The 72,089-nt window shown below is 38.5% G+C and overlaps 1 protein-coding gene across 4 annotated transcripts; it reads right to left on the bottom strand.

Annotated features, from left to right (window-relative positions):
• Window positions 1-24,673: 24,673 nt before the first annotated feature.
• Window positions 24,674-56,703, bottom strand: LOC107785867 (mavicyanin-like). Of its 4 annotated transcripts, none has more exons than XR_001647980.2 (3): window positions 39,577-56,703; window positions 26,711-26,770; window positions 24,674-25,302 (listed from the first exon to the last, which is right to left on the bottom strand). XR_001647980.2 is itself a non-coding variant. In XM_075239649.1 (3 exons), the coding sequence occupies exons 2-3, from the start codon at window positions 26,883-26,885 to the stop codon at window positions 24,986-24,988; spliced, it is 492 nt and encodes a 163-aa protein (XP_075095750.1). In that variant the 5' UTR covers window positions 26,886-26,892; window positions 39,577-56,703; the 3' UTR covers window positions 24,674-24,985. The 4 variants fall into 4 exon arrangements, 1 of the variants encoding a protein (XP_075095750.1); XM_075239649.1 differs by having other exon boundaries at window positions 26,711-26,892; XR_012703191.1 differs by lacking the exon at window positions 26,711-26,770.
• Window positions 56,704-72,089: the final 15,386 nt, after the last annotated feature.

Below are 72,089 nucleotides of genomic sequence, written 5' to 3'. Positions count from 1 at the left end.
ATGGTCACTCCCCAATCCTGTTCCACACATTTCCAAGTCTTTTGTCAAGCCAGGCGCAGCAAAACGGTCAATATCATCAGTCCCGAAACCTGTGGTCGATGTTGATGAAGAGCTGATCAAGAGGTTCCAGAGTCTGTTTGATGAGGTTAACATGGTGAAAGTTGGGGATGGTTCTAGTAAATGCAGATGTGCAGCTCGTTGGGCAAAAGAAGCTTAGCAATTGGGAAGCTACTCCTCTCCCCATCCGGAAGGAGTTTTTGAAGTTTGCTTTGTTTTCCTTTCTGTTATCTGGATTATTCCAGGGTTCTAATCCAGATTTTTATTTTCGCTTGTTGTCGTGTTCAAACCCTTCTATCTTTTTATTTTCAATGAAATGCAATTTCCCGTTTTCTATTATTCCTAATAGTGTTTCATTTTATTTCTCTTTTGTACAGTTCTTTTTATGCTGGTTCTAATGACATGGCATGCATGAGAAATTTTCAGCCAAGTCTTAAAAGCCAGTCTAATCCTGAAATAATGATCCAAGAAGTAGAATATGATGAAGAAGCAGCATTTGAGGAAATAAGTAAAGAACTAAAGCACTTTGAAGAAAAACCAAAGCCTAATTTGATTGAAACTGAAGCAATCAATTTAGGAGATCCGGATAATGTCAGGGAAACCAAGATAAGTGTGCATCTGGAGCTGCAAGTCAGGGAAGAAATAATCAAAGCATTGTTTGAGTACCAAGATGTCTTTGCATGGTCGTATGACGATATGCCGGGCTTGAGCACTGATTTGGTAGTTCATATATTGCCAACTGATCCTACATTCTCTCCTGTCAAGCAAAAGTTAAGAAAGTTCAAGACTGACATGAGTGTGAAGATCAAAGAAGAAATCACAAAGCAGCTTGATGCAAAGGTCATTCGGGTCACTCGATACCCCACTTGGTTAGCTAATGTTGTGCCAGTACCAAAGAAGGATGGTAAGACCAGGGTATGTGTTGATTATCGTGATCTTAACAAAGCTAGCCCAAAGGATGATTTTCCATTGCCGAACATCCACATTCTGATTGATAATTGTGCCAAGCATGAGATTGGGTCTTTTGTGGATTGCTACGCGGGATATCACCAGATCATGATGGATGAGGAAGATGCAGAAAAGACAGCGTTCATCACACCATGGGGAACATATTGCTATCGGGTAATGCCATTTAGTTTGAAGAATGTTGGGGCAACTTATATGAGGGCGATGACTACCATATTTCATGACATGATAGACAGGGAGATTGAGGTTTATGTAGATGATGTGATCATAAAGTCAAAGAAGCAGTCCGACCATGTTAGGGATTTGAGAAAGTTTTTCCAAAAGCTCCGCAGGTATAACCTCAAGCTCAATCCAGCAAAATGTGCATTTGGTGACCCGTCTGGGTAACTGTTGGGATTCGTGGTTAGTCGATGTGGTATAGAGCTAGATTCGTCGAAGATCAAAGCCATCCAAGAGTTACCACTGCCCAAGAATAAAACTGAGGTGATGAGCTTGCTCGGAAGGTTAAATTACATCAGCAGGTTTATTGCTCAACTCACAACGACCTGTGAGCCCATCTTTTAAGTTGTTGAAGAAGAATGTTGCGGTCAAGTGGACTGACGAGTGTCAGGAAGCATTCGATAAGATTAAGAGATACTTGTCAAACCCACCTGTGTTGGTCCCGTCGGAGCCTGGGAGACCGTTAATTCTCTATTTGACGGTCCTGGATAATTCTTTTGGCTGTGTACTGGGTCAACATAACATCACGGGCAAGAAATAGCAAGCCATTTATTATCTCAGCAAGAATTTCACTCCTTATAAGGTTAAGTATACTCTTTTTGAGAGGACATGTTGCGCCCTGACTTGGGTGGCACAAAAGTTGAAACATTATCTTTCGTCCTACACTATTTACCTCATTTCTCGCATGGATCCTCTAAAGTATATCTCTCAGAAACCTATGCCCACAGGAAGACTTGCAAAGTGGCAGATTTTGCTAACAGAGTTTGATATTATCTATGTGACCCGGACCACGATGAAAGCCCAAGCTTTGGCCGACCACTTGGCCGAGAACCCAGTGGATGAAGAATATGAGCCATTGAAGACTTATTTTCCTGATGAAGAAGTGATGTATATTCATGAGGTTGATCTTGATTATAAGCTAGGTTGGAATAGGGCTTGTACTCATTTCTGAAACAGGACAACACTATCCTGTAACAGCCCAGCTTCGATTTTATAGCACTAACAACATGGCTGAGTATGAAGCATGCATTCTGGGTTTGAGGTTAGCTGTAGACATGGGAGTCCAGGAAGTACTGGTTTTGGGAGATTCAGATTTGTTGGTTCACCAGATTAAGGGAGAATGGGAAACTCGGGACTTAAAGCTCATATCGTATCGACAGTGTTTGCATGATCTTTGTCAACGATTCGGGTCGGTAGAAGTCAGACATATTCCCAGGATTCATAATGAGATTGCTGACGCCTTGGCTACTCTGGCGTCCATGTTACACCATCCGGACAAAACTTACGTCGACCCTCTACATATCCAAGTTCGTGATCAGCATGCCTATTGTAATGTGGTTGAAGAGGAACTTGATGGTGAACCTTGGTTTCATGATATTAAGGAATACATCAAGTCGAGGGTATATCCGGTACATTCCACAGGTGACCAAAAGAGAACCATTCGATGTCTGGCATGTGGAGTTTTCTTAAGCGGGGGGAATCTTGTACAAGAGGACTCCAGACTTAGGACTGTTGAGGTGCATAGATTCTAAAGAAGCTTCAACTCTCATGACCGAAGTGCATTCAGGAGTTTGCGTGCCACACATGAACGGGTATGTCTTGGCAAAGAAAATACTTCGAGCAGGTTATTATTAGCTCACCATGGAACGAGATTGCATCAGCTTTGTTCGTAAGTGTCATCAATGCCAGGTGCATGGTGATTTGATTCATTCCCTGCCATCTGAGTTACACACAATGTCTGCACCTTGGCCCTTTGTTGCTTGGGGCATGGATGTTATTGGACCAATTGATCCTGCAGCATCGAACGGGCATAGATTTATTCTGGTGGCCATTGATTACTTTACCAAGTGGGTCGAAGCTGTAACTTTCAAGTACGTGACCAAAAAGGCGGTGGTAAATTTTGCTCATTCAAATATCATTTGCAGGTTTGGAATTCCCAAGGTAATCATCACATATAATGCTGCTAACCTCAATAGTCATTTGATGAAATAGGTATGCCAACAGTTCAAGATTATGTATCGAAACTCCACTTTGTATCGTCCTAAGGCAAACGGAGCTGTTGAGGCTGCTAACAAGAACATAAAGAAGATACTTCGCAAGATGGCGCAAGGTTCTAGGCAATGGCATGAAAAGTTACATTTTGCTTTACTGGGTTATCGCACTGCTATTCGCACTTCAGTAGGTGCAACTCCTTATTTGCTGGTATATGGAACTGAGGCAGTCATACCTGCAGAAGTTGAGATTTCATCCCTTCGGATCGTTGCAGAAGCTGAAATTGATGATGATGAGTGTGTCAAAACCCGGCTAGAGCAAATGAGTTTGATTGACGAGAAAAGATTGGCAGCAGTATGTCATGGTCAATTGTATTAAAAGAGAATGGCAAGAGCATACAACAAGAAGGTGCGTCCCCAGAAATTTGAAGTGGGCCAGTTAGTATTGAAAGCATCCTTCCGCATCAGGCTGAAGCCAAAGGCAAGTTCTCCCTGAACTGGCAGGGGCCGTTCATTGTGACAAGAGTGTTGCCCAATGGTGCTTTGTATTTAACAGACATAGAAGGCAAATGTGTAGATATGTCTATCAATTCTGACGCGGTCAAGAGGTACTATGTATGATTTCTTTGCTTACCTTCAATCACATCTTGTACTTGGCATGTTCAAAGTTGGAATAACGAAGGCATTTTGTTCTGCTACCCGAACACTTTTATCCTTTGTTACCCCTTTTGAACCTTATTTATTTTCTTTCATACCCCTTTTTTGGAATCAGAAGTAGAGTTAAAAATAGAAAAAAGAAGAAAAAGAAAAAATAAAAAATAGAAAAAAAAAAAGAAGAAGAAAAGAAAAGAAAATAAAAAAAGAAAGGAAAAGAAAAAGAAAAAAAAGGAAGAAAAAAAAAGAGGAAAAATAGAGAGCAACAAAAAACAAAACAACTTTTAGGTTGGAACTACGTTCGACCTGATTCCTTTTAAGGATACGTAGGCAGCCTTACTCTGAGGTTCGGTCCCATCAAAATAAAAATTCAAAATTCCCCAGACTCAAAGAAACTGGGGCAGAAGTTTTAGTCTTTGCAAAAGATATGATTCCAAAAGTTGTAATTTTGAACCCTTCATCTTAAATTATCTTGAGCCTCCATGCCACCCTTTCTTTCTAACCCTGTCCAAAAGCCTACACTACGGTCCAAAGAAACACCTTCTGATCAATCTTTGAGGATGCCAAGTCAAGCGAGATAGAGGTATGATTTACATCATGGGTAACACTTTGTTCATGGGCACAAGGAAAAATGAATAAATGAGAGAGTCTTATTGGTGAAAACCCTCACGGGCACTGTAAGACGATGGTGAGCTAAGAGAAAATTTAAAATGAGAGAGTCTTATTGGTGATAACTCTCACGGGCACCATAAGGCGATGGTGAGTTGAGAGATGAACAAATGAGAGAGGCTTGTTGGTGAAAACCTTTCGGGGCACTACAAGTCGAAAGAGGTTTGTGACTTTATAGAGAAATTGGATTATTGAAAGCCCGATTTTTTGAAGTATGAAGACATGACATGAACTAAAAATGTGATTGGTTGGATGGGTTAGGCTGATCAATCTGAAATGCATGTCATGCGCATTGGAGCCAGCTGCTTCACTCAGATAAGTCTTTTTTCCATTCTTCTTCAAATAGTCATCTTTGTTCAAGATTTTCCTTTTTCTTCCTAATTCTCAAAGTCACCTCGCTTTGTTTTCTTTTGGGTCTGTTTTTCTGAGTCTCTTTCAAGTTAGTCTTTGTTAAACAAGCCAGAAAGGACTTCAAAGCCTACTACTGGCTTCTTGATTGCACAAGGCAAAGTTAGGCCAAAAGCACATCGCAAGTGACATGATTTGGAAGGAGAAATATGGTGGTGACTGAAGTTCAGGTGATCAAGTGAATCTTGAATTTCGAGGAAATGCAAAGGTTCAATAATTGTTAGAATGAAAACACAATACAACAAGTGAGTGTAAGGGCTTCAGGTCATTCAGGGGTTTTTGTGGTCAAGGTTCGATCAGAAGTTCAAAGGATTCATTGTTAGCCTGAAGCAACTAACCAGAATGAAACATAGTAGTGGCAGAAGCGGACATCTTCAGCAATGATGCCACAAACTAACCACCACATTTCCAAATTCACAAAATTTCCTTTGATTAAAATAGGGGCAGGAAATTTGGTCATTCACGTGGATCCTCCATGAGGAAGGTATGGTTCAGGGCAAGGAATTTTGTTCTGTCTGCAGGGATCCTCTAGGAAGAGAGCATGGCTCAGGTAAGTTCATTTTCAGTTCTCAGGACCCTCCTGGATAATGGGAATAGGTTTTGAGTTCTCAGGACCCTCCTAGATAATGGGATTAGTTTTCAAGTTCTCAGGACCCTCCTTGATAATGGGATTTAGGTTTTATATTCTCAGGACCCTCCTAGATAATGGGAATAGGTTTTTAAGTTTTCAGGATACTCCTGACTAATGGGATTAGTTTTCAAGTTCTCAGGACCCTCCTGGATAATGGGAATAGGTTTTGAGTTCTCAGGACCCTCTTGGATAATGGGATTAGCTTTCAAGTTCTCAGGACCCTCCTGGATAATGAGATTTTATTTTAAGTTTTCAGGACACTCCTGAAAAATGGAATTCAACTAACACTCACCGTTGTTCCTGGTACAAACTGGGGCAGGCAATTTTCTTTGTTTTGTCTATTTTGTTGTGATTGCAGGCACTCACCTAGAGAACGGGGGAATTCTTTTCAGTGAAATTTCAAGTTTCAAGTCAATAGCAGGTGCCCACCTGGAGAACGAGGAAATTCTATTCAGAGTTATTTCAAGTTTCAAGTTAATAGCAGGCGCCCACCTGGAGAACGAGGGAATTCATTTCAGAGTTATTTCAAATTTCAAGTCACCAGCAGGCGCCCACTTGGAGAATGAGGGAATTCATTTTAGAGTTATTTCAAATATCAAGTCAGCAGCAGGCACCCACCTGGAGAATGAGGGAATTCATTTCAGAGTTATTTCAAAATTCAGGTCAGCAGTAGGGGCCCACCTGGAGAATGAGGGAATTCATTTCAGAATTATTTCAAATTTTAAGTCAGCAACAGGCGCCCACCTAGAGAACGAGAGAATTCTATTCAGAGTTATTTCAAGTTTCAAGTCAATAGCAGGCGCCCACCTGGAGAACGAGAGAATTCATTTCAGAGTTATTTCAAGTTTCAAGTCAGCAGCAGGCGCCCACCTGGAGAACGAGGAAATTCATTTCAGAATTATTTCAAATGTCAAGTCAGCAGAACGCGCCCACCTGGAGAACGAGGGAATTCATTTAAGAGTTATTTCAAATTTAAAGTCAGCAGCAGGTGCCCACCTGGAGAATGAGGAAATTCTTTTCAGAGTTATTTCAAGTTTCAAGTTAGTAGTAGGCGCCCATCTGGAGAACGAGGGAATTCTTTTCAGAGTTATTTTAATTTTCAAATCAGTAGCAGGCGCCCACCTGGGGAACGAGGAAAGTCATTTCAGAATCCATTTCAAGTTTCAAGTCAGTTGCAGGCGCCTACCTGGAGAATGAGGGAATTCTTTTCAGAGTTATTTCAAGTTCAAGTCAGTAGCAGGCGCCCACCTGGAGAATGAGGGAATTCTATTCAGAGTTATTTCAAGTTTCAAGTCAATAGCACACGCCCAATTGGAGAACGAGGGAATTCGTTTCATAGTTATTTCAAATTTCAAGTCAGAAGCAGGCGCCCACATGGAGAATGAGGGAATTCTATTCAGAGTTATTTCAAGTTTTAAGTCAGCAGCAGGCGCCCACCTGGAGAACGAGGGAATTCATTTCAAAGTTATTTCAACTTTAAAGCCAGCAGCATGCTCCCACCTGGAGAACGAGGGAATTCTTTTTAGAGTTATTTCAAGTTTCAAGTTAGTAGTAGGCGCCCACCTAGAGAACGAGGGAATTCTTTTCAGAGTTATTTCAATTTTCAAATCAATAGCAGGCGCCCACCTGGAGAACGAGGGAAGTCATTTCAGAATCCATTTCAAGTTTCAATTCAGTTGCAGGCGCCTACCTGGATAATGAGGGAATTCTTTTCAGAGTTATTTCAAGTTCAAGTCTGTAGCAGGCACCCACCTGGAGAATAAGGGAATTCTTATCAATGTTTATTTCAAGTTTCAAGTCAGTAGCGGGCGCCCATCTGGAGAACGAGGGAATATATTTCAGAGTTAAATTCAAATTCAAATTAACAGCAGGAGCCCGCCTGAAGAATCGGGTCAATTCAAGTTAGAAGTAGCAGAAGCTCGCTTCAAGAATGCGAGTCAACAGCTCGAGATGCACAACAAGACTGTAGAAGACTCAAGACAGAACAGTAGACAGGATTTTGTTATTTTTATTTGATTTTTTATTTTTGATGTAATGACAGGAACCGCGTACCGGAACCTCGACGGCACTTCACTCGACTCTCCACCTCAGTATCTTTCTTTATCTTTCTTACTTCTGAACTACACGTGGCCTGATTCTTTTATAGCCAAGGATATGTAGGCAGCTCAGATACCACGGCTCGGCCACATTCTTTTTGTCTATATTTTTTTTTGGATAAGTTTCGGGTCAGAATCAATTACGTTGCTTACTTAATTCTTTGCTCAAAAACTCTTCGAGTTTTCAAGCAAAGAGGGGCAGCTGTAAGCCCGTAATTTTTGACTCGCGTAATTTTTAAAGATTATTTTTTGTATTCGTAGTATTTTTAATATTTATTTGAGTTTATAGATATTTTTATCTTCAATTTTAGTTTTAAAATATAAAATTGAAAATACAAAAAAATAGTTTCATTTTTTCTATTTAATTCACGTATTAGGTATTTTTAGAAAGATATTATTTTTAACCTATTTTTATTTTAGTATAATCTTTGAAAATACCAAAAGTAGTTTCAACTTTAATTTTTAGTTTTATTTTTATATTAATAGTTCATTAAAATCAATTAAGATTTATTTTATATTTTTTACATTACTTTAGAAATAAATTAAATTTTCAGCTTTTCTTGGCCCAATTTTGTAGAATCTTGGAGCCCAGCAAGAACTGAGCCCAATCTCCCCAACCCCATTCCAGCCCCAATCCAACGACCCGCCTATTTGGCCCATCAGCCGACCCGCCCAAAACCTTTTAAATCCTAGCCCTTCATTAAATATAATCCAATGGTCTATACTCATTTACCCTACCATATAAAAGCTCATATAACATCCCAAACCTAACCCTAATTCTCCAACACCCAGCTGCATCCTCATTACCTCTCACTTCTGTCGCGCCAACAACATCCAAAGTCGCCGGAAAACTCACCAAGAACCGACCGAGTTAACTCATGGTCCCCCTCTCTCCTCCCTCCTCCACATCATCAAGATTCCAACGACCTCTGACAAGAATATCCCCATGTGCCTGACCCGTTTTGTGATTTTTTGAGAATGAATTTTGAAAAAATGGGGGTCGTGGATTGATATTTAATCGATCCTCTCCCTCCATCTGTCCGAAATTCATTCTAAAAAGAATGTGTTTGGGATTTATTGGGGAGGAAGGGAAGAACCTTCGAGAAAGCATTATATATTGTGAAGTTTTCAGGGTTTTGGGAGAGGATTATTTTTCGGGGATTTTCGAATAGAAAAATCAAGAGAGAGAGGCTAGGGTTTCAAGAGAGTACTTCTGCTCATTTTTTTCAGACTTTTTTTTTAGATTTTTAGGTAGGTTTAATTTTTTTAGAAAAAATACAAAAAAAACAAATTCTGGTTCTTTTGTTTCAATTTCGGAATTTTTGGTTGCAAAAAATGGGGTTTGACTGAAGTTTGGTTTTGAGTTCGCGTTTGGGTTTTGAGTTTTCCGGTGCTGATTCGAGTTTCGTTCGTGAATTTTGGTCGCGGTTCCTTGTTCAACATTGTTGTTGTTTCCTCGGATGGATTATTGTGAATTTGGAGCTTGTATTTACTGATTCTCAAAACGTTGAAGGAATTTTACTTAACAGGTTCACTCCTTCTTCTTTATTCCTTTTGTGAGTCGAGCCACGGATGAGCCAATATAGGATGGATTAATTTAGTAATAGTTGGGGTTTATTTAATTAATTTGGTTTGGTCTGCACCAATTGGATTGTTTTCTCTTCATGTTTGTCTCCTGTTATTTAGTCGTAACAAATTTGAAATATGTTTGTACTCCATTTTCGGGTAATTGTTGGGCTTAATTTGTGTTACCTGTTTGGTTAATCCTCTGAGGAAGTGATAATATATTGGTTTAATTTTCTTTCTTCAATTTTGAACTCTAAAATGGGTGGAAGCTTTCGTTAATTTCCTAGACTTTTGAAGTAAGATGGAATCATCGAATTTGCGAAAAATTAATTTATCACTGTTCGGATCCATTAGTTTATATCAAAATAACCAGCATGTTCTTAACTTGTCTTTTTAATTTGAGTCAGTAGCTTTAGTTCTCTTAATGAGTTTTGTCATAGTCTCTTAATTAGAGTAAGTTCATGAATCTTCCTGTGAATTCTCCTACCTCCGTTTGGGTACAATTTTAGCCAAGTATTTTAAAGCTTTTTGTTTGCTAACTGAGTCTATTTTGAAGCATTTAGGTCTAAATTTTCTTTCTATTATAATCTCATCTTTTTCAAATCTCATACAGTAACAACCTCTAGGAAAATGGCACAGTGATATTTTTAAGACCTTCATGTCTTAAATAGCTCATGTATGTTTAATCCACTTTGTTCCTTTCTTTCCCCATGTGTATTGGATTGTTAAATCTGTCTAGATATTTATTACTGTTTTTTATGTGTTGAAGAATATGACATAATTGAGAAGTTAACAAGGGAATTGGGGTAGTAGAAGTTGTTTAAATGGCTCTCTCTGATGGCTTGGATTCACATTTTCTTACTTTGTTGTTATTTTGGTTTCTCTTCATCCTTAAATGGTGTGGATCTTTGCTTGTTAGACGTTAATTTAGTTGATTAGTTGGTTGGATATGGAGTTTTCATTGTTTGAATGATTGTTGGGTCGTGGGAGTTAGGGTGGCCAGCCTATTAGATAACTAAATATTTTTCATATGCTTTAGGAATCGGGTTTGGCCAAATGCATGAAATAAAGATTAAAAAGAAATGAGCATGCAATAAGTTTTTTTTACTACTTAGCTGTATTTATGTATTTTATTACCTCGATCGTTAGGAGCATGTTTTAGGCCGATCACACCTGGGTAGGCAATATTAGGTCATTTATTTGTTTTTCTTTTTCGAGGCTAGAGGTCGTCCCCTTAGTTATTATTATTTTATCAGGGGAATGCCCCGAAGCGCATGTAATTGAAGACTAAAGGTGGACGTCCTTCAAGGAAGCATTAGTATAGACTAGTTTAGGACTTTTATTTCCTTTTAGGTAGGGGACGACCTCGAGCCTCTTTTGTGTTTATTTTTACTTTTGTGTGTTTTAACCTCAATCTGAGTATTCTTTAAAGCCAACCAGATCAAGTATGCAACCGTACTCGTTACGAAACTTGGGGAATGCCTAATACCTTCTCTCTGGATCAAATGAACCCCCTTATCTAGAATCTTTGGTGCAAACTAGTTTAGAGTAAAATATGTTTTTAAAGGGAAAATAGCTTTTAAATGATGACTTGGCACACCGAGGTTATATGCAAAGTGGCGACTCTGAGTTAATCCATTTTAAACAAGTATTTTGTCACTTTTCAAATTGAAACCCTTGTGATCTTTACAAATCTTTTTTATTCTATTTAAAGATGGGTTAGTGAGGTGAAAAAAAGGGGTGTGACAGGAGTTTGATTATTGAATCCAGAAAATTATAGAAATCGTGATTGAAAATATTGTAGGATCACCTTTAATATCAGAGGTACAAGAGAGATAGTACAACAACCATATTCTATAACGGGATCAATATGAAGCTCCCATGGAATTGTGTATGCACCAGAGGTGCAAATATTATAATAGAGCTTCAAGTTGTGGATGTGAATCATACCTATGCAGAAGGGAAGTTATGAAAGAGATAGAAGACGTGATGCGATATTTTAAAGCAAGTAAGATAAAGGTAAACAACGTACGAGATACTCAAGTGCAGAAGGTTGTGAATAGTCCTTACTTCAGACAGAGGGCTAGAAGTGTTAGGATTCAGTATCCAGGAATGATAGCGGCGTCGTCAGTGGCATATATCTTCCAGCCTATGGTTTCTAGGTACCGAGAAGCCTAGTTAAGAGAGTAAAGAAGAGTTTCAGACGATGTGATGTCTCGCTTGATGTTCCAAAATAACATAAGAAAATCAGTGGTGCAAGCAAGTTAAAAGAAGGTTGCGAGTAGTATAACTAGATATGTGTAGGTCGCAAGATAAAGTATGGTAAAGCGACAAGGTTTTAGGAAGACAGGAATAAGGATAAGAAAGGACGAGTGAGAAGGTGACGAGAATAGATAAGTCCTCAGGATTAAGCCCATGAAAACAAGAGAGTTGATGATTTCTCTAAGTTATAGAAAGCTCAGTATAGCCTGACTGAACTTAAAGAAGTCTAAGACTAATGGCATTTAGAAGAGATGGAATGCCGCCCTGATAGTACAATGAGGGTGTAATTGTGATAGATAAAGGATGACGATTGGGCCTTCGATTGAGTAATTATTTGATGAATTGTAAAGGATTAAAATACCCACGTAAGGAGAATCACATTGGGATGCTATGAAATACGATTATGGAAGTATAGTATCGTATCGCCCCCAGGTGGATCAGAAAAATCACTTCAAATGTTTCACGACGCAACGTGAGCCCTAGTGATTATGTAAGAGGTTTCAAGTTATCAGTGGTAGATTGTAGATCAATATTGAGGTGAATCAACAATGGATGGACAAAAGTCACAAAGTATGATGAGATTAGGCCGTCATTCTTAAGATGAACAGTAATGAGAAAGTATTAAAGAACTTAGATTTATACATATGGGATAAGCAATGAAAGTAACCTGGAGTTTAGTAGCAAACCTTAGTAACGATAAATCGAAATAAGAGTTATGGTATAGTATGACCTACCTAGATGCAGTAAAGTCATACGAATGGATAATCGGGCGTATGAAACAAGATATAGCAATATTCGTAAGTTCAACAAAGTATCGAGCAAAGAATTTCAGTGCACCTATAAATGCACAAAGAGACATCTTTTCAACCTCTCTATATGCTTATAAAGTGACGCCTAGAGATTGGCTAAAAACTGAAGGAAAAAGGAGAGAAGAGTCGCATAGGCGCACATACAAGGAAAAAGTCGTACAGGCTGCATGACGGAAGGTAGCAAGAGTTACAAGATTGGATGGATTCTGACCACAAGTCATGGTGTAAGAAAGAGGCCTAAAAGGAAAAATGCCCTGGCCTTTGGATTTATTCACAGATTTGTCACCTGAAATAGAAAAGAGAGTATTAAAGTAATCGCAAGAGCTATGGGTTATGAAAATGATAACTGCATCAGTCAACATTCGAGGACGAATGTTCCAAAGGGGGGAATGATGTTACATCCCATATTTTTGTATGTGAAAGTACGCCATAAGTAAATTGATGAAAGCTCGAAAATGAGATGTTATATTCCGCATTTTCGTATGTTAAAAATTTCATCGTAAGTTTATCGACGTAAGTTCGGGAATGAGATTATTTTGAAATTATAAACATTACGCTATTCCACACAAGTGATATGTAAATTCATGAAAGTGAAAGGGCAAGCGAATTGAAGGAAATGAGTTTCGTCGAAGTTTGAGATTTTGGGATAAATACGGTCTGAGCTATAATACCCGGTATTTATGGACTAATACCATTCAAGGTACCACATGATCATGATAGTGAGGTGTATAAGGTATGTTAAAAGTGGGTAGTATTTTATGTAATTTGAGATAATTCTTAATTATGTGGGTAATTGGTTAATTATTGGTTAATAAGAGATTAACAAGTTAAGCAAGTGATTAGTGGATAATTAATCCAAATATTTGTATAAGTATTACATCTCCAAACGTGGCAGCCCTTAAAAGCCAATTTATGACTCTTATACTCACTTTATAAGGTGTCACATTTAAGGCTAAGTCATCACCTTAGTGGGGCCCACACCCACAAAGGTATAAGACCTCTAAATTCACAAATAGAGGTTGATTAAATTAAGAGAGGTGGCAAAAAATTTAGCAAATAACGATCTCAATCAAAAAAATTTCATATGAAATTATACTGCGTAATAGCAACGGGATTTTGCAATTCTAAGGGAGTACAATGCAACGTTTCTCAAGAATATCATACGGATTTCCCCCTACATTGATCCTTCGTTACATATTTTGTCGCAATCAACGTTTATTGGAGGGATTATCAAGAGAATCGGTTCAGGTATGTTAAGGCTATCCCTTCTTTCTTTTTGGCATGATCTATACGACACGAACGAAACGAGCAAATGCACAATTTCCATAAATGACTCTATTCATAGAAATATTAGAGGTGTCTATATTCTTGATTCCCCATGTGAATTATTATTATATCTTCTGTTCATGGGTCTCAGAAAAATATGTATTTGATAAAATTTATCCGGCAAGCATATTATTTTTATGACATTCCGAGAAAATCTTATTAATGTATTTCTTATGCATTTCATGCATTTATACATGTACATTGACCCATGACCAGATGGCGTTATATACCCGTATATTATATGTATATGGGATATGGGAAAAGGTTATGTCGTTATACACCACCACCTGATCAGCTGGTATACGTTGATGAATTGCCCATAGTGGCCGAAATGATATGATGGGATGCCCTCAGAGACTTGATGATGTTATGAACGCATATACCTATGCATGATATGACATTTATACGCATATGCATGACATTATTAAAATGAAATGATTCACAGAGCTATGCAGACGTACATGTCGAGTCTTTTACTCCATGTATCTCTCATGTCTATTATTTACTGGTTTTCATACCTTACATACTCGGTACATTATTTGTACTGACGTCCCTTTTGCCTAGGGATGCTGCGTTTCATGCCCGCAGGTCGAGAGTCCCCCAAGTAGGCGATCAGCTCAGCGGAAGATGTCGGTGCACTCTATTTGCTCCGAAGTTGCTTGTTTGGTCAGTATGATTTAGATGTGTATTGTTTGGTATGGCGGGGCTCTGTCACGACCTTTATGACAATTATATATTCTTAGAGGCTTGTAGACAGATGTCATGTATATGAAAGATTGTATGGCCTTGTCGGCCTATGTTTTGAGTTTATTAATAATCATGTTGGCCTATTAGGCCCGTATGTCACGTGTATATGATGATGTAATAAGAAAGATACGTTACGTTGGTACTCGGTTGAGTAAGGCACCGGGTGCACGTCGCGGCCCATCGGTTTGGGTAGTGACAGGAAACATCGGTATTATGTCTTCGGAATTAATCAGTCGATTAACGGAAGACCCCGAATACGGAGAAAAGGAAGATAATTCCCAATTAGTGGCCCGCGTGTGGGCCGGTACTTTGATTCCAAAGTCCTCCGATCTAGAGGAGTTCGAAAAGGGAGATTTGGCCATAGTTCCTGAACCAGAAGAGGAAAAGGACACTCCGTCCCAAGCTGAGATGGTCGAAAGAGGGACCGGGGTCGAGGATTCCCGAGCAGCGGAGGATGCCTCGAGGGACGAGCTCGGAGTGATCGATATTTTTGGACCCCCTCAGATTTTGGACGCTATGATCCACGAGGCAAATATGTTTGAAGGTCGTTCTTATGAAGGTATTCACGGGGCGACCGATATCCATTAATTTTTGGATGGGTTTGAGTCTGCTGCTTCGGAGGATGCCACCGGCTTTGGTGGTTTATCGGTACCGAAAAAAGTACCGTCATCGAGCGCTATCGATTCTTCATCGAGCCCACAACTGGTGGACCGATTCCCGACCCCAAGTGTTAATCCCGACCGTAGGCGAAATATAGTATTTTCTATCCCGGTGGATGCCCAGATTTTCTCTCCTCCCGTGGAGATTGCTAGCTACCTTAGATCCTTGGTAACCGAGGAAGACCAAGCCGTGATGAATGCGGTGGGGGCTCTTCACTTTTTAATGAGGCCCAACATGCTCTAAATCGGGTAACTTCAAGGGCCTCTCTATTATTTCTTTTAAACTCGGAGTTGTAGATAACTCTAACATCCTCTTCCTTGTTTCTAGGCTTCGGTGTTGCATCATGTGGCTTTCCTCTGAATATGGAAGGAGCACAAGGCTGAAGTTTGGGATCTCACTGAGAAAAATGATACTTACAAGCTTCTTAGCGAGAAGCTTTAGGCTGATTTACTGACGGCTCGGGATGAACATGCTGAGATGGCCGAGCAGGTATTCCGAGTTCTTCACGATAGTGAAGATGAATTGCAGATAACCACTAACGATCCGATTTTGCAGGTTTGGCAGAGGCTCGAACAAATCAGACGGCTCCAGACGCAGGTAGATGCGATGAAGGCCGAGGCGGAAGAATTTAAAAAGAACATGGACATCCTAGCCTTGAAAAAGGATATCGTCCAAGTGCAATTGGAGTTGGCCGAGACCCAGCTTAGAGCTGCAAAAGAGAAAACCTCGGTGAAGGTCGAGAAGATTAAAGAGCTTTAGTCTCCGTTGGATTCGATCGTTTCTGACAAGGCAATCTTGGCCAACGATCTCGAAGTGGCCAGATCCGAGGTGGATGTGGCCACCATAAATGTTGATGCTAAAGTGGCCCAGTTTAGGGTCAACGTTGAGGCCATTCAGGCCAAGGCCAAGGGCATGGTGGATCATGCAAAATGGAAAGCTCGAAAGGAAGCTGTCGAGGGAGTTAATTCCCAGGGCTTCGACATTATGGTCGAAATTGAAAATGCCAAAGCAGAGGAAACCAGAGCCAGAAAGCTGGTCTTCCCTGAAGAAGACTCCGAGAGCTCAAGTGAATCCTAAGATGGAGAAGATCCCGAGGATGGTGATGCAACCTCCGATGACGACCAAGCCACTTAGGACTTTAGGTTTTTTGTTTTTCTTTTGCATTTTTTCTGAGGCTGTTTTTGGTCGTTGTAAATTTTTTGTATTAGGTCGATTTGGCCTTTGTAAAAACTTATTGTATATGAATATAAGGCTTTCTTTCCCTTTCAGCTCTCATATTTTTCCTTTGTTTTGTCATTTGCATTTACAAAGGTAAAAAATGTCTTAGAATGAAATAAGGTTGTGTTCAAGGGTTCAAACAAACCTTTGTCTTTATTGCCTTTCTGGGTTAAGGCGTTAATGGACAATGTTACAAAAGTTATTTCCCGAAAACATCTTAAGTTTTGAGATATTTTGCCGAGGGTAGCCTTTAGAATCGGTTGTGAAAGAAATTTTTACGGGTTTCGCACGTCTCCGAACCATGTTAAGTTGGTTGTAGCCTTTTTATTCGGGAGCTGCCCATTGGGGTTGTTTTCCCATTTTATCTGGGCTTGCCCGAGATCATATTCCTCGAGTGGGGTGGCCGTGACATTCAGAAATTGGGGTGTTGCCTATTAGGTCTTTTGATCCCGAGGCCCAATGACTTAGGCTATTTGAGTCGGACAGTAGTCCCCGAGTGAGGGAGCGGTCGTTCTTATTCCGGTTATGTATTTCCCTTAGGCTTGTTATTTTTGGAACTACGAAGCTCTTTGATGTGTAAAGAGGAAAAAGCATAAGATGATTGCAAGAAAATTACTTCTCTTTATTCTCGATCAAGACAATCATACATGTGTACATGTTTTACGTCAAGTTTTGGACGATCTACGTGGGCACGGCTCGGTTTGACCGTTTGGCCCTTACAATAAATCATGTCTATCGAGAATCTCGATTTATGAAGTAGTTTCCTCGCAAGAGTTTATATTGGAAGATAAATATATATCTGAGGGTAGCCCCTCAGTATTCGAGGTTGATTGTAAATGAACCTTGAATATTTGTTGAACTGATCTTCGATGCCGATTCGTAATCGGGCTTGATTCTAAGTTAGCACGATTTATCGTTGCCTTGTTAAAAAACTTGCCAAAAAAACCCATTTGGGACAAAAATCGGTCTGAGAGAAAAAGAGTGTAACACGTACTTTCAGACCTAAAAGACTTCGTGTCATTCGCTGAAAAATCCATAATTGGTCCTGGTCGACCACCTGCAAGTGTTAATTTGAAAAGGAATGAAAAAGGTACGTACCTTAGCAGTAGTATCATTTTAGGTGAGATATGTTCCAATTGCTTCGTAGTTTTTCCCCATTCATTGTTCCGAGCTTGTAGCATCCTTTTTCGGGGACCACGGGAATTTGGTACGGTCCTTCCTAATTCGGACTCAATTTCCCTTCATTGGGATTTCTGGTGTTGGGGGTGACTTTTCTTAACACCAAGTCTCTGACGTTAAAATATCGCAGATTGGTTTGTCGATCGTAGTATCTCTTGACCTGTTTCTTTTGGGTGGCTAATCGGATGAGGGCGGTTTCATGCCTTTTATCAAATAGTTCTAGGCTCATATTCATGGCCTCGTCATTTGATTTCTTTGTTGCATATCAAAATCGGATACTCGACTCTCCGACTTCAACCGGTATTAGAGCTTCAGCGCCATAAATTAACGAGAATGGGGTAGCCTCGGTGCTGGACTTCGAGGTTGTGCGATATGCCCAAAGAAATTCGGGTAGAATCCTTCCACTTTCCTTTTACGTTAGTTAGCCTCTTCTTAAGGTTTTGGATGATGTTTTTGTTGGCTGATTCGGCTTGCCCGTTCCCGCTAGGATGATAAGGTGTTGATAGGATCCTTTTGAGCTTATGATCTTCGAGGAATTTGGTCACTGTGCTGCCAATGAATTGTTTCCCGTTATCACACACAATTTCGGATGGCATCCCAAATCGACATATGATGTGATCCCAAATGAAGTCGATGACTTCCTTCTCCCTAACTTTCTCGAAAGCCTGCGCTTCAACCCACTTAGAAAAATAGTCAGTTATAAATAAAATAAATTGAATTTTACCTGGTGCCAATGGAAGGGGGCCAACGATGTCCATTCCCCACTTCATTAATGGCCATGGTGACAAGAACAAATGGATCAGTTCTCCGGGTTAGTGAATCATTGGTGCATGCTTTTGGCATTTGTCGCATTTTCGAACAAACTCTTTCGAATCTTTTTCCATGTCGATCCAGTAATAGCCGGCTCTGATTACCATTTAAACCAATGATTCAGCACCGGAGTGATTTCTACAAGTGCCCTCATGAACTTCCCTTAGAACATACTCGGTGTCTCCCGGTCCCAGACATATCGCTAACGGACCATCGAACATTCTTCTTAACAGGGTTCCATCTTCGGACAAAGTGAATCGTGCTGCCTTTGTGCACAGGGCCCTCGATTCTTTCGGATCTAAGGGAAGCTTTCTGGTTTTTAAATACTCTATGTACTTATTTCTCCAATCCCAGGTCAAGCTTGTGGAATTTATCTGGGCGTGGCCTTCTTCGACTACTGACCTTATGAGTTGTACGACGGCCCCCGAATTGAGCTCGTTGTCCTCGACCGATGACCCTAAGTTTTCTAGGGCGTCGACCTTACTATTCTGATCTCGAGGCACATGTAGCAAAGTCCATTCTTTAAACTAATGCAAAGTTACTTGTAACTTATCTAGGTACCTTTGCATTCGTTCTTCCCTAACCTCGAAGGTTCCGTTAACCTAATTCACCACGAGGAGAGAGTCGCATTTGGCTTCGATCACCTCCGCTCCCAAGCCTTTGACCAGTTCGAGACCTGCAATCATGGCCTCATATTCGGCCTCATTGTTAATCAATTTCACAGTTCAAATAGATTGTCTAACCATGTTGCCTGTGGGTAGTTTTAGTACGATGCCGAGTTCGGACCCTCTTGCGTTCGATGCACCGTCTGTGAAGAGGGTCCAGATACCTGAGGACGTACCTGAGTTTATCAATAGCTCTCTTTCGATCTCGGGTACTAGGGCCGGTGTGAAGTCAGCTATGAAGTCTGCCAAAATTTGAGACTTAATTGTTGTTCGGGGTCGATATTCAATATCATACCCGCTGATTTCTATGGCCTATTTGGCCAACCGTCCCGAAAGCTCAGGTTTATGCAAAATATTTCGAAGTGGATAAGTTGTTACAACACATATGGGGTGACTTTGAAAGTATGATTTCAGTTTCCTAGAGGTGCTTATCAAAGCGAGCGCTAATTTTTCTAGGTGGGGATATCTAGTTTTGTCCTCACCTAAGGTCCGACTGGCATAATAAATAGGAAATTGCGTACCTCGTTCTTCTCGGAATAGGACTCCACTTACCGCTACCTCCGATACTGCCAAATACAAGTAAAGTTGTTCGTTCGCCTTTGGCGTGTGAAGCAGTAGCGGGGTCGATAAGTATCGTTTAAGCTCTTCCAAGGCCTGCTGGCATTCCGGGGTCCATGTGAAGTTATTTTTCTTCTTTAGTAACGAGAAAAATTGGTGACCCTTATCGGAGGACCTCGAGATGAATCGCCCCAGGGCGGCCATGCGCCCGGTTAATCTCCGCACAGCCTACCATGATGCCATCGATAGCTTTGATCTTGTCGGGATTTATCTCGATTCTTCGGTTGGATACCATGAATCCAAGAAATTTTCCTGACTCGACCCCGAATGCGCATTTTTCTGGGTTCAACTTCAAGTTGTATCTCTTTAATATACTGAGAGTTTCCTACATGTGCTTCAAATGGTCCTCTGCTCGCAGGGATTTAACCAGCATATCATCAATGTAAACTTCCATAGATTTCCCTATTGGTTCTTCGAATATCCGATTTACTAGGTGTTGATAAGTGGCACCATCATTTTTTAATCCAAATGGCATTACATTATAGCACTAGGTACCATACTTAGTGATGAACGAGATCTTTTCCTGATCATCCGGGTTCATCTGAATTTGGTTGTACCCAAAATAGGCATCCAGAAAACTGAGGATCTCGTGGCCGGTCGTGACATCGATCATGCGATCAATATTAGGCAAAGAAAAAGAATCCTTGGAGCATGCTTTATTTAGATCTTTGTAATCTACGCACATTCTAAGTTTGTTTCCTTTCTTATGGACTACTACTACGTTTGCTAACCATTCGGGGTATTTTACCTCGCGGATAGACCCTATTTTAAGAAGCTTGGTTACCTCGTCTTTGATGAAAGCATGTTTGACCTCAGACTGGGGTCTTGTTTTTTGCTTTACCGGATGGAACTTCAAGTCCAAGCTTAGTTTATGGGTGGTGATTTCTGGTGAGTTCCATGTCATGTCGACATGGGAACAAGCGAAACAATCCATGTTAGCTATAATAAATTGAATAAGAATTATTTTAAGCTCGGGATTTAGCCCCGTGTCCAGGTATACCTTTCGTTCGGGGAGATGTTTGATTAGTATGATTTTCTCTAGCTCTTCTACCATTGACTTGGAAGTGTCGGACTCATCGGGAACTATGAAAGATCGAGCGAGCCCATAATCATCATCTTCGTCAGTCCCCTGCTTTTCTAGTTGGGTCGAGGACGGCGTTTGTGATTGTTATTTGGCCTCATGTTTACCCTTCGAATTTGAATCATTCGTCGATGAGAGTGACGATATCTAGGAATCACTTCTTCAACGGCAAACATTTCTTTTGCGGTGGGTTGCTCCCCGTATATTGTTTTGATTCCCTCGGGTGTTGGGAATTTTAAAACTTGCTGAAGAGTCGAGGGCACTGCTCTAATGTTGTGGATCCATGGTCTCCCGAACAGGGAGTTATACCTCATGTCCCCCTCGATCACATGAAACTTCATCTCTTGGATGGTCCCGGCCACGTTTACTTGCAAAGTTATCTCGCCCTTAGTAGTTTCACATGCCATGTTGAATCCGTTTAGCACTAGGGTCGTGGGCACAATCCGGTCCTGTAGGTGGAGTTGTTTTACGACCTTCGATCAAATGATATTGGCCAGACTACCTGGATCAATTAATACACATTTAACTTGAGTTTTATTCATGAGTACAAATATTACCAGCGCATCATTATGGGGCTGCATGATCTCTTCTGCATCTTCATCGTTGAAGGACAAGTTTCCTTTCAGTATGTAATCTTGAGTTCGAGATCGATTCTCGTTTACGATTGACACCTTAGTGCATTTTAGCACTGGCCCTTGGGGAACATCGATCCCTCCAATAATTATGTGAATAACGTGTTGCGGTTCTTCTTGCTCGTTTTGTCTATTGAACTCTCTATTTTTTAAATGGTTCTTGGCCCGATCACTTGGAAATTCTCAAAGATGCCCTTCATTGAATAACCGGGCTACTTCTTCTCTCAACTGTCTACAATCTTCTGTTGTGTGGCCATGGGTTCCATGATACTTGCACATTTGGTTGGGATTTCTCTGGGCCGGATCGGTCTGTAGAGGTCAAGGCCATTTAGTATCTTTGATGCGTCTGATAGCCGATACAATGGCGGGTGCATCAACATTGAAGTTATATTCCGACAATCGTGGTGCTTCTTTAGGTCCAGTATGCCGATTGAAACTATTCTTGCTCATGAGCCTTTGAGAGCTCTGGCCTCGATCATTTCTCCTTTCACCTCGTACGGGGTTGCGCCGGGGTCCGTTACCCCTATGATCTTTGTTATATGGATGGTATCGATCCCTGTTAAATCTTGGCTCTCGATCAATGTCCCTTTTAGTTCTATCAATGGGCCTGATAGGATAAACGGACCCGGATGGAGCCCTCAGATGGTCGTCTTCGACCCTAATCTACGATTGAGATCGACTATGCACATCGGCCCAGCTAACAACCGGGTACTCAATCAAGTTTTGTTTCAACTGTTGTGAAGCCACTGAGCTTCGTTCATTTAGTCCTTGAGTAAAATCTTGAACGGTCCAATCATCTGTGACCAATGGTAGATCCATTCGTTCTATTTGAAAATGAGACACAAGCTCTCTAAACATCTCGTTATATTTCTGCTTTACCTTGAAAAGATCTGACTTCCTAGTCTCGACCTTTATGGCTCCGCTGTTTGTTTTTACAAAAGAATATGCAAGCATGGCAAAAGAATCGATAGAGTTATGTGGTAAATTATGGTACCATATCATCGCTCTCTTTGACAGTGTCTCCCCAATATTTTTCAGCAAAACAGACTTGATCTCGTCGTCTTCCAAGTCGTTCCCTTCGATAGAACACGTATAAGAGGTTACATGCTCGTTTGGATCGGTCGTTCCATTGTACTTTTGTATTTCGTGCATACAAAATTTTTTAGGGATCGATTTTGGGGCCGCGTTCGGAGGAAAAGGCTTTTGCACGAACTTCTTTGAATCCAGTCCCTTCAGTATCAGGGGCGCCCCAGGGATTTGGTCTACCCTAGAATTATAGGTTTCGACCTTTTTATCATTTGCTTCGATCTTATTTTCCCCTGACTCTATCCGCTTTGTCAATTCCTCAAGCATTTTTATGATTTCGGGGTTAGTCCCCGATTCATGTTCATTTGATCTTACCACGGCTGGCCCCGTTCTGTGGGTGATCTCTTGAGGTGGATCGGGCTCAGCACTGATCGGTACCTGGGTTTGGCTCTGCAACTGAGCTATTGCCACATGTTGAGCTTGCAGCATTTCAAAGATCATTCGTAGGCTGATCCCGTCATTCGGGACCAGTATGCTAGTTCACGACGATGGCCACATGCGAATTAACGTCAATTAGATCGACGGCCCGAGTCCCAACAGGTTCAGCGGGTGACCTTACGTCACCGGGCATCACATTGTTATTCTCACCTTGATGGCCAGATCCGTTGTTGATATGCACGGGTAGTAATTGAGAGTTCGCCATCTTTATCCTGAAATCAAAGACACTTCAAAGAGCAAGTGTAAAATTATGTGTTTTATAGAGATTTGTACCAAATAACCACAATTATCCTTAGCCCCACGGTGGGCGCCAAACTGTTTACCCGAAAAATGGATAACAATTGAATTTGAACGTGGTTTTAAGGATACGTGATTTATAACTTGGTACAAATAGAGAAAAGATAAATATTGGTATCGAAATTAGTTGTAAACGAAATAAATGCAAACCGAATGAATTAATTAGCCTAGGCTCTCAAGTTTGATCATCCTCAAACTGAATGGAGGGTAAACTGATACCACAACAAAATGACTTAATATTGAAAACCAGAAGAAAGGCAGTATATTGCTTTATATTCTATGAATGAATCCCTCTACAAATGATCAGACCTTCCTTATATAGTAGGGAAGTCATATTCTTAATATAATTTCTAAATACTGCAAGGAATCCCATGATAGATTAATTATTTGGCCTCTTCTTGATATGCGCCTGAATTTCAGCCGAGATTCTCGCCCAATTGCGGATATTCCGGCTTTCTGTTTTTTGGCTCGATAAGCTCTCCTCAATCTTGGCCGATCTCGATCTTGATCGGTCTCCGGGTCACAAGCTCGACAACCTAACTTCGCATTATGGCTCGATATTATACGAGGTCGAACTTTGCACACTCATATTCTACTCTTGATAAGTCACGTGAAAGGCAGGTTCGATTTTGACCGTGTACATTTGGCAAAATTAAAGTTCAAGTGCCAAGAAAGTGATGTCAATTACCCATACTTTTAATCAAATATGGATTGATACAGTAATCTGGAATGGTTCTAGCATACATGATTTCTAAAATTCAAATGCGGGCAGATTCGAATTTCATGATACTTGAATCCTTGCTTTTTTGAATTCAATATGCTCATACCCCCAACAAAATCTTGAAGTATGGGCATTTGTAGGCATGCAAAATTTATTGAATTTTAAATCTAATAAAATTATGTGGACTATATTTTAAATTCAAAGTATATTAGTCAAATAAATATTATGGGCTAATATAATTGAATTAATTATATAAGTCCAATACATATGGGTTAAATAAATATGTTTTAATTCATTAGGCTAGCCCATTTAATTGGGCTAAAGTGATGAGCTCACTTTATTAAGCCCAAGATGTCATCTTCCTAGAGGCCTAATTTGGTACAACGTGTCAAATGATGTGGCACGCCAAGTCAAACAGAAGAGCCAATGGGATCACGCCACATGTCAAAATGACAAGGCACGCCAAGTCAAATTGAAAGGCCAATGAAACCACGTCACATGTGCGAGTGACATGTTCTGGTCAATCAAATGCGGTCTTGTCACACTTCAATCTGATTGGTCGGAAAGAGTTTGTTCTCATCACAATTCTTCCCTCCCACAACTATAAATAGGAATCTTCATAATCCAGAAAAAGGACTAAAAGTTATAACAAGAAGCAAGAAAGAGCTCGTGGATCAAACGCTGTAAATTCCTCCACAAGTTTCAAGCTTCAAGCAATCAAGTTCAAGCTCAAGAACGAAGAACAAATCAAGTTCAAGTTCAACAATCAAGCTCAAGCACAAGAACGAAGAACAAATCAAGTTCAAGTTCAAGCAATCAAGCTCAAGCTCAAGAACAAAGAACAAATCAAGATTCAAGGAGTACGAGTTCAAATCAAAGTTCGTGCCAGTTGAATTCAAGATCATCGTTCGTGGCAACAACTACATATTAAAGATCAAGCTCAAGGGCCCTTGAATTTATTTACTATTGGAAAGAAGAATCAAAGGATTCATAGAGATTGCACACTCGTATTATTTGAAATCAAATACTACGATTGTTGCAATATTTTTCGGCCTGGATTTTATTTTCTCGACGCAATTTATTGTCTACAATTAGCACAAAAAAAATCTAAAACTAGGTGCAAAGCCACATTATAATGATTCAAAATTCATAAACTAAAAATTCTAACTTCGCCTCGACCTAGTAAAAGCAGATTCCAAGCATGCCCATGATGGAAAACCACAAGAAAGAATGAGATGAAACAGCACTTGCTTCAGATGGATTAGCTTTTCGTTGGGCACTATTTACCTGAGAACCACTAACTTGTATATGAACTTTCTGGCCAATTTGGCAATGGCCAGGAAACCCGCAAACGTAATAGTAATCGCCAGGGGCTGAAAGTGTAAAAGAGTCTTTGCCTGTGTTTAAAGTGGCCATTGGATCTGTAACTGTGCATGAATAATATTCTTGGCTACTCACTTGCATCACATTGTGGTATTTGTTGTTGTAATTGAAATCTGCAAGTTCAATTGACACCCTCAATTAGTCCATAGAAAATAAAATAAAATAAAATTGACAACTTTTCCATGTAAATTTAACAAGTTTTAATCAAATTTCATTAGCCTTTTATTATTATTTTTGGGTCACAAAAAAAGAGTGGAAAAAGCAGAGGGAAGGAATATAGTACAAGGTATTATCTATGCTCCAGATAAGAGTGAGTTGCTCTAGTAGTTAGCATCATTTACTTCCAATCAAGAGGTTTTGAGTTCGAGTCACCCCAAGAGCAAGGTGGGAGAATTCTTGGAGGGAGGGAGCCGAGGGTCTATCAGAAACAGCCTCTCTAACCCAGGGTAGGGGTAAGGTCTGCGTACATACTACCCTCCCTAGACTCCACTAGTGGAATTATACTGGGTTGTTGTTGTTGTTTGTATTATATGTGCTCCATGTATATATGCAAACGCATCATCCTTGTTATTTTTTCTCTTCTATTCACGAAATTCTTAGCTATTTTAATTGTTTGGTTCTAAAGATACAAAGAAGAAAAAATGTAGATAATTCAAGTAGAATAACTTACTCACATTCATTTGTACTAAATGATATTAATTTACTCTGATTAAATAATATGTCGAATTTGTTGATTTTTTTAATGTGAGTAGGAAAAAGTTCTTTTTGGATTGTATCTCTCCATCTCATATTTTTATTGCTTATAATAGCCTGTTTGGCCAAGTTTCTCCTTTCTTAAAAAAAAAAGTATTTTTTTCCAAAGTTGAAGTGTTTGGCCAAGTTTTTAGAAGAAAAAAAATGCTTTTGAGTAGAAGCAGAAGCAGTTTTGGAGAAGCAGAAAAAAATAATTTCACCCTAAAAGCAGTTTTTTGAGAAGCACTTTTGAGAAAAATACACTTAGAAGCACTTTTTAAAAGTTTGGCCAAATATATACTAATTGCTGCTTAAAAGTACTTTTCAAATTAATTAGCCAAACACAAACTGCTTATCACCAAAAATACTTTTGAAAAATCACTTTTGAAAAAAAAATACTTATTAAAATAAGCTAATTTTTCTAGCTTGACCAAACATGCTATAAATTTAGATGTGTGACTTATTTTTCACACAGCGCAAAAAATCTCCCCCTCTTCTTTGCATTATTGTTTTTCCAAAATAACTCAAGAGGCAAGTGTAATTTGCTCCGTCATTTGAGTTTGCCGAAATTTTGTAATTTGAAGTGCCGCTATTACAAAATAATTTTTTCTTTCTATCATAGGAGAAATTAATTTACAACAGTGAGGAGATTCAATTTCTTAAGGACACAGTCTGAATTCAATGGGTTCAAAATAATTTCTTGTTTCTGTTTGGATCAACGTTCTTCATTGTTTCTAATAGGAATACGTTTCTTCACCAAAAATGAAAAGAGAGGAAACGACTACTTACTCAAGATGTCATTAACTTGAAAATTCTTTGAAAAAGCCCAATCATTGTAATCAACGTTGCCTACAATCCAACCTTTAGAATCACCAACTTCATATACAGCAGCCGTAGATAGTTCAACGGAAGCAGCCATAATAAAGCACAGAAGAAGCATTATTCTTCTTTTGGTGAAAGCCATGGCTTAACTTCAAAGAGAATAATTTGAATATTAATGGATGCAAATGCCCCTTTAAATAACCATATTTTACTAGGAAAACCTTTTTATTATTTGAAAATTTCGCTTACCCAACTTATGGAAATTAATATAAAGGAAATAATGTAATTAAGTACCACGAAACCTTATTTTACTGCGAAGCAGAATTTCAACTTATGAAATCTTTTTTTTGTAATTATTCAAAACGTCATTCCAACTTTTGGAAGTTAATACAGAATTATATTATTTTGAAACTTCATCTTCTCAACTTATGGAAATTAATACTCCTGTAAAGAAATAATGCAATCAATAATTAAGAAGCACCACAAAAACATGTTACGTTTTACTGGGAAGCAGAATTATATTATTTGGAAATTTCGATTTCTCAATTTATAGAAATTAATATTAAGGAAATAATTAAAATAATAAGAGCTAATTAAGCACCACTAAATCTAAATGTAGCAGGAAAAGAATGGTTTCATTATTACGAAATTCCTTTCCTACTAATAGAAAAGAATATAATAGGAAAATTTCCAAACTCAAAGCTTTCAAAAAAAAGAATATTTAAAGAAAGAATTTATTCAAGTAATTCGACCCAAATACATTTAGCTGTGGGCAACTACGATAACTAAAATTTATTTTTTTTCTCAAAAATTTAGGGGACAAACACTAATTACACACGTACCTCGTTGCACCTCTATAAAGTTCCAAATTAAACATGGTAAGTACTTGTATGATTTAATTTTTGGCAATACTACGTTTAGTTATTACCTTTAGTTTCATTGGAACTTCTAAAGTACTTGGAAATTAAATTTCCAAAATTAAAGTAGTAGGCATGTTTCCTAAAATTCTAGTCCTAGCAAGTAAGGAGGCAATTAACTACGCCTTTAAAAGTACCTTAGAGGCTTATTCATTGGCACTGACAAATTAAAACTCTTGGTAAGATCTTTTGCTCTTGTTGTTATATTATTCAGAAACTAGACATCACAATCTTTCGAAAATAGTAATTTAATAACTTATAGCAACGTGATTAATTTGAAGCGATTAATTAGAGTCGGGGAAATCTATATAGCAAATTTAAACTTCAAATTAAGAGAGAGGAGAGGGAGTTGGAATATATACCACCAAAGTATAGTTTCAAATGACATCATTGTGAAACATAGGGGCGTACTTAGCATTGTTTTCAAGCGGTGTCGATATTTATAGAAAAACGTAACGAAGAATAAATAACACCCCACTAATTATCATATTACTCAACAAAAAATAACCTTAGTCCATTAGTTTTATAGAGTCTTAACTTAGAAGATGTCATAATTTCAATTCTACTTTACCACAACTCTTAACAATATATGTTCTTTCAAATATTTTTAAAAAATATGATCTAGTTGTGGTTTGAACCTCTAACCTCTTAAAAAAAATCAAGAACTTAACTAGTGTGCCTAGTAACAATATATGTCAAGTGATGTCATTTTCTTTATCTTATTGTAACCCTACAATATTAATACATATATTTCGTAAAATATTTCCGACGAAGGGGTGTCACGAGTTTCATATGCATCCGCCCCTGGTGAAACAGTAATGTGAAAGCAAATGTTAGTCAAAAGCGCACTCATATCAAGCAGGTGTTTTATTGAGTTTTGACTTTTGCAACCAAACAAATGCATACCAGTGTTTTAAAAGGCGTGGGCGTAAGGCGGGACATTTTACATATGCCTCAGCGGGGCGTAAGCCCCATAGGTATTTAATTTTTAATATTTTATAAAATAATATAATAACAGTAAATATTTATAAACAGGTAAAATTGCATAAAAATTGAAAAAAACTATATATATATGTGTGCTCCATCCCCACAAAAAACTAATCAAAACAATCTATTATACGTTACTTACAAGCACAAGTAATTTGAGTCTAAAAAAATAAATTTTTCTATATGGAGGAATAAAAAGGATGATTAACCTGTAATTTGAACTTTGAATTTGCTGCTATGAAGAAGAATGTAGTTCTCTTTGTATTTGTAAAAAAATTAAATATTCGTTACTTTTGGGAGATATTAGCAGACTAGCGGACAAGATAAAAAATTGAGAAAACCATGAATTAGGGCTTAAATCAATAAAAAAGATCTTTATTTTTAAATTTAATACTTTTGAGTTCATTTTTAAACCTTTTGAGTAATTACAAAACTCACTTTTGAGAATTTGGGTATTATATGAAGGACTAATTCAACAAATTTTGTTTTAATTTAAAAAAGTCTCTGGGCTTTACTCCATACTAAAAAAACGCGTCTCTTGAGACTTTCGCCCCATACTATCGCCCCGGGGCTCGCCCCAGAAACACCTTTTAAAACATTAATGCATACACTATTGTATTACGTGACCAAATTTAGGAAGCCTAACACATTTAATTAATTATTCATGTTTGTAATATCTGCCCTTTTTTTTGTTTGACATAAAGTGTTCGTTACTATTAGAGCCGTCAATATAGGTTTGTCTATCCCTAGTCCATTATTTGATCGTGAGCCAACCCTTATTAACAGCTCTAACATAAAGTAGTGTTTTATCGTATATAAGACCTTACATATGAATTGTGTAACATGCAGTTTTCAACTACGACCCGCAGTTGCACAATGTGAGGCAAGTGAACGTCGACGACTATAACACATGCAGCGATAAAACTCCAATAGCCAGTTTCAATTTCGGCAGCGATTCAGTCATCCTCGCAACTCCAGGGGACTATTATTTCTTGTGTGATATTTCACGTTAAAATCGCAGCTCCAGCAACACCTCTTCTAACTCCGATAGCCCCAACAAAGGGTAATCCTAATCATTTTCCTAGTAATCCCACAAAGAAGCCACCTGAAACTTTGTAACCTTATCATCCCTCTGCAAATACTGCTTATTATTCATCCAAGTGGTTTCCAATTAGCATGTTATTGCCATTGATTCTTGCTCTTTCTTTTTTATTATTGGCTTTGGCTCCTAGAAATGGTTGCGATTCTAAAATTGTAGATCATAATATATGTGGGGGGGGGGGGGGGGGGAATAAATATGTACATAAAAAGGTGTTTCTTTTTTGGGTGAATTTTTGTAGTGGAAGTTAAATATATATTCATTTAGTAATTTTTTAGTGGTTCTTCCACCCAATTATTTTAGTCGATTTTGGAATATGATTTTTTAACTTATTATTATTTATTTCAAGTTCAGTTATTATTTTGTGAGAGATTTGAACTACTGCTTAACAATTTATTAATTTCAAGGCCTTATAGTGAAAATTGTATATAACCGGCAAATTTGTTTTTGCTTAACAAATTTGATATATTATTGCTCTTTGTTTCTGATTAGTTTTTGCTTCTAGGAATGGTTGAGACACAAAAACTGTAGGTCACAATAAATTTTTAAATTTTTGTTGGGGTCAAATCTTTTGTTAGTATAGTTTTTTCGGGTGAATTTTTGGCTAGAGTGGCTTTATAGTATTGTTTTGCATTGGGAATAATAATCATTTAAGAGAGACTCTCTGCTTTCTCTCTAAAAACTTCATCACCAAACTACTAGCAATGACGAATCTACAGAACATAGCCACTCACTTCAAAATCCCTCTCAAACCACCAGATTTATCATCTAAAAACGTAGATGAAGTTGAGAAATCATCCTTCCTTGAAAAACTAGTATCAATGGTCCCATCACAACACACAACTACACTAATAGATGTCGATCAAGAGATGGACCAACACAATCCTAACGAAGACATCACATAAAAATGAAAACAGATCTAGATGTTATTCTGTTATCGCATGAGGAGAAAACCCGTATATACCAACCATGGAAATACTTAGTTATCATCAAACTGTTTGGTAAAAGGGTCCCCCATCAATATCTCAAAACAAGAATTTGAGATCTATGGAAACCCAGTGAGGATTTTTCTCTAATAGATCTAGGTGAAGACTTCTTCATTGTAAAGTTCCTAAAGGAAGAAATTATGAATCGTGTCCTGCACAATGGACCCTGATTCATTAATTCCTCACAAAATCAAGAAGGAAAGTCCACAGTAGCTATCAATCAAGGAAAATTTCAAAATATTAATTATAGTTTAGTAGCTAATAAGGAGACCCCTCAACAGAATACTGCCATGTCAAATGAAAAATCAGTTGGTTAACCCATCGATAATTCCAAAGAGACAAGGAAACTTTGGCATGACACATAGCACACATGCGTCCATGCCTGCCAATATTAAGGAAGGACCATTTGACACATTAGACTATACCACAAATCCTAAAAATACCATGGTTAACCATCATCAACACCACTGCTTGCCCAACCTCCTCCTAAAACCAATCTGAACAAGAGTGATGGTAAACAAATTAAATATTAACCCCCAAAAGAAGATAGCTATAACACACTAAGCCATATATAATAATGGAATGCAGATAGATACTGAATCTACTGCATTGACATTACAATCTTCTTCCAATTTTAATATTAACCGTTCAAATTCTCAAAATACTAAGATTCACACTATTCTCTACTCAGAGAAGGCTCCTCCAACGAATACAAATCCAGATTCGAAGATTCTAAACTTTTCCTCAATCGGATCCTCCTCGAATAATAAATCTACTTGTCCACCAAATACTGCTCATATTTATTCTCAATACCACCACTCTCAGTCGACCACCTTCACCAAGAAATAATGTTGATCATTCACAATCCCTCATACTAAGTCCAAACGATGAGCGAGGAGATGAAGATGACTATGGACAACTACATCAGTCATCTAACTCTGTCCAACATTATCAACCTTTTGGCAGAATGTCGCAATGGATGTTCACTAAGTAAGTCCACTACAACCAATAGCAGCAACCATTCCACCATAACCCAAACCACGAGAACTGGAGATGGAAGGAAAGGAAGAAGTGGCAAAACTGGAAGACATAACCATAATTCTCTTCAAGGAGAGGCAAGAGAAAAGATATCTGCTAGTTTGCTCCCTTCTACTACCGAAATGTACCATAAACATAAGGTCTCCAAAAAATATGCAATAACTTTGATCCCCAGGGATATTTTACTTTTGGAGGCACTGAACAACCCATTCCCCAACATGACTAGGTACCTTAATTTTATTATTTGAAATTGTAAGGGAGTTAATAATGATAACTTTAGGAGAAACTTTAGAGCTCTTCTTGATTGCCATAGGCCAGCAGTCATAGCTCTTCTTGAGACTAAGCAGGTTGACCATGATCAGTTAAGGGATGCCATCAATTTTACAAACATGATAGAGATGCCAGCAAATGGTAGGTCAGGAGACATAGTGGTTATGTGGCAGAACAACATAGTGACTCTTGATGAAGTAAATACTACTAGTCACGAAGTTCATGCTAGCTATGAACAAGGTACAACACTATCCCAAACCATGGTTATTTTCGGTTATCTATGCTAGTAATAGTTTCAAAGTAGACTTGTCTTGTGGGATAAACTGATCTCCATGTATGATAGTATTACAAGGGCCCCTGGCTTATAGGGAGGGATTTTAATGAAGTTCTAAGTGCAAATGATAAATGGGGTGAAAATTCCATTAACAATGCCCGTGCAAACCATTTCTCGAATTGTATTAACTATTGTAATATGATGGATTTAGGATTTAAGGAACCAAAATACACTTGGTCAAATCATAGAAAGAGAAACCCTTCATTAATTCTAGAAAGACTAGATAGAATCTTTGTTAATAATGATTGGGTATCTTTATTTGGGGATGCGATAGTAAACCATCTTCCAAATACCTACTCGGATCACAACCCTTTACTACTTCAATTAACAAAACCTTCCAATATTGGTAAAAACCCTTTTAGGTTTGAAACTATTTGGTGTTCTAGTCCAGACCTTAGGAACATTATTAGTAATAGTTGGCAGAATACCCAAGACCTGATGCATGCCACAAAAACTTTTGAGCATAATGCAACTTGGTGGAACACCAATAAATTTGGTAACATATTTAGGAGAAAGATATCAATTTTGGCGCGCTTGCAGGGAATACAAAATTCTCCGAGATATGCCACTAGTGACTTTCTTAAGAACTTGAAGACCTCCTTAGTGAGATCTTACAATGACATTTTAAAGTTAGAGGAAGATTTCTGGAAATTGAAGTCCCGTATAAACTGGCTAAATTATGGGGACGCAAATACTAGATTTTTTCAAATCTCAGCTTTGAATAGGCGTAGGCATAGGCGTAATAGAATAGTATCATTAAAGGACGATCAAGGAAATTGGATTTATGAGCCTAGGGAAATCATTCAGCACACCTACAACTTCTTCAATAAACTCTACCTTACGGATCATAAATTTTTTTCGAAGACCCCAAATGCTCCTATGAATACTCACAATATCCTCTCAACTACTTAAGATAATTCTCATATAGGTAGAAACCTTTCTAACCAAAAAATCATAAATGTTGTTCACTCTTTTAAACCTTTCAAATCCCCAGGATTGGATGGCCTTCATCCATTCTTCTATCAAAGAAATTGGGATATCGTAGGAGAGTCTGTTACCAACTTATGCCATGAGGTCTTTCACAATCAAGCAATACATCCTGCTCTAAATAATACCTATGTTTGCCTATTCCCTAAAATTGATAATGCAAACAATCTGAAAATATTTCGGCCTATAGACCTTTGTAACACCATTTATAAAGTGATCACAAAGATCATTGTTAATCGTGTTAAACCTTTATTGCATAAGATTATAGGGCCCTTCCAATCGAGCTTCTTTTTTAAAATAGAAGAGCTTCAGATAATGCTATAATTATCCAGAAAATCATCTCTTCATTCAACAAAATGAAAGGGAAAAAAGCCAATATGCTTATCAAAATTGATTTAGAAAAGGCTTTTCATAGACTTGAATGGCCCTTTGTCCACACCACCCTTAGATTCTTTAACTTCCTGAACAATACCACAAATCTCATTATGAATTGCATCACTACCACTAGTATCTCTGTTCTTGTCAATGGGAGAAGAACATATTATTTTCAACCTTCTAGAGGTATTCGCCAAGGAGATCCTCTGTCACCCTACATATTCATCATTTGCCTTGAACTACTCTAATAGGTATAACAAAAGAAGTGGAAACTAAGCACTGGATCCCTATTAAAAAAATAGAGAAGGACCTCGTTTATCACATAATTTTTATGTGGATGATCTCATTTTCATGGCTCAAGCCTCCATAAAGACTAGTAATTCGATTAAGAATATTATGCATGCCTTTTGTAGCTTTTCTGGGGAAAATATTAATTATGCTAAATCTAAGATTATTTTTTCAAAATCAGTACCATTAACCTCAATCAAGACATTATTTGTAATATTCTTAATATTAAGGAAGGTACGACTTTTGGAAATTATCTTGGATTTCCAATATTTCATAAAAGGCCAAATAATTCTGATTTCAAATTTGTGCTGGATAATATGAAGTCTAGACTTGCAGGTTGGAAAACAAACTTTTAAAATATTGCAGGTAGAACCACTCTTATAAGATCCACTCTCAATACCATCCCAAATCATGTGATGTAATACATAAAACTCCCTCTGAAAATCACCAACTCTATTGATAAAATACAACGTGACTTTCTTTGGGGTTCTAATGATAAGAAAACTAAGCTTCACATGGTCAGTTGGGACATAATAACTACTCCAAAGGAACAAGGAGGACTTGGTTTGATCAAGGCCGATTTAAACAATAATTCTTGGTTAACAGACTTACCCTGGAGACTTTTCACAAACCCTTTCAATCTGTAGGCTCAAGTCCTCATACACAGGCATTGTACAAATACCCATAGCAATAGATCCCTCACTTATCGATTAAATCCCAAAACTATAATTTGGAATAATATTCTTAAAGGGTGGTCTGTTTGCAATAAAGGGGTCGCATGGACGATTGGAAATGGAAAGAATATTACTCTGTGGACTTTCACCTGGACCCCATTAAATAGGCCTTTAAGATATGGAGTGGGAGGAATTTCTCTCGGATTTGGAAACGTAAGGGTATTCAAGGCTCGAGCCTCTCGAATCATTTCCTCGGAAAATGAGGGGACTAGCGGGGATCCTCGAATTTCTATTACCCCAAGTGAATCACTTGGGGCATTCTCTCCATCTCGAGGGGCCTCGTGACCATCCCCCACAGTCGTACCCACCATTGGCTCATTATGGTGGAAGGTAGCCTCAATCCTCGATGATTCAGGGACTTCGACCAATTCTCTTCCCAAGACTCCCCCATCACAAAATAGAATCTTTGCGGTCTTCATCGATTCAGTAGCCTTTGGAGCCTCGGCGCTTTTCTTCACTCGGGCCACCAATATGGACCCGTCATTTTCTTCTTCCTCTTCGTCTTCATCCCTCAGACGCCGAACTGACTCTTCGGTCAAAGGGATGGTGTTCTTCCTCGGCTTACAAGCCGTCTTTGTCTTAAGTGTTGGATGCTTGGAGGTAGAGGCCCTTTTTCTTTTGTTATCCTTCGCCAGTTTTGGAACCGGGCCGAAGTCTCTTCCTTTCTAGACGAGGGCCTCATGACCGCATATTTGCCCAGACCTACACATAAGAGAATCAGTTAAGTATAAGAAAGTCATTTCATTCGAATCATCGAAGGCATGGGGAAGAGGATTACCATAATTTTTAGCCTCCCATCGGTCCTTTGACAAGTCACGCCACGAGTGCTCGGCATATGTGGAGGTCGAAGCCAGGTCCCGTACCAAGCTCTTAAGGTTAGGAATAGCACCACAGAAAAGGATATCGGTAAGAAACAAAGGAGCAAAACAATAGGAGCTAACAGTAGAATTATACTTACGCTTCATTTTCCATTCCTCGAAAAATGGCATTTTTCCGGCCGGGATTAGGTCCGAAATCTTCACTCGAATGAACATTCCCATCCAGCCTCGGTCCTTGTCCTCGTCTATGCTCGAGAACATCACTTTGGTAGCCCGGTGCTATAGTTTTATTAACCCACCTTGATAGCGGCGGGGGCTGTATAACCTAATGAGGTGGTCGAGGGTGAAAGGCATCCTCTCAACTTTGTTCACAAAGAAGCAGATCAAAATAACGATCCGCCAAAAAGAAGGATGGATTTGAAAGGGTAAGTATACACACTTAAAAACCCTTTCATATGGGTAGTAATATCTTCTTCGGGAGTCGGGATTATCACTTCTTTGTCCTCCCAATTGCAATATTTCCTTAACTGTTTAAGATGGCCCTCGGTTATCGAGTACATATACCCCGATACTAGATTGCATCGACCGGAAACCGGCGAAGCTTTGTAAATCTTAAAATCGGAGATAAGGACAGACCCCCCGGGAACACACTCCTCAGGTCATGGCTCCACCGGTGTTTTGTCGTCGGCGGGCCGCGAAGAAGAAGCTTTTTCTTTTTGAGAAATAGTTTTTGACGTTTTCGCCATTGGTATTTGAAGATTGAAGATAGAAAAGATGACAAGATTTGGTGTTCTAAAGAGGGATTTTGCAGTGAAAATCATAAATTTACAGATAAAGAACTCAGAAGATACAATAAGAACTTAGTAGATTTGGTGATTGGGATCTGAAAGTAAAAAATGGTAAAGAGATGAGCTATTTATAGAACTGGTAATGACGGTTCAATATTAGCAACGGTCGACCATCGTCTAACACACATTTAATGCCTTGATAACTGGACCAACGGGACAGCTATCACGTACATCATGGTCGGGTTCGATGCAAACGTCAGTGTATATCTAGTCATGCCGTTGGAAAATCATGTCATTTCTCGCCATATTCTTTCCGAGAAATAAGGGAATTATCTGTATACGGTCAAAATCGGTTTTCGACCTTCGAATGATTACTAAAGATTGGAACGTAATGGACCGAAAGTCGTCTTCATAATATCGAAATGAGATCTGAAGCCAGGTTACCAAGCTCAAGTTTCGGGGACCAATTAAGTACCGAGCTCGATTCCAAATCGAACTATGATGTGAGGCGGTGTTATCAAGCTTAAGAGCCAGAGACCGACTAATACCGAGCCAAAATCAATTTCGGGCCCCGAACCAATATCGAGCTCTAAACCTGGAAATCGACCAACACCAAGTCCGATCAAGATCGAGCCAAGAGACAAGAGTCATTACAGCCGCACTAAGGGAGAGAATCTCGGCGGGAATTATGAAAAAACTAATCTATCATGGGATTCCCACTATGTATTTTTAATTATATCTTAAGTAGTATCTCTCCACTATAAGAGGGATAGTTATTATTTCTATGGGGAATCAGATATCATGTCATTCATACACTCTTATATTATTGATATTCACAGAGAAAAACATACTAATATTCATATAGAGATTATCCCTTTTTGGGCTTAGTATAATGATTCATCTTGCTTGTTCACAAAATATTTTTCACTCAGTTTGATTTGTATTTCATTCTTTATACAGTCAATACCCAGTATATTTTTACTTACTTTCTGATTTGTGCCAAGTTGTACCACGTATCTTAGAACTACGTATAAATTTCACTCCATCCGTTTTTGGGTAAATATAGTGGAAACGAAGCATTGAATCCCCATTAAAATAGGTAGAGCAGCACCTCGTTTATCACATATTTTTTATGCTGATGATCTCACTTTCATGGCTCAAGATTCCATAAAGACTAGTAATTCGATTAAGAAGATTATGCATGCCTTTTGTAGCTTTTCTAGGAAAAATATTAATTATGCTAAACCTAAGATTATTTTTTTCAAAAATGGTACCATTAACCTCAAGCAAGACATTTGTAATATTCTTAATATTAAGGAAGGTACGACTTTTGGAAAGTATCTTGGATTTTCAATATTTTATAAAAGGTCAAAAAATTCTGATTTTCAATTTGTGCTGGATAATATGAAGTCTAGACTTGTAGGTTAGAAAATAAACTTTTTAAATATTACAGGTAGAACCACTCTTATAAGATCCACTCTCAATACCATCCCAAATCATGTGATGCAATACATAAAACTCCCTCGGAAAATCACCAACTCTATTGACAAAATACAACGTGACTTTCTTTGGGGTTCTAATGATAAGAAAACTAAGCTTCACATGGTCATTTGGGACATAATAACTACTCCAAAGGAACAAGGAGGACTTGGTTTGATCAAGGCCGATTTAAACAATAATTCTTGGTTAACAGACTTACCCTGGAGACTTTTCACAAACCCTTTCAATCTGTAGGCTCAAGTCCTCATACACAGGCATTGTACAAATACCCATAGCAATAGATCCCTCACTTATCGATTAAATCCCAAAACTATAATTTGCCACTTGGAATAGTTGTTATGGTGTCCCAAGTCACCGGTTTATTTTAAATCCCAAATCGAGGAAATTGACTCTATTTTATGGTCCGCAAACACAGAAGACTGGGTAAGAAATTCTATTAACCCGGGAGAAGGTGTGAGGCACTCCCGAGTTTCGTGATTTTAGTACGGTCGCTTAACAATTAATACTTGGCCTAATTATCTGATTTATTACATATTTAAAGTCTATTGTGCATTTTTACTTTTTAATCGCTTTTAATTATTTATGGAATTATTTCTGGAACAAGTCACGATGTCATGCACTTGTGTTTTTGGTACACGTCGCAAACCGCGCCACATGAAATGCACCCGCGATTTACGACATGCATATTTTTATTATTGTTTGAAGTTCTGGTCGAGTCACGTAAAACGCACACTCGAATTGGGATTTACGTATCGTGACCATGCCACGGGAACCGTACCCATGGCCACGATGATTTATTATTCGCGTCTAAAGCAAGCTACGATGTTCATGATTAATTGCTACATTTGAGATCAAGCGTGAAGATCCAAGAGTTATGGAATGATTGTTGGAGAAACATCACGTGGATTAAATATGGAAAAGTATGCTTGTTACTAAAGAAGGGATAAGCCAGTCGCATATTATCACGAAGTGGGCCTGGCATATGACTTATTTGCCTCATCAATTCATTTATGAAATGGGATCAAACTAACAACCTGTGCTATTATAATCCCAATTTAATTTTCTGATTCCCTAAGACTAACAGATGGCCCAGTCAACGTAAATACTAACCAAATAGCCTACTAGTTAATAAAGCAACTCTAATCAACTTAACAAATTCATGGCAACTCTCACCCAGCTTCGGTTTCAAATTTAAGAATGAAACTAATAAAATCTTATAACAAAATAAGGATCTTAAAACATAACCATATAAACACGAAAGAAACAGACTATATGGAGAACTATTCGAAGATACTCAAATTCTAAGGTAGAACATTACTCAACTGGAACTAACTGTTACACAAATGGCCACCTTCACGTTATTTAATATAAATTGGACTCATGGTTTGATGTTGAAGACTTTTCTAATTTTAATTTAACCTGAGAAATTCAATTTCAGTTCCAGTTTTAAATGAACAAAAATATCTGAATTTCAACACACTTGAGCGCAAATCAGTTGTCTTACAAGTGAAGGCTTAACAGTGATTTAACAAATGATTTTTTTGCAGACAGATTTATTCTAACTTTATGCATCAGAGTATTTCAACATTAATTCAAATTTGCAATTAGCAGCGATGAACTTTTTCAAACGTATAAGGAATAATCACTGCCAGTTTTATTGCAATATAGCATCTAAACAAAACTTACAGTATTTTTTGGATCGAAATTCATACCTGAATAGCAAACAAAAATCGAAAGCCAAATAAAGGCTGAAAACCAGACGTGATGTTGGAATTCAGCTACTGGACAGCAGAGTAAACAACAGCGAAATCAGCTCATTGGAAATTCGGAACACTCTTTGAAAAATTTTCAGATCTGGAATACTTGCGTTCTAGAGTCTTTGCTGCTCCTGGGTATGCGTGTGTTTTCGCTGATGAATAATTGACTGAATGTGTGTATGTTCTTTGTTTTTTGAGAGTGAGGCTCCATTCTCAAAAAATGGGAATCAAAGAGGGGGGTCTGCCGATATCTCTGATCTTCTGAATCCAAAGGGGAGGGTGAAATTAGGGTCTATTTTAGAGATGAAGGGGGATATTGGGCCGGCGGGTAGTGGGCTGGGGCGAATGGAAGGAAAATGGGCCACTAGAAACCTGGCCCAAAGCTGTAATGAGACCCCATAGCCTTCTCTTTTCTTTTTTTGTATTTTTCAAGACTAATCAATTTATTTAACACTCCTAATTCCAACTAATTTGTAAAATTAACCTAATGACCTATTTTTCTATAATTAACTAATTCATTTAACTAACAAATGCATGTAGAGTTACTAATGTATTTTTTGATATTTTAGTGTTTTACAAATGCAATTAATTATGCAATTAAAATCTAAAAATGTAAAAATTAAAAAAAAATTTGTATTTTCTTTAGGATATAAAATGCAACTTAAAAATGCATCAAACATGAATACGTACAAAGCAAACTAACTAAAAATATAGAAAAATAATTTAAAGCTATTTTTTGGATTTTTTAGGAGTAATTTTATATTAGGGCAAAAATTAGGTGTTCACAGCTGCCCCTCTTTGCTCGGAAACATGAAAAGTTTTCGGACTAAGATAAAGTGAGCAATTACAAGCAATTTTTGCCCATTTGGATACTCCATGGGAAGCATTTTTTGAAAAGTTTGACCGAACTTTGCTTCGGAGGTTGCCTACATATCTTTGGCTATAAAGGAATCAGGTCAGTGTAGTTCTAGAAGTTTAGGTAGCTGGGACTACCGAGAAGATGTGATTTCACTGTTGTTACTGCTATTTACTTCTTGCTGAGCACCCTATTACACCAAAGTCAAAATGAAAAAGAAACTAACTAAGCCTATCAGCTACGAGTTACAAGATTCCTATCTATGAGTCTTCTAAAGCTTGATCTTGAGTCTTGAATGGTTCTTCATGCGGACTTTTGATTTGAACCTTGATGCTTGCTAGCTGCAGGTGCTAGTTCTTTCTTCTTCAACTTTTCGGATCAAGACGGGACATGCAAAGCTTGTAACTTCAGCCATGTCTTGAGCAGTTCACATCTTTCATCGGCTTCTGCATTTTGGATTCACTTCTCTTCTTTTTTTTTTCTTTTATTCTGGATTGAGACTTCTTCCTTTGTCATCTCGGACTACCCTCGTTCTTCAGGTGGGCGCCAGCAACTGACTTGAAAATTGAAATGAATTCCCTCGTTCTCCAGGTGGGCGCCTGCTAATGACTTGAAAATTGAAACAAATTCCCTCATTATCCAGGTGGGCACCTGATGCTGACTTAAAACTTGAAAGAAATTCCCTCGTTCTCCAGGTGCGCGCTTGATGCCTTAAAACTTGAAATGAATTCCCTTGTTTTCCAAGTGGGGGCCTGCTGACTTAAAAACTTGAAATGAATTCCCTCGTTTTCCAGGTGGGTGCCTGATGTTGACTTAACACTTGAAATGAATTCCCTCATTCTCCAGGTGGGCGCCTAATGCTGACTTAAAACCTGAAATGAATTCCCTCATTCTCCAGGTGGGAGCCTAATGCTGATTTAAAACCTGAAATGAATTCCCTCATTCTCCAGGTGGGCGCCTGATACTACAACAAAATAGACAAAACAAAAAAAACTTTTCTGCCCCAGTTTGCACTAGGAAGATTTGTGAGTTGTTAGCAGAACTATAAATCACCTATGCTATTGATGAATGATGCAATGATGAGAGTAAAATTAAAGACTCGACTAGGATATGTGTCTCCTAAAGAAATAAAAATCTGAAAAACCCAAACTAGGAAGTGTGTCTCCTAAATTTGAGATTGAGCTTGCAGAAAACTATAAACTAAGCTTGACTAAACTAAAAACTAACCCTATTCTCCAGGCGGGACCTCTGATTTCAAGAAAACTAAAGATTGATAACTTAGAAAACTAAAAATTGACCTTTTTTTTAATCCAGACTTCCCGTTTTTTAAACTTATTATCGTAGGAGAAAATTCATCAGACTAGGTCTTTTTTTTATGGTATCTTAGGAGAAAGATTCATCAGACTAAGATTTTGATCCTAGGAGAAAGTTCATCAGACTAGGTCTTTTTTATGGTATCTTAGGAGAAAGATTCCTCTTTTTTTGTTATCTTAGGAGAAAGATTCATCAGACTAAGATTTTGATTCTAGGAAAAAATTCATCTGACTAGGTCTCTTTTCTTTTTTTTGGTATCTTAGGAGAAAGATTCATCAGACTAAGATTTCTATCCTAGGAGAAAGTTCATCAGACTAGGTCTTCTATCTTAAGAGAAAGATTCATCAGACTAAGATTTTGATCCTATGAGAAAATTCATCAAACTAAGTCTCTTTTTTATTATCTTAGGAGAAAGATTCATCAGAGTAAGATTTCGATCTTAGGAGAAAATTCATCAGACTAAGATTTTGATCCTAGGAGAAAATTCATCAGACTAGGTTTTCTATCTTAGGAGAAAGATTCATCAGACTAAGATTTTGATCCTAGGAGAAAGTTCATCAGACTAGGTCTTTTTTTTTGGTTATCTTAGGAGAAAGATTCATCAGACTAAGACGTTTATCCTAGGAGAAAATTCATCAGACTAGGTTTTCTATCTTAGGAGAAATTCATCAAACTAGGTTTTCTATCTTAGGAGAAAGATTTATCAGACTAAGATTTTGATCCTAGGAGAAAGTTCATCAGACTAGGTCTTCTATCTTAGGATAAAGATTCATTAGACTAAGATTTCGATCCTAGGAGAAAATTCATCAAACTAGGTCTTCTATCTTAGGAGAAAGATTCATCAGACTAAGATTTTGATTAGGAGAAGATCCATCAGACTAGGACTTATTATCCTAGGAGGAAAAATGTGAAGAGCAATGGCAACATTTTATGCACACTAGCAAGACAGATAAAGGCAAAGATTTGAGAAACTTTCCTTTGTCGGCTCTTCTCTTCTTTTTTTTATTTTTCTTTCTTTTCTTCTTTTTCTTTTTTTTTTTTTGTTTTTGAACCAACTTCCTTGCACTGCTTTGTTCCTGTTTCAAACAAAAGAAATTTTGTCAGTTTTAAAAGTGGTGGTCGGTTTATGGCCTTGAGTCTTGGGCAGCTTGGCTTTGTGATCATCCAGCCTTTGGAAGACCGACTGTATTGGTAGTTTGTTGCACTGCTGGGAGACTCTGTTGTTGCTTTCAAGAGACCTTTACTTTCTATATGAACCATGATTATTTCGCTCCCAGTGCCATTTGTGTTTTGTGGCTCAATCAGCCTTGTCTCAAAAAAAAGAGTTATTTTCTTAGATAACCTTTTCTGATATCTTGAATGGCTTTTGCTTTTGGAGCAATTTGTCTGTCAGAGAAAATCACAACTTGTAAAGGCCTTTTGCACGATGTGCACACTTTGTAGTCCTTGTTCATTACTATAGAGAGCTTGAGCCCCTGATTAACCTCGAGGTTATCTTTTCTTGCTTTAGCCAAGTAGGCTGATAAGGGTATTTTGGGGGGAAGCCTTTGCATGAATCCTCAAGGCATGTTGACTGTAACACCTAACTGTGCTGGCCAAATTAACTTTGTGCAACTGAAAAGCTAGTAGCAGATTTTGAAATCTTTTCTTGCTTGTTTTGACAAGGAGTGACTCAGAGTGAAGGACAAAATGATGCAAAGAAACAATATTAACAAGAAATGCCCTTGTCGAGAAGGAAATAGGGAAGAGTTTACCCCTTTTTTTCTTTTCTTTTTTTTTCTTTTTTTTTTGGTAACTAGCCTCAATGATCATGAGATGCATTTTGGACTCAATGGCCTAATTTATCAAACTAATTCAATCTTTCTTTTTACATTCTTATGACCTCTAAAGCCGGGTTTGTTTAGTTCATGCCAATTTCTTGCATCAGCTTCACAACTAACTCTCGACTAGTGGTGCCCCGAGGGATTTTCACCAGCAAGTCTCTCTCATTTATTTATCTCTTCTTACCGTCGCCTTACAGTTCCCGTGAAGGTTTTCACTAGTAAGACTCTCTCATTTTTCTTTTATTTTCCTTTTTCTTTTGCTTTCTTGTGTGAGCAACTTGACAGTGTTCTATGTCGTGTGACAACTGTTGCTCATTGTATGCGTCTCTTGGCATTCTTGAAGGCTGATTAGGAGGTCTTTATTTAGAAGGTTTTTGGATAGGGTTGGAAAGAAGGGACGACATAAGGCTCAAAGTAGACTCAAAATGAGGGGGTTGTAGACTTACAACACATGGAATCGACTCTTTCAAAATTGAAATAAATTCTTTGCCCCAGTTTCAGATACTGGGGATTTTTGGAATTTTTTTTCTTCTTATTTAGCTGGACTGAACCGTCTAAGGCTTCCTACGTATCCTTTTTTTTAAAAGGAATCATGTCAAACGTAGTTCAAACCTCTGAACTAACTTTTTTTTTTTCATCTTTCTTTCTTTTTCTTTTTCTTTTTCTTTCTTTTTTTCTCATTTTTCCTTCTTTCTTCTCTTTTTTTTTTGGTTTTCAAAACAAACTGCCCCGGCTTCTATTTTCTAGGGGCATGGACCTTCGAATGTTCTTTTTTCTTTTTTTTTTCACTTGAACTTTCTAAGAGTTTTTCCAGTTTGTACTTTGGGAGCATGGACTTTTCTTTTCATTTTTTATTTTTGACTTTTGACTCTAAACTTGATTCCAAAAGAGGGTGATCAAAGAAAATAACACAGGCTCAAAAGGTGTAACAAAGGGTATAAAGAGTTTGGGTAGTAGAACAAGGGCCTCCTAGCCTCTAGAATGCCAATCATGGTTTCCTTTCGCGACATAGCATTGATGAACATGTCTGTCTTCTTGGTGTGTCATGGTCGGAAGACACTTTTCACCCATTAATGTCAAACTTTCCAATAAACTTCAATTGATTCTTCCTTAAACCCGACCTTCACAATGATTTGAAGGTAAAGATCATTAACCTCCTCGGGTCATTTTTATTCGAGCTTAATTCCAAAGTATTTCAACTCTTTATTCATCCTCAAAAGTTATTTTTTTCTCATTTATCCAATTCAAGCTTAAATCGGTTTTCTAAGATCTGGCCAAAAATTCCACATGCATGTCATATCACTAAAACTAGCGGAAAAAGAATTAAGCATGGAATGACACAAAAAGACAAACTGTATTTCATTGAGTAAACAACAAGGCAAATAACCTATAATCCGAGTTACAACCCTAAAATAACCCGGGTAATGAAAATAGCAATAAAACGGACAGACAAGACTCACACAAACAAAATAGAGGGATAGAAGGGTTTGACTCAATAAAACAAATAAAATCTGGATCACACCCTGGAATAACACAGATAATAGAAAAAAACATCAAAACAAGCTACCAAGATTCCTTCCTAGTGAGGAGGGAATGACTTTTTAATTGCTAAACTTGACATTTAGCCACAAATTTGCTAATCAGAATCACCATGGCCTTCTCCAATTTCAGTCGGCAAATTCCTGAGAGGATTCTCATACTCCATGTCACCACACATCATCCACATAAAGTGTGCATCATCATGTGCATGTAAAGGATTCTGCGTGATATTCTGGGTGTCATTATCTTGGATCACAATCAGTTTTTCCTGGATCATCCTTTCTATTTCTCTTTTCAAATCCTGACAACTTTCAACATTGTGCCCCTAGGCATTGGAATGGTATTCACACCTTTTAGAAGGGTCAAAGCTTCTTGCACGTGGGTCTACATGATTTGGAGGAATAGGTGCAATCATGTCATAACGCTTTAATTTCTCAAACACACTTGCATAGGACTCTCCTATTGGTGTAAAATTATCTTTCAACCTTTGTTCCCATCTATACCCCTGACCTGGATGTGGGTTATAGGGCACTTGAAAATTTTGTGAAGGTTGGTGGAGATTTTACGGTGCTGGTGCTCGCCTTCTGGGGTGTCTTGGTGGGTGGACAACATACTTAAGTGGAGTAATAGAGTATTGTGGGTTCTGAGGTGGATAGTAGTGCTCAGGGAAATCATCGAAAACCTGATGAGGCTGCTCATACCTTCGAGATGTTCTCCTAGGACCTCTTCTCTACCTTATTGTCATCATGGTTTCTTCATCATTCTCCTTCATGTCACTAAAATTACCCGATTCAATTTGAACAGCCTGAGTTGCAGCTTTGAGAGCTGCTTGACTTATAATTCTGCCTGTCTTAAGGCCATTCTCAACTATTTCCCCAATTTTGATTGCTTCCGGGAAGGATTTGCCAACTGGGACATCATGTTTTGAAAATAATTTGGCTTTTGAGCTTGAAGTAAGACAGTGATTAGCTCGTGGCCATCTGTGGGTGGCTTAACTATAGCTGCTTGCTCTCTCCATTTAATGGCATATTCCTTGAAGCTGTCAGTCGATTTCTTCTTCAGCTTAGAAAGGGAATTGCGGTCTGGGGCAATGTCGATGTTGTAGTAGAATTGTCTAACAAAGGCCCAGGCCATGTCATCCTAGACATGCCAGTGAGAGGTGTCTTGATCAATAAACCATTCAGAGGCTACCCCTGTCAGGCTTTCTCCAAAATAAGCCATTAGTAATTCTTCATTTCTTCCAACACCTCTTAGCTTATTGCAATACCTTTTCAAGTGAGCTATGGGGTCGTCGTGTCCATCATACTTTTCAAATTTGGGGATCTTGAAACCAAGTGGCAAACCAACATTGGGGAACATACATAGATCCTTGAAGGCATTACTCTTCTGACCTGCCAACTCTTGCATGTTTTTAAACTGTTGTTCTAAGCTTTTCATTCTTTGGGTCATTTCTTCCTGTGCCATCTTTTGGGCAGGCTTCTCAATTTTTGCAGGAAGATCAAATAGGTACGAGTGGTACTCAAGAGAATGGTACTGTTTTTGCTGGGTAGCAAATTGTGACTCATGAGTTTTCTTTTGTACCACTGTCGGCTGTGGGATGGTGAAGACGGGCATAAAAGTAGTGGTTGTTTGATTAGTTGTCAATGGCACACTTTAGGAGCGCACAACAGAAGTTCCAGCTGTAGTCATACAGTTGGGATAAAGACTCAACTCAGGTGGATAAGATGGATCATGCAATGAGACCGGAATGGTAGTAGTCAAAATGGATGTGAACTCTGGGAAACCATGAATAGAAAAAGGCGGTCCTTGGCTATTGGCCCATGCTTGACACATTTCAGTCATTTGCTACTTCAGTACTCTATTTTCCTCAACCACAGTAGACTCTTATTGAACCCTCTGACCCTGAGTCTCTTGAGCACTTGTAACAACTTCGATGCCAGTTGTCAATGGCCTTTTTCCCTTGGATCTTGTGTTGCCAGCTTACCACAAACCGACCACCTCAAACTTTCTTTACAATTCAAAATAAGAGACACGTTAGAATGGACTCAATCGGTCCTTATTATTATTATCATCATTTTTTTAACACTTTTTTTTATGGTCGATCGAACCTGATGTGGGTTGCCTACGTATCATGTAGGAACATGAATCAGATCTTGCGTAGTTCGGGAAGATCAAGAATAAAGGAAATAAACTAACTCTCTTTTTTGTTTCTAATTTTCGAAAGAAAGACCTATAAAGAAGACTTCTGAGGAATCATGATGTTGACTTAACACTTAAAATGAATTCCCTCATTCTCCAGGTGGGCACCTAATGCTGACTTAAAACCTGAAATAAATTTCCTCATTCTCCAGGTGGGCGCTTGATACTACAACAAAATAGACAAAACAAAAAAACATTTTCTGCCCCAGTTTGCACTAGGAAGATTTGTGAGTTGTTAGCAGAACTATAAATCACCTATGCTATTGATGAATGATGCAATGATGAGAGTAAAATTGAAGACTCGACTAGGATATGCGTCTCCTAAAGAAATAAAAATCTGAAAAACCCAAACTAGGAAGTGCGTCTCCTAAATTTGAGATTGAGCTTGCGAAAAACTATAAACTAAGCTTGACTAAACTAAAAACTAACCCTATTCTCCAGGCGGGGCCCCTGATTTCAAGAAAACTAAAGATTGATAACTTAAGAAAACTAAAAAGTGACCTTTTTTTAAAATCCAGACTTCCCGTTTTTTAAATTTATTATCCTAGGAGAAAATTCATCAGACTAGGTCTTTTTTTTTATGGTATCTTAGGAGAAAGATTCATCAGACTAAGATTTTGATCCTAGGAGAAAGTTCATCAGACTAGGTCTTTTTTATGGTATCTTAGGAGAAAGATTCATCAGACTAAGATTTTAATCCTAGGAGAAAGTTCATCAGACTAGGTCTTCTATCATAGGAGAAAATTCATCAGAGTAGGTCTCTTTTCTTTTTTTTTTGGTATCTTAGGAGAAAGATTCATCAGACTAAGATTTCTATCCTAGGAAAAAGTTCATCAGACTAGGTCTTCTATCTTAGGAGAAAGATTCATCAGACTAAGATTTTGATCCTAGGAGAAATTTCATCAGACTAAGACTCTTTTTTATTATCTTAGGAGAAAGATTCATCAGACTAAGATTTCGATCCTAGGAGAAAATTCATCAGACTAAGATTTCGATCCTAGAAGAAAATTCATCAGACTAGGTTTTCTATCTTAGGAGAAAGATTCATCAAACTATGATTTTGATCCTAGGAGAAAGTTCATCAGACTGGGTCTTTTGTTTTATTATCTTAGGAGAAAGATTCATCAGACTAAGACGTTTATCCTAGAAGAAAATTCATCAGACTAGGTTTTCTATCTTAGAAGAAATTCATCAAACTAGGTTTTCTATCTTAGGAGAAAGATTTATCAGACTAAGATTTTGATCCTAGGAGAAAGTTCATCAGACTAGGTCTTCTATCTTAGGAGAAAGATTCATTAGACTAAGATTTCGAGCCTAGGAGAAAATTCATCAGACTAGGTCTTCTATCTTAGGAGAAAGATTCATCGGACTAAGATTTTGATTAGGAGAAACTCCATCAGACTAGGACTTTTTATCCTAGGAGGAAAAATGTGAAGAGCAATGGCAACATTTTATGCACATTAGCAAGACAGATAAAGGCAAAGATTTGAGAAACTTCCCTTTGTCGGCTCTTCTCTTCTTTTTTCTTTTTCTTTCTTTTTTTTTTCTTTTTTTTTTTTTATTTTTGTACCAACTTCCTTGCACTGCTTTGTTCCTGTTTCAAACAAAAAAAATTTTGTCAGTTTTAAAAGTGGTGGTCGGTTTGTGGCCTTGAATCTTGGGCAGCTTGGCTTTGTGATCATCCAGCCTTTGGAAGACCGACTGTATTGGCAGTTGGTTTCACTGCTAGGAGACTCTGTTGTTGCTTTCAAGAGACCTTTACTTTCTATATGAACCATGATTATTTAGCTCCCAGTACCATTTGTGTTTTGTGGCTCAATCAGCCTTGTCTCAAAAAAGAGATTTCTTTTCTTAGATAACCTTTTCTGATATCTTGAATGGCTTTTGCTTTGGGAGCAAGTTGTCTGTCAGAGAAAATCACAACTTGTAAGTGCCTTTTGCACGATGTGCACACTTCATAGTCCTTGTTCAGTACTATAGAGAGCTTGAGCCCCTGATTAACCTCGAGGTTATCTTTGCTTGCTTTAGCCAAGTAGGCTGATAAGGGTATTTTGGGGGGAAGCCTTTGCATGAATCCTCAAGGCATGTTGACTGTAACACCTGACTGTGCTAGCCAAATTAACTTTGTGCAACTGAAAAGGTTGTAGCAGATTTTGAAATCTTTTCTTGCTTGTTTTGACAAGGAGTGACTCAGAGTGAAGGACACAATGATGCAAAGAAACAATATTAACAATAAATGCCCTTGTCGAGAAGGAAATAGGGAAGAGTTTCCCTTTTTTTTCTTTCTTTTTTTTTGGTAACTAGCCTCAATGATCATGACATGTATTTTGGACTCAAGGGTCTGATTTATCAAACTGATTCAATCTTTCTTTTTACCATTCTTATGACCTCTAAAGCCGGGTTTGTTTTGTTCATGTCAATTCCTTGCATCAGCTTCACAACTCACTCTCGACTAGTGGTGCCCCGAGGGATTTTCACCAACAAGTCTCTCTCATTTATTTATCTCTTCTTACTGTCGCCTTACAGTGCCCGTGAGGGTTTTCACTAGTAAGACTCTCTCATTTTTCTTTTATTTTCCTTTTTCTTTTGCTTTCTTGTGTGAGCAAACTGACAGTGTTCTATATCGTGTGACAATTGTTGCTCATTGCATGCGTCTCTTGGCATTCTTGAAGGCTGATTAGGAGGTCTTTATTTGGAATGGTTTTGGATAGGGTTGGAAAGAAGGGACGACATAAGGCTCAAAGTAGACTCAAAATGAGGGGGTTGTAGACTTACAACTCTTGGAATCGACTCTTTCAAAATTGAAATAAAATCTTTGCCCCAGTTTCAGATACAGGGGATTTTTGGAAATTTTTTTCTTCTGATTTAGTTGGACCGAACCGTCTAAGTCTCCCTACGTATCCTTTTTTTTTTAAAAGGAATCATGTCAAACGTAGTTCAAACCTCTGAACTAACTATTTTTTTTTTCATCTTTCTTTCTTTTTCTTTTTATTTCTTTTTTTCTCATTTTTCCTTCTTTCTTCCTTTTTTTTTGTTTTCAAAACAAACGGCCCCAACTTCTATTTTCTAGGGGCATGGACCTTCGAATGTTCTTTTTTCTTTCTTTTTTTTCACTTGAACTTTCTAAGAGTTTCCCCAGTTTGTACTTTGGGAGCATGGACTTTTCTTTTCATTTTTTATTTTTGACTTTTGACTCTAAACTTGATTCCAAAAGAGGGTGATCAAAGAAAATAACACAGGCTCAAAAGGTGTAACAAAGGGTATAAAGAGTTTGGGTAGTAGAACAAGGGCCTCCTAGCCTCTAGAATGCCAATCATGGTTTCCTTTCGCGACATAGCATTGATGAACATGTCTGTCTTCTTGGTGTGTCATGGTCGGAAGACACTTTTCACCCATTAATGTCAAACTTTCCAATAAACTTCAATTGATTCTTCCTCAAACCCGACCTTCACAATGATTTGAAGGTAAAGATCATTAACCTCCTCGGGTCATTTTTATTCGAGCTTAATTCCAAAGTGTTTCAACTCTTTATTCATCCTCAAAAGTTCTTTTTTCTCATTTATCCAATTCAAGCTTAAATCAGTTTTCTAAGATCTGGCCAAAAATTCCACATGCATGTCATATCACTAAAACAAGCGGGAAAAGAACTAAGCATGGAATGACACAAAAAGATAAATTGTATTTCATTGAGTAAACAACAAGACAAACAACCTAAAATCTGAGTTACAACCCTAAAATAACCCGGGTAATGAAAATAGCAATAAAACGGACAGACAAGACTCACATAAATAAAATAGAGGAATAGAAGGGTTTGACTCAATAAAACAAATAAAATCTGGATCACACCCTGGAATAACCCAGATAATAGAAAAAACATCAAAACAAGCTACCAAGATTCCTTCCTAGTGAGGAGGGAATGACTTTTCAATTGCTAAGCTTGACATTTAGCCACAAATTTGCTCATCAGAATCACCATTGCCTTCTCCAATTCCAGTCGGCAAATTCCTGAGAGGATTTTCATACTCCATGTCACCACACATCATCCACATAAAGTGTGCATCATCATGTGCATGTAAAGGATTCTGCGTGATATTCTGGGTGTCATTATCTTGGATCACAATCAGTTTTCCTGGATCATCCTTTCTATTTCTCTTTTTAAATCCTGACAACTTTCAACATTGTGCCCCTAGGCATTGGAATGGTATTCACACCTTTTAGAAGGGTCAAAGCTTCTTTCACGTGGGTCTACATGATTTGGAGGAATAGGTGCAACCATGTCATAATACTTTAATTTCTCAAACACAATTGCATAGGACTCTCCTATTGGTGTAAAATTATCTTTCAACCTTTGTTCCCCTCTATACCCCTGCTTGGATGTGGGTTATAGGGCACTTGAAAATTTTGTGAAAGCTGGTGGAAATTTTGTGGTGCTGGTGCTCGCCTTCTGGGGTGTCTTGGTGGCTGGACAACATACTGAAGTGGAGCAATAGAGTATTGTGGGTTCTGAGGTGGATAGTAGTGCTCAGGGGAATCATCGAAAACCTGATGAGGCTGCTCATACCTTCGAGATGTTCTCCTAGGACCTCTTCTCGACCTTATTGTCATCATGGTTTCTTCATCCTTCTCATTCGTGTCACTAAAATTATCAGATTCAATCTGGACAGCCTGAGTTGCAGCTTTGAGAGCTACTTGACTTATAATTCTGCCTGTCTTAAGGCCAATCTCAACTATTTCCCCAAATTTGATTGCTTCCGGGAAGGATTTGCCAACTGCGGACATCATGTTTTGAAAATAATCTGGCTCTTGAGCTTGAAGTAAGACAGTGATTAGCTCGTGGTCATCCATGGGTGGCTTAACTCTAGCTGCTTGCTCTCTCCATTTAATGGCATATTCCCTGAAGCTTTCAGTCGATTTTTTCTTCAGCTTAGAAAGGGAATTGCGGTTTGGGGCGATGTCGATGTTGTACTGGAATTGTCTGACAAAGGCCCGGGCCATGTCATCCTAGACATGCCAGTGAGAGGTGTCTTGATCAATAAACCATTCAGAGGCTACCCCTGTCAGGCTTTCCCCAAAATAAGCCATTAGTAATTCTTCATTTCTTCCAACATCTCTTAGCTGATTGCAATACCTTTTCAAGTGAGCTATGGGGTCGCCGTGTCCATCATACTTTTCAAATTTGGGGATCTTGAAACCAAGTGGCAAACCAACATTGGGGAACATACATAGATCCTTGAAGGCAATACTCTTCTGACCTGCCAACCTTGCATGTTTTTCAACTGTTGTTCTAAGCTTTTCATTCTTTGGGTCATTTCTTCCTGTGCCATCTTTTGGGCAGGCTTCTCAATTTTTGCAGGAAGATCAAATAGGTACGAGTGGTACTCAGGAGAATGGTACTGTTCTTGCTGGGTAGCAAATTGTGACTCATGAGTTTTCTTTTGTACCACTGTCGGCTGTGGGATGGTGAAGACGGGCATAATAGTAGTGGTTGTTTGATTAGTTGTCAATGGCACACTTTGGGAGCGCGCAACAGAAGTTCCAGCTGTAATCATACAATTGGGATAAAGACTCAACCCAGGTGGATAAGATGGATCATGCAATGAGACCGGAATGGTAGTAGTCAAAATGGATGTGAACTTTTGGAAACCATGAATAGAAAAAGGCGGTCCTTGGCCATTGGCCCATGCTTAACATATTTCAGTCATTTGCTACTTCAGTACCCTATTTTCCTCAACCACAGTAGACTCTTGTTGAACCCTCTGACCCTGAGTCTCTTGAGCACTTGTAACAGCTTCGATGCCAGTTGTCAATGGCATTTTTTCCTTGGATCTATTGTTGCCAGCTTACCACAAACCGACCACATCAAACTTTCTTTACAATTCAAAACAAGAGACACGTTAGAATGGACTCAATCGGTCCTTATTATTATTATCATCATTTTTTTAACACTTTTTTTATGGTCGATCGAACCTGATGTGGGTTGCCTACGTATCATGTAGGAACATGAATCAGATCCTGCGTAGTTCGGGAAGATCAAGAATAAAGGAAATAAACTAACTCTCTTTTTTGTTTCTAATTTCCGAAAGAAAGACTTATAAAGAAGAAACAAAATATTTTTGGATTTCGATTTGTTTGTTTTTTTTAAAAAGAATTTTTGAAAAGAAAGACTTCTAAAGAAGAAAGAAAATATTATTTTTTTGGAATTTTGACTTTTTTTTTGGAATTTCGAAAGAAAAAACTTCTAAAAAAGAAAGGAAATATTTTTCGATTTTTGGACTTTTATTTTGAATTTATGAAAGACATACTTCTAAAGAAAAAAGAAAATATTTTTGAATCTTGAATTTTCTTTTCAATTTTCGAAAGAAGAATGAAAATATTTTTGGATTTTGAGAAGAAATTAAAAAGAAAATATTTTTGTATTTTTTTTAAAATTGGGGTCTAAAAGAAAGACTTTCTAAAGAAGGAAGTAAAGAAAAATATTTTTAGATTTTTAAAATTGTGGTCTAAAAGAAAGACTTTCTAAAGATGACGTAAAGGAAAATATTTTTGAATTTTTTGAAAATTATGGGCCGGAACCGATGAGATTTGCCTACGTATCTCACATCCGGTGAGAATCAGACCCGCGTAGTTCTGCCAGTTTTGACGGAACAGGGAAAATATGAATTTTTAAAATATTGGCTTATTTTCTCTCTTTTGTTTTTCAAAATTTCGGCAGAGTTTTGAAATATTTCAAATACCTACCTCACTCTTGTTGATTTTTTTCTTCTTGATTTTCTTTCTCTATTCTAGAAGTCGATCAACATATAACCCGAAGAAAATGAATACACAAGTAGCACGTAATGCATCAGGATGGTCTTTTAATTTGGGTACACCTGTCCTGAACAGACCCAACCCATGTGTTGAGTCCCAAAGTCAAATGCATGTGATGCAAACAAACGTTCCTACTAGGGATCCGACATGAGGCTATGTTATTCTAAGTTTAAATCCTGGGTGTACTGTTCTAGACCTGGCTTACCCAAGCGGACAACTCGAGCCGGGGGGAGAAGCGTACCGGGAATACAGAAGCTTCACCGACTTTGCAACTTATCCGAACCTCGTTCTAAAATTAGGATATGACTCTAACAGAAAAGAAGCCACGCGAAGCGCACGCTTCCCAGAAGATTTAGAAGACTCAGAGAGAAGAAAGGTTTCATAGCAGTTTATATACAATTCACATAATATCAAAGCGGTAAAAAGCGGCATTTAGCACATTAGGCTTAAATATGTAAAAAAATCAGATAATAAACCAAAGCCAAGTATGATAGTTATTCTAAGCTCTAATTTTGAACCCTGAACCATAAGTTCTGGGTTCTTGTCCCCAGCAGAGTCGCCAGAGCTGTCACACCTCCTTTTTTCCGAAGGGGATAGGGAGTTTTTTCAATTAAAGTGACGTTAATCGAAATGGGATTATTTATTTATCAGAGTCGCCACTTGGATTAGTTGTTATGGTGTCCCAAGTCACCGGTTTATTTTAAATCCCAAATCAAGGAAATTGACTCTATTTTATGGTCCGCGAACACAGAAGACCGGGTAAGAAATTCTGTTAACCCGGGAGAAGGTGTGAGGCACTCCCGAGTTCAGTGGTTTTAGCACAGTCACTTAACAATTAATACTTGGCCTAATTATCTGATTTATTACATATTTAAAGCCTATTGTGCATTTTTACTTTTTAACCGCTTTTAATTATTTATGGAATTATTTTTGGAACAAGTCACGGTGTCGTACACTTGTCGTTTTGGCACACGTCGCAAACCGCGCCACATGAAATGCACCCGCGATTTACGATATGCATATTTTTATTATTGTTTGAAGTTCTGGTCGAGTCACGTGAAACGCACACTCGAATTGGGATTTATGTATCGTGACCATGCCACGGGAACCGTACCCATGGCCACGATGATTTATTATTCGCATCTAAAGCAAGCTACGATGTTCATGATTAATTTTTACATTTGAGATCAAGCGTAAAGATACAAGAGTTATGGAATGATTGTTGGAGAAACATCACGTGGATTAAATATGGAAAAGTATGCTTGTTACTAAAGAAGGGATAAGCCAGTCGTATATTATCACGAAGTGGGCCTGGCATATGACTTATTTGCCTCATCAATTCATTTATGAAATGGGATCAAACTAACAACCTGTGCTATTATAATCCCAATTTAATTTTCTGATTCCCTAAGACTAACAGATGGCCCAGTCAACGTAAATACTAACCAAACAGCCTACTAGTTAATAAAGCAACTCAAATCAACTTAACAAATTCATGGCAACTCTCACCCAGCTTCGGTTTCAAATTTAAGAATGAAACTAATAAAATCTTATAACAAAATAAGGATCTTAAAATATAACCATATAAACACGAAAGAAACAGACTATATGGAGAACTATTCGAAGATGCTCAAATTCTAAGGTAGAACATTACTCAACTGGAACTAACTGTTACACAAATGGCCACCTTCACGTTATTTAATACAAATTGGACTCATGGTTTGATGTTGAAGCCTTTTCTAATTTTAATTTAACCTGAGAAATTCAATTTCAAATCCAGTTTTAAATGAACAAAAATATCTGAATTTCAACACACTTGAGCGCAAATCAGTTGTCTTACAAGTGAAGGCTTAACAGTGATTTAACAAACGATTTTTTTGCACACAGATTTATTCTAACTTTATGCATCATAGTAGTTCAACATTAATTCAAATTTGTAATTAGCAGCGATGAACTTTTTCAAACGTATAAGGAACAATCACTGCCAGTTTTATTGCAATATAGCATCTAAACAAAACTTACAACATTTTTTGGATCAAAATTCATACCTGAATAGCAAACAAAAATCGAAAGCCAAATAAAGGCAGAAAGCCGGACGTGATGTTGGAATTCAGCTACTGGACAGCAGAGTAAACAACAGCGAAATCAGCTCATTGGAAATTCGGAACACTCTTTGAAAAATTTTCAGATCTGGAATATTTGCGTTCTAGAGTCTTTGTTGCTCCTGGGTATGCGTGTGTTTTCGCTGATGAATAATTGACTGAATGTGTGTATGTTCTATATTTTTTGAGAGTGAGGATCCGTTCTCAAAAAATGGGAATCAAGGAGGGGGGTCTGCCGATATCTCTGATCTTCTGAATCCAAAGGGGAGGGTGAAATTAGGGTCTATTTTAGAGATGAAGGGGGATATTGGGCCGGCGGGTAGTGGGCTGGGGCGAATGGAAGGAAAATGGGCCACTAGAAACCTGGCCCAAAGCTGTAATGAGACCCCATAGCCTTCTCTTTTCTTTTTTTGTATTTTTCAAGACTAATCAATTTATTTAACACTCCTAATTTTAACTAATTTGTAAAATTAACCTAATGACCTATTTTTCTATAATTAACTAATTCAATTATCTAACAAATGCATGTAGACTAAATGTATTTTTTGGTATTTTAGTGTTTTACAAATGCAATTAATTATGCAATTAAAATCTAAAAAATGTAAAAATTAAAAATATTTTTGTATTTTCTTTAGGATTTAAAATGCAACTTAAAAATGCATCAAACATGAATACGTACAAAGCAAACTAAGTAAAAATATAGAAAAATAATTTAAAGCTATTTTTTGGATTTTTTAGGAGTAATTTTATATTAGGGCAAAAATTAGGTGCTCACACTTGGGGCATTCTCTCCATCTCGAGGGGCCTCGAAAACAGTCCCCGCAGTCGTACCCACCATTGGCTCATTATGGTGGGAGGTAGCCTCAATCCTCGATGATTCAGGGACTTTGACCAATTCTCTTCCCAAGACTCCCTCATCACAAAATAGAATCTTTGCGGTCTTCATCGATTCAGTAGCCTTTGGAGCCTCGACGCTTTTCTTCACTCGGGCCACCAATATGGACCCGTCATTTTCTTCTTCCTCTTCGTCTTCATCCCTCAAATGCCGAACTGACTCTTCGGTCAAAGGGATGGTGTTCTTCCTCGGCTTACGAGCCGTCTTTGTCTTAAGTGTTGGATCTTCGGAGGTAGAGGCCCTTTTTTCTTTTGTTATCCTTCACCGGTTTTGGAACCGGGGCCAAAGTCTCTTCCTTTCCAGACGAGGGCCTCATGACCACATCTTTTCCCAGGCCTACACATAAGAGAATCAGTTAAGTATAAGAAAGTCATTTCATTCGAATCATCGAAGGCATGGGGAAGAGGATTACCATGATTTTTAGCCTCTCATCGGCCCTTTGACAAGTCACGCCACGAGTGCTCGGCATATGTGGAGGTCGAAGCCAGATCCTGTACCAAGCTCTTAAGGTTAGGAATAGCACCAGGCATCCAAGCAATCACTACATCGCAGAAAAGGATATCGGTAAGAAACAAAGGAGCAAAACAATAGGAGCTAACAGTAGAATTATACTTACGCTTCATTTTCCATTCCTCGGAAAATGGCATTTTCTCGGCCGGGATTAGGTCCGAAATCTTCACTCGAATGAACCTGCCCATCCAACCCCGGTCCTTGTCCTCGTCTATGCTCGAGAAAATCACTTTGGTAGCCCGGCGCTGTAGTTTTATTAACCCACATTGATAGCGGCGGGGGCTGTACAACCTAATGAGGTGGTCGAGGGTGAAAGCCATCCCCTCAACTTTGTTCACAAAGAAGCAGATCAAAATAACGATCCACCAAAAAAAGGATGGATTTGAAAGGGTAAGTATATACACTTAAAAACCCTTTCATATGGGTAGTAATATCTTCTTCGGGAGTCGGGATTATCACTTCTTTGTCCTCCCAATTGCAATCTTTCCTTAACTGTTTAAGATGGACCTCGGTTATCGAGTACATATACCCCGATACTAGATTGCATCGATCGAAAACCGGCGAAGCTTTGTAAATCTTAAAATCGGAGATAAGGATAGACCCCCCGGGAACACACTCCTCAGGTCATGGCTCCACCGGTGTTTTGTCGTCTGCGGGCCGCGAAGAAGAAGCTTTTTCTTTTTGAGGAATGGTTTTTGACGTTTTCGCCATTGGTATTTGAAGATTGAAGATAGAGGAAGATGACAAGATTTGGTGTTCTAAAGAGGGATTTTGCAGTGAAAATCATAAATTTACAGATGAAGAACTCAGAAGATACAATAAGAACTTAGTAGATTTGGTGATTGGGATCTGAAAGTAAAAAATGGTAAAGAGATGAGCTATTTATAGAACTGGTAATGACGGTTCAATATTATCAGCGGCCGACCATCGTCTAACACACATTTAATGCCTTGGTAACTGGACCAACGGGACAGCTATCACGTACATAATGGTCGGGTTCGATGCAAACGTCAGTGTATATCTAGTCATGCCGTTGGAAAATCGTGTCGTTTCTCGCCATATTCTTACCGAGAAACAAGAGAACTATCTGTATACGGTCAAAATCGATTTTCGACCTTCGAATGATTAGTAAAGATTGGAACGTAATGGACCGAAAGTCGTCTTCATAATATCGAAATGAGATCTGAAGCCAGGTTACCAAGCTCAAGTTTCGGGTACCAATTAAGTACCGAGCTCGAAGTCAATACCTAGCTCGATTACAAATCGAACTACGATGTAAGGCGGTGTTATCGAGCTTAAGAGCCAGAGACCGACCAATACCGAGCGAAAATCAATTTCGGGCCCTGAACCAATATCGAGCTCTAAACCTGAAAATCGACCAACACCAAGTCCGATCAAGATCGAGCCAAGAGACAAGAGTCGTTACAGCCGCACTAAGGGAGAGAATCTCGGCCGGAATTAGGGAAAAACTAATCTATCATGGGATTCACACTATGTATTTTTAATTATATCTAAAGTAGTATCCCTCCACTATAAGAGGGATAGTTATTATTTCTCTGGGGAATCAGATATCAAGGCATTCATACACTCTTATATTATTGATATTCACAGAGAAAAACATACTAATATTCATATAGAGATTATCCCTTTTTGGGCTTAGTATATTGATTCATCTTGCTTGTTCACAAAATATTTTTCACTCAGTTTGATTTGTATTTCATTCTTTATACAGTCAATACCCAGTATATTTCTACTTTTCGATTTGTACCAAGTTATACCACGTATCTTAGAACTACGTATAAATTCAACTCTATCCATTTTTTGGGTAAACAAAGTGGAAACGAAGCATTGAATTCCCATTAAAATAGGTAGAGCAGCACCTCGTTTATCACATATTTTTTATGCTGTTGATCTCACTTTCATGGCTCAAGATTCCATAAAGACTAGTAATTCGATTAAGAAGATTATGCATGCCTTTTGTAGCTTTTCTAGGGAAAATATTAATTATGCTAAACCTAAGATTATTTTTTTCAAAAACAGTACCATTAACCTCAAGCAAGACATTTGTAATATTCTTAATATTAAGGAAGGTACGACTTTTGGAAAGTATCTTGGATTTCCAATATTTCATAAAGGCCAAAAAATTCTGATTTCCAATTTGTGTTGGATAATATGAAGTCTAGACTTGCAGGTTGGAAAATAAACTTTTTAAATATTACAGGTAGAACCACTCTTATAAGATCCACTCTCAATACCATCCCAAATCATGTGATGCAATACATAAAACTCCCTCGGAAAATCACCAACTCTATTGACAAAATACAACATGACTTTCTTTGGGGTTCTAATAATAAGAAAACTAAGTTTCACATGGTCAGTTGGGACATAATAACTACTCCAAAGGAACAAGGAGGACTTGGTTTGATCAAGGCCGATTTAAACAATAATGCTTAGTTAACAGACTTAGCCTGGAGACTTTTCACAAACCCTTTCAATTTGTAGGCTCAAGTCCTCATACACAGGCATTGTATAAATACACATAGCAATAGATCCCTCACTTATCGATTAAATCCCAAAACTAGAATTTGGAATAATATTCTTAAAGGGTGGTCTTTTTGCAATAAAGGGGTCGCATGGACGATTGGGAATGAAAAGAATATTACTCTGTGGACTTCCACCTGGACCCCATTAAATAGGCCTTTAAGATATGGAGTGGGAGGAATTTCTCTTGGATTTGGAAACTTAATATCCCGCGGAAAATTAACTACTTCCTTTGGTTATGCTATCACAACAAAATTCCTACCAGGGCTCATCTTCACAAAATAGGCATAAATATAGATGAACATTGTACTACCTATGGAGGCAAGAATGAAACTTTAATGCATATCTTCTTTGAATGTGTTCATGCTAGACTATATTGGAATAGTGCAGGTCTCCCAAATTTGGTACACCTTGTCATAAGCCAGAATGATAATCACTGGCTAGACTATTTGAGGAATTACCACTATACCTCTGAAGATTCCCTCTACGAATGGAAAGATATTTTTCCATTCAGCCTTTGGCACTTATGGTTAAATCGCAATAAAAACTACCATAATAACTATAACAATTCAATCTCATGGAGCATTTTCAAAAGTAGAATTGTGGAATACAAGCTTCTAACCCAAAACGAGCATCACACAAGCCCTAATATAACTTTGAAGCTTAATTGGAACACACCTCCTTTACATTCATACAAACTCAATACAAATGGAGCTGCTAAGGGTAATCCTTGGGCTAGGGGTCTAGGAGGTGTAATTCGAAACCATAAGGGTAATCCTGCTTTTAGTGTATCTAGCACTTCTACTGCTTGTAATGTTACTTAATATTTAAATAAATTCGCCAGTTTACGAACAAAAAGAAAACCATTGGGAGGTATAGGTAGTCATTTAGTAATTTTGTTTAACTCTCAAAATATAATAGAAGAAACTTATAACAGCCCTTGCATGAAATTAAATCGGGAGAGGACTTATATGCATTTGTATAATTAACTTATCAGTCTACAAACTCTTACGTCCAATTACATTAATTAATTGAGGTAATTATATGAATCTATTCAGGTACATTACATTCTAGCACAAGAAGTTTTACTCCATTATTTTAACGCAAATTGTGAGTTCTCTAAAATTAGAGGTTAGTTTATTCTCACAATTCTTACAAGCAACCTTCTCTATAACAACTTCGTTTGTTCTGATATTTTTTGGTTTTTATAGTGAATGGTTGTTATACAGCTATAACGACATTTGACGTTTACATAATTTTTGGCTGTTATAGATAAAAATTATCCAAAAATCAATTATTTTTTCTTTTTTATATTACATATAAAAGATAAGAAGAGTATTCAAATTTAAAATCTCAAAAGATATGCATATTTCACTAGTTAAATATTGAGAAAGCCAATATATTATTAATAAATTCATAACTAAACATATAAAGATTTAAACTGTTAGGCAGACATTTTAAATGTACCTAAAAAATAATTTTTTTCAAGATTGATGGAAGAACATTGTAATTGTAGCTTGTTTCGTAGATTTCATTATCTTACTAGCGATATAACGCTCGAATTGGCGAAGATTCGTGTCCAAATTTTCAGCAAAAAAGTATCCTATAGTTTTCTTTTGAAAACAATCTAAGAGCTTAACAGTTAAATTTTCAATTTAAATATTTTTTGAAATTTGTCCAATAGAAAAGATATCATGTGCAAATTTTCAAATCTTATGCAAGATAGAAACTTTGTTTAATGGAAAAGATAGTGTGCATATTTTTAGAATTATTATTAGTAGTCTTGAAGATTCTATATGGTTGTTATAGAGGGATAATTTTACAAAGAATGTTTTATTATAAATATAGTTGTTGCTATTATAGGTAAAAAGTTGTTATAGAGAGGTAATTTTACCTTAAAAAATCGGTTCTGAGGAAAACTTGACTTTATAATGAATTGTTGTTATATAGGGATGTTGTTATAGAGAGATGTGACTGTACATGAAAATACAAATTTATAACTAAAATAAAAGAGTTGGGTCGCAATATCATAAAAGATGGGATCTTAACATTTTTAGCCCTCCAGTTAAAAGAATTTTTTACCTGCCTATACATAACGGTTTGTAGCTATCGCCGGTGAATGCTCAGTGCATTAAAAGTGTATAAAAGTATAAAATAAGTGTATAATAAGTACATAATGTATACGCACTGCTTATACATAAATTATACTCCTATATTAATTAAACATCGGACATTAGCTAAAATTAATATAAAATAAAGATTAGAAGTATTTTTTGTTGTGGGCTTTGTTAGCCTGCTGTGTTCCATAAAAGAAAGCAAACTTTTCAATGAAAAAGAAAAGAAAAAATTACGCGACACATCAAATATTTACATTATATTTACTATTCGTAGTTATACTTTTAACAAATTTAACATTCATAGCCATATTTGAATCTTATAGAGATCTGTGAAATAAGGTTTCGATTAAATAAAAACCTTAATTTTGTTGTTTATTTTTTAAGAAAATATTCCGAGGAGCAATAATACATATTTACCCCACCACTTGAAAGAAATCATAAACGAATGCTTGTGACTTTATTGTTTCACATGCTGGTGATAAAGAAATGAATTTGGACATAATTAAATCTCAAAAAGTATGTATTACTCGGGAGAGAGTGCATATTTAGGTAATTGTTGAACAACACCACTCCCAAAGTAAATGAGGTATCAATAACCGAGGGTTTAAAGGAGGGATTAAGGATAATGAAGCCTTGTGTGATGACCTGCCATGTCATCATGCCGCATAGGCGCCATTTGGCATATATTAATGCCATGTGGAAGCTTACATAGGAGGAAGGCAAGCATTAGTGAGAAGATTCTAGAGAAGTATGGACATTTCCTTTGGAAGACCCTAGATCCTTATGGATTTGTTAGGAAAGTCCTTGGAATCTTCTAGGCATGTATAGAATTCTAGAAAAAGCATTTATCTTGTAAATATTAAGGACTTGTGTAACAATTAATATTTACACACTAGCCCCTAGGAGACTAGTATATAAAGGGAGTCATTCATTTGTATTTCATCAAGCAAACAATTCAAGTTCTCTTTAATACAAAGCTTCCTTTAATAATTATCTTGTGTTCTTTCTACCATTCTCTTAGCGATCTTGAGTGTAGTAAGGCTGACTTAGCATAGTAAGAACGTGATCAAGTTGTGCAAGATCGTGAGCGAGTTGTCAAGTGCCGCACGTGTACTTAGTTAACTACTAAGGACGTGACAATGTGGTATCAGAGAAAAGGTTGCAACTAAGGGAATGGCGAATGGCGGAGAAATTAACGCTGACAACACCCAAGCCAACGTCATCCAAGATGTTGCTGGCAAGAGTGGCCGTAACAAAAAGAGGAATGCCACCAACAAGAACCAGGAGGTGCCACCCAAGGTTGTTTCAAACGAAGAGCTTACATCCCAAGAGCCATCTGTCACTGAGGCGAGCGAGGATGAAGTGGAGGTCCTGCCCGAGGACATCTCGCTCGGTAAAGAGTGGGTGATGAAGATGAACGCGGGAATGGACGCCGTGGAGATCTTTGGCCAACGCTTGGGGAAGGTGGAAGGCACCTTTAGTGTTCTTGAGGGGTACACTCTTGAAGAGATTGAGTGTATCCGAAATGACTTGGAGGGATGTACGCAAACCGAGATGGAACTAAGGCAAACCATAACTGCCTTAGAGTGCAGACTCATGGAGGCTTTGAGTACTATCGAAGCTATGAAGGCAAAGAGTCACTCGAGGAGCATGTTAGTGCTGGAGTGACCGAGGCAGCCAACAATGTTGTGGTTACGAGGGAGGCCAAGATCGAGGCTCCCAAACCCCCGGTTTTCAAAGGTGTTCGTGATGCACAAGTGGAAAAATTCCTTTGGCACTTGGAGAACTACTTCAGGCACGGCAAAGTGAGGGACGACAAGGCCATGATCAACACTGCAGTGTTGTACCTCTCAGATACTATCATGCTATGGTGGAGAAGGAAGATGGCCGGCGTGGATAAAGGTCTATGTACTATTAGCATGTGGGATTAGTTTAAAGCCGAGTTCAAGTGACAGTTCTTTCCAAATAATGTCTTGTACGAGGCAAGGTGCAAGCTTAGGGAGCTGAAGCAAATAGGGAGCATATGTGTCTATGTCAAGGAGTTCACTACCCTTATGCTTCAAATCCCCAACCTGACCAATGATGACTTGATATTCCACTTCATGGACGGGTTACAAAATTGGGCTAAGCAGGAGTTTCAACGCCAACAAGTCGCAGATATAGACCAAGCCATAGTGGAGGCCGAATCATTGATGGATTTCAGGAATGACAAGCATGACAAAGGAAAAGGCAAAGAATCAAAGGTTAACAATTTCAAAGGTGGGGGAGACCGTGGCAAAGGCAAGGAGGTACAACAACAATACTACAAGACTCAAGATTCCAAAAAGTAGAGTGGCCGTCAGGGCTACACTGGGAAGAAGGTGCAGGTCGAGAAGAAGGGATGTTACATATGCGGAGGTCCACACAGCTTCAGGAATTGTCCTGACCTAAAGAGCCTCAGCGCCATGGTCCGTGAACGGAAGGAGAACCGCAAGGAGAGAGTTTGGGAACCGCATAGTTGGTTATGATCGGATTATGAGGTGCTGTCATGAAGCAATCTATCGAACCTATCGAGAATGGAAATCAGTATGTGGATCTCACCATCAACAACAAGGTTGCTCGTGCAATGGTGGATACTGGAGCAACTCATAATTTCATGACTGAGGCTTCCGCAAAGAGACTAGAATTGAAGTTCGCTCTAACCAACTCTTGCGTCAAGACCATGAATGCTGAAGTACAGAATGCTCGTGGGGTAGCTAATGGAGTTGGTGTCAAATTGGGAACTTGGAAAGGTATGACAAACTTTACCGTAACCGCTATGGATATCTTTGACATCATATTGGGACAAGAGTTCTTTAGACATTGTCATACTTTGATCGACCCCTACCTCCAACATCTCTTGGTTAGGGAGCGAGAAGGAGCTTGCATGGTACCTATAGTGACTATGCCACACGGACTAATCCAAGCACAACTCTCAGCTATGCAGGTTGTCAAGGGGATCAAAAAGGGGGAACCGGTGTTCGTAGAAACCATCGCAAGTCTGGAGGAAGACAAGAGTTTTCAAGAGACACTGCCGCCTTGCATAGAGAATTTGCTCGAGGAAAATAAAGACGTCATGCCCGAGGAGTTTCATAAGCACTTGCCGCCTAGGCAAGAGGTGGATCATAAGATTGAGTTGGAGCCAGGGGCTAAGCCACCCGTATTTTCCACATATCGTATGGCACCGCTTGAGCTAGAGGAGCTCAAGAAACAATTGAAAGATCTGCTAGATGCTGGTCACATTCGCCCATCAAAGGAACCTTTCGGCGCACCAGTATTGTTCCAGAAGAAGAAAGATGGATCATTGTGCTTGTGTATAGACTACCGAGTACTTAATAAGGTCACAGTAAAGAATAAGTACCCGATCCCGCGCATTTCTAACTTGTTCAATAGACTTGGGCAAGCCAAGTACTTTTCTAAGGTTGATCTTCGCAAGGGCTACTACCAGGTTCGCATTGCAGAAGGGGATGAGCCGAAGACAACATGTGTGACGAGATATGGAGCCTTTGAGTGGTTGGTGATTCCCTTTGGCTTAACCAATGCACCGGCCACATTTTGCACCCTTATGAACAAGATTTTCCATCCCTACCTTGATCAATTCATGGTAGTGTACTTAGAAGACATAGTCATTTATAGGAACACATTGGAGGAGCATATGGAGCACTTAAGGAAGGTTTTTCAAGTCTTGCGGGAGAACGATCTATACATCAAGAGGGAGAAATGTTAGTTTGCACAATCAAAGGTGCACTTCTTAGGCTATGTTATTAGCAATGGCGAGCTACGCATGGACGAGGCTAAGGTACGTGCTATCAAGGAGTGGGAGGCACCTATAAAGGTAATTGAGTTGAGATTCTTCCTTGGCCTTGTTAACTACTATTGTCGGTTCATCAGTGGATACTCAGCAAAGGCCGCACCATTGACTGAGTTGCTAAAGAAGAACAAGCCATGGGTTTGGATGGAGGATTGTCAAATGGAGTTTGAAGACCTCAAGGCAGTTGTAACAGAGGAGCCATTCTTGGCATTACCTGACTTTGCCAAGACATTTAAGGTGCATACTGATGCCTCAGATTTTTCCATTGGGGGTGTCTTAATGCAGGATAAGCATCCCATAGCATTTGAGAGCCGCAAGTTAAATAAGACGGAGCGGCGTTACATGGTGCAAGAGAAGGAGATGACCGCTATTGTGCATTGCCTTCGTACATGGAGACATTATTTTCTCGGGTCGAGGTTCGTGGTCAAGACCGACAATGTAGCTACTAGCTACTTTCAGACGCAGAAAAAGATCACACCAAAAAAGGCTAGGTGGCAGGATTTCTTGGCCGAATTTGATTTTGCGCTGGAGTATAAGCCGGGTAAAGGTAACGTTGTAGCCGATGCCTTGAATCGGAAAGCTGAGCTTGTTGCAATCACTTCAACAAGATGGGACATTCATGAGGCTATAAAAGAAGTAATGCATCATGATCCGGCAGCCAAACAACTTATCGAGTTAGCCAACCAGGGAAATACGAGATGTTTTTGGGTCGAAGACGACCTACTGCTTACCACAGGTCGGCGGGTCGACGTGCCTAAGTTTGGAGACATTAGACGACAGATCATAAGGGAGAGTCATGACACAATGTGGGCTGGTAATCCAGGCCAACGTCGCACTAGGGCCTTGGTCGGGTCAGTCTACTATTGGCCCCGCATGCGAGATGACATAGAGTGTTATGTGCAGACTTGTCTTGTATGCCATCAGGACAAGGTTGAGCAACAATAGCCCGGAGGACTTTTGGAGCCACTACCAGTTGTAGAGCGTCCATGGGAGAGCGTGACTATGGACTTTATCACTTGCCTACCAAAGTTCGATGGTTATAGTACTATTATGGTGGTCATGGATAGATTTTCCAAATATGCACCTTCATGCCCGCCTCACCAGGTGGCACTGCCAAGGAAGCCGCCAAGCTATTCTTTAAGAATGTGGTAAAGTATTGGGGCTTACCAAGGCATATTATCAGTTATCGAGACCTCCATTTTACTGGAAACCTTTGGAGAGAATTATTCGACATACTTGGCACGAAACTGCACTTTTCCACTAGTTTTTACCCACAGACAGATGGACAAATGGAATGGGTTAATACCTTACTAGAATGCTACTTGAGGCATTATGTAAGCGCGCATCAGAAAGATTTGGCAAGGCTCCTAGACATAGCCCAATTCTCTTATAACTTGCAGCGGGGTGAGTCCACGGGGCGGACATCATTTGAGCTAGCCACATGCCAACAACCACAAACTACACATTTATTACCAGCCGCCTTCGAGGGAAAGCGTTTGGGGGCTTATCATATGGCCAAAGGATAGGAGGAACAACTTGACACTGCTAAGTCCTACTTGGATAAGGCAGCTAAGAAGATGAAGAAGTTTGCAGATCGTAAGCGGCATCCCACAGACTATAGAGTTGGGGACATAGTCATGGTGAAGTTTAACCCAAGACAGTTTAATACACTACGGGGCATGCATCAGAATTTGATTCGCAAGTATGAGGGGCCATTTAAGATAATCTCCAAGGTAGGAAAGATTTTACATGCATCGTATCTTAATATCTACCCGGTCTTCCATGCCAGCATGCTTAAGACATATCATGAAGATAAGGATGATCCAAGTAGGGGAAGCACATATGACTACCACCTCATCGCATGATAGGGAGATTGAGGTTATCATAGATTACCAGGCCAGGCGAAAATAAGGGCAAAAAGCCACCGCTATGTTCCTCGTTCATTGTAAGGGGCAATCACCAGAGGAGGCCACATGGGAACGATATGAAGACATAGGGCAATTCAAAGATAAGATCTGAGAGTTTATGCAGCAACATTGCACCGCGGTCATCACAACATTATGTGGGGGAGAGTGTGATGACCCGCCATATCATCATGCTGCATAGGCGCCATTTGGCATATATTAATGCCATGTGGAAGCTTACATAGGAGGAAGGCTAGCATTAGTGAGAAGATTCTAGAGAAGTATGGACATTTCCTTTGGAAGACCCTAGATTCCTATGGATTTGTTAGGAAAGTCCTTGGAATCTTCTAGGCATGTATAGAATTCTAGAAAAAGCATTTATCTTGTAAATATTAAGGACTTGTGTAACAATTAATATTTACACACTAGCCCCTAGGAGACTAGTATATAAAGGGGGTCATTCATTTGTATTTCATCAAGCAAACAATTCAAGTTCTCTTTAATACAAAGCTTCCTTTAATAATTGTCTTGTGTTCTTTCTACCATTCTCTTAGTGATCTTGAGTGTAGTAAGGCTGACTTGGCATAGCAAGAACGTGATCAAGTTGTGCAAGATCGTGAGCGAGTTGTCAAGTGCCGCACGTGTACTTAGTTAACTACTAAGGACGTGACAATGTGGTATCAGAGAAAAGGTTGCAACTAAGGGAATGGCGAATGGCGGAGAAATTAACGCTGACAACACCCAAGCCAACGTCATCCAAGATGTTGCTGGCAAGAGTGGCCGTAACAAAAAGAGGAATGCCACCAACAAGAACCAGGAGGTGCCACCCAAGGTTGTTTCAAACGAAGAGCTTACATCCCAAGAGCCATCTGTCACTGAGGCGAGCGAGGATGAAGTGGAGGTCCTGCCCGAGGACATCTCGCTCGGTAAAGAGTGGGTGATGAAGATGAACGCGGGAATGGACGCCGTGGAGATCTTTGGCCAACGCTTGGGGAAGGTGGAAGGCACCCTTAGTGTTCTTGAGGGGTACACTCTTGAAGAGATTGAGTGTATCCGAAATGACTTGGAGGGATGTACACAAACTGAGATAGAACTAAGGCAAACCATAACTGCCTTAGAGTGCAGACTCATGGAGGCTTTGAGTACTATCGAAGCTATGAAGGCAAAGAGTCACTCGAGGAGCATGTTAGTGCTGGAGTGACCGAGGCAGCCAACAATATTGTGGTTACGAGGGAGGCCAAGATCGAGGCTCCCAAACCCCCGGTGTTCAAAGGTGTTCGCGATGCAAAAGAAGTGGAAAACTTCCTTTGGCACTTGGAGAACTACTTCAGGAACGGCAAAGTGAGGGACGACGAGGCCATGATCAACACTGCAGTGTTGTACCTCTCAGATACTGCCATGCTATGGTGGAGAAGGAAGATGGCCAACGTGGATAAAGGTCTATGTACTATTAGCATGTGGGATCAGTTCAAAGCCGAGTTCAAGTGACAGTTCTTTCCAAATAATGTCTTGTACGAGGCAAGGCGCAAGCTTAGGGAGCTAAAGAAAATAGGGATAGCCCCCTTTAATAATTCTCTTGTGTTCTTTCTGCCATTCTCTTAGCGATCTTAAGTGTAGTAAGGCTGACTTAGCATAGAAAGAACGTGAGCAAGTTGTATAAGATCGTGAGCGAGCTGTCAAGTGCCGCATGTGTACTTAGTTAACTACTAAGGACGTGACAAATGTCCGAATAAACCTTGGACCTAATTTTAGAGCAGCATTCCTACTTGTAAAAATAGCACGGACTAGCTAGTTTTCAAACTTGTAATTGAAAAATGGTAAATCTACTCTAAATGCCTATTCACGCAATTTTAATTATTCATTACTGTCCATTCTAATTTGTCTTACAATGTGTACCTATACAATCTAAAATATTTATCCAACTACCTATTTTCAAAATCATTTCCTTTCTAATACTGGATCACGTGAAACTTCATTAATTGCCCCAACCTATTTTCTCTTTTATTGTCTTCTCAAATATAAATAAACATTTTTCTTCTATCTTTCTCATTTCATAATAGGATCTACGTGTCCATTGAATATTTTTTATTAATTTATTCTCCATTTCAAAATGATATATAGTATATTATTATAACATATCTAAATTTTAGTATAATCGATGACGCACAAAATTGAGTTAATTAGGTTATGTGACAACTGATTTTATTTTAGTTTAATAATTGAATTAAAGAATTTAATTAATCGTAACATTTTATATGCCTCTTACACTATAAATAACCGGTCATCTCAACACCCCAACGGTAACATTTCTCTCGCGAGTATCCCACACGCTCCACCCCATGGACTCGCCGGACAACGCCATTCCGGCGGGTCTGGATGGGCAAAACACTGGTACCACACATGCGAAGCAAACCAAAGAAGCAATCGAAGGTAAATCATCTTATGCAACCACAATCACAAATTCCCTAAACTCATCTGCCAGCCCTAACCGCCAGGATCAAGATTCAGTGATTGCAACACATACCACCCACAATGGTATGCCGGCAATCATATTCAAAGCATTAGACTATTATGGAATCATAGCATCCGAATGCAAATTCAGTCTTGTTGGAAGATTTCTTAAACCTCGTCCCCAAATAGACCGAATTAGGTCTAAATTTAAGGAATTGATCTCACTAAAAGGATCGACCAAAATTGGGGTGTACGATAACTTCAACGTATTTCTAGATTTCACTAATGATGAAGATTTCTCCATGGTTTGGTTCAAACGAGTCATGGAGATTGAGGGCCAACAGATGTGGCTTCAAAAGTAGTCACCGGATTTCAAACCGGAAGAGAACCTCCCAATTGCTCCTGTATGGGTATTCCTTCCTGGCCTTCCTTTTCATATGCATACATGGCAGTATGTCAAACAAGTGGTTAGTGCTATTGGTACTCCGCTCGAAATGGATTTGGTAACTAGAGGCAGAACTAGGCCAAGTGTGGATAAGGTAAGAGTTGAAATTGACTTGTTAAAACTACAACCAGAATCAGTGTATATGGGACAACTTTATGACAATGCTCCTCAAAAAGAATTTGTACAAAAACTCGAATATGAAGGAATACCTAAGTACTATAAATACTACAGAAAATTGGGGCACAATATACTAAATTGCCGGGCCATTAAAAGGAAGAAAGCTGCGAAGGAAAGGGAGGCTGAGATTAAGAGAAGTAAAGAAACTATTGAAGCTGAACTTACCTTATTCAAAGAGAAAGGAAATGCCCAGGGAATTATGGAAGGTAGCAGCATCAAAGGGACAGAGCAAAAATTGAATCTGTTTCAGACCAATGAGGCTATCAGACAAACTGAAGCGAATGGAAAAATTCAAAATCATGGAGATCTTCAAAGAGATGTGGCCATCAAACACAAAGAGAGGATGGAAGAAGTCAAAGACATTAAATCTAGAACCTCCAATAAAAAGAAGAAAATCAGCAAATAAAAGAGGCTTCCCAAAAAGAAATCCAATGTGACATTTAAGCCTATGTGGTATCAAACCAATGGCAGCAAAAAAATTAAGAAAGACAAGGTTGAACAGGCCATTCGACAATAACAAGAGCAAGGAGATAAGGCAGATGATAGTAAGGTTTGTGTAAACCAAGATATAGGAAACAAAGAGGAAAACAGTGAAAACGACACTAACAATAATTTCAAAGAGTGTTGTAACTTCAATCAAGCAAACAGGAATTATGAGGGATCAGAACAGATAGTGCAAGAATCTACCAACATTCAAGAAAATATGGCTCATGAAAAAGGACAAGCTCAATACGACCTAACTAAATACCTCACAACAAATGAGGGATCAGTTAGCATAACTTCAGAGATCAAAGCAATTCTAGGAATTAATATGGTGGTTCAACTTGAGCTAGAATCTCCACAACATCGACAAATAAACTACAAACTAGGAAGGAAGCGGATCAACAGATAGAGGTCAATTCTCCAAATAAAGTCAAGTGAGGATTTTCGAGGATCAGATACAAAGTGCCCAAAGCAAC

This window comes from Nicotiana tabacum, chromosome 19, assembly GCF_000715075.1.
Source record: "Nicotiana tabacum cultivar K326 chromosome 19, ASM71507v2, whole genome shotgun sequence".
Taxonomy (NCBI): Eukaryota; Viridiplantae; Streptophyta; class Magnoliopsida; order Solanales; family Solanaceae; genus Nicotiana; species Nicotiana tabacum.
This window is presented reverse-complemented; position numbering and strand designations above follow the sequence as displayed.

Excerpts from the sequence above, each read along its gene's own strand:
- LOC107785867 (XM_075239649.1), bottom strand. The coding sequence starts at position 26,885 with ATGGCTTTCACCAAAAGAAGAATAATGCTTCTTCTGTGCTTTATTATG. Across the intron at positions 25,303-26,710 it reads TCAAGTTAATGACATCTTGA|ATTTCAATTACAACAACAAA; the intron begins GTAAGTAGTCGT and ends TTGAACTTGCAG.